This window comes from Phascolarctos cinereus, unplaced genomic scaffold, assembly GCF_003287225.1.
Source record: "Phascolarctos cinereus isolate Bilbo 61053 unplaced genomic scaffold, phaCin_HiC Scaffold_9;HRSCAF=440, whole genome shotgun sequence".
Taxonomy (NCBI): domain Eukaryota; kingdom Metazoa; phylum Chordata; class Mammalia; order Diprotodontia; family Phascolarctidae; genus Phascolarctos; species Phascolarctos cinereus.
The window spans coordinates 63,861,205-63,933,293 of NW_027556402.1; the positions used below are offsets into that span (position 1 = coordinate 63,861,205).

The window sequence follows — 72,089 nt, forward strand, 5'->3', positions numbered from 1 at the left end:
CAAATGCACATATTTGAATATGCTAATATATGTAAGTAAGTACATCTCTTCTACTGCCTGTAATAATAATAGTTGAGTTTTATAGAAGGACTTAAGTCTTACAAAGCACTTTATAAATGAGATAATACAGTTTTAATAGCTTCAAACTGAATAAAGACTTTTGGAACACCTCATATAAAGCACTGTATAAATTTTTAAACTATTCTTATTCATATGATTGCTATTTATATTGATTCGCTCATTTGATCTTTAAGGTAATGCTGTGAGGTAGGTAGTACAAATAGTATTACTCCCATTTAACAGATGAAAAAACTGAGGCTCAGAGGGTTGAAAAGACTTCCTCAAGGTTACACATTTGGCAAATAGAAGGATACAGGCCTTCTGGTTCCAAAGTGCAGCAATCTATATAAATAAAAAGTTCAAGGGTCTCACTGTTCTAAGGTGTTGACTATATACAATGACAGAAATGGGATGGATGGAGAAGCTCTTGGCTTAAGAAGCAGGGAAAAGAAAGAAGAAAGATAAGAAAGGATAGAGAAGGAGAAGGAACATTCACCTTGGGACAATACTGAATCTTGAAAAATCCACAAATCAGTTAGTCAGTAAGTATTTATTGAGTGCATACTATATGCCAGACAAATACTATGCTAAGTGTTGAAGAAACTAAAAGAGGCCCAAAAAAGCCACTATCCTCAAAGAGTTTACATTCTAATGGGAGACATAACACGTAATAAATACACGGTAAATACAAGATACAGAGTAGATAGAAGGCAGTCTAAGGGAGGGAAGGCATTATTAGCATCTGGAAGGATGGGAAAGCCTTTTGTAAAATTCATTTGTTGTTTAAATTTTTAGGCAGTTGGAGTTAAGCGACTTGCCCAAGGTCACACAGCTAGTAAGTGTCAAGAGTTTCATCTGAGGCCAGATTTGAACTCAGGTCCTCCTGACTTCAGGGCCAGTGCTCTATCCACTGTACCACCTAGCTGCCCCAGAAAGGCCTTTTGTAGAAGGTGAGATTTGAGATGAGTCGAAGGAAGCCAGGGAAAATAAGAGACAAAGCCTTAAAGGGATGAGGCATACAGAACCTCCCCAAATTCCCTATTTTTCCCCTTCTCCTCTCCACTTCCTCTCCTCTCTCTTCCCCTTTTCCACTCCTCTAGGAGAGCTCTTTAGAGAAACTGCCTAGATTAATGGACAAAACACTCAATTTAGAGTCAGAAAGAATTGGGTTCAAGTCTTGCCTCTGACCTCACTAGATGTGTGACAGTGGACAAGTCACCAATCTCTTCAAGTCTCAGTTTCCTCTTATGAAAAAATGGATATGATAACACCTTTTTGTAACAGCTTCACAGGACTATTGTGATGTTCAAATGAGAAAAAGTATGTTTAGGGCATGTGCTCCCCATGCAAGATGTGTATGTCCACCTGGGTTGCCTAAACATGGCTCACAAAGAGGCCTAGGTAGACAGCTCTGGATCATTGCCAACCCCTCTCCAGTTTTTGCCTGTACAAGAGCAGGAGAAGAGGCCGGGGCATTGGCCTTCTCTGAGAAGAGAGTACCAGACTAGAATTGTATCTGTCAGCCTCCCTAAATTTTGTTGGGTGTAGGGGCACAATTTTTAGGTTCAAGATATTTCCCTGGCTTTTCTCTTTTGCAGGGGAAAGTACCCCAAACTCACGGCTACAAATGAGAACCCTTTCCACCAAAATATAATTACACAAAATAACATGACAAATAGTGATTAGAAAGTTACCCCATTTGTCAAAGCCCATAGTACACAAGTCGGAGAAGTTCTATAGAATATCAGAAAATACATGAGTATATGAACATTTCAGATGGGAGTGAGCTGAAATCTCACTTGACCAAGAGAGGGGCCCAGTCTCATCCAAAGGGAAATTCACTGATATTTTTAGGGAGGGGAGCTGGAAATCAGGGACATGTTGAAGTGCTGGCTCCTCTGCATGCCTGCTGCTTCCCAAATCTTTTATCCCTCTCCCCCAAAACAAACTTGAAACACAAGCGTCCTCTCTCAAAGCAGAAATGAAGAATGTCTCTTCTCTTCAAAACTCAAGAAGCAACTTCACCCCTCAATAGTGAAGTAGGATCACATCAACATTCTCTGCACAGATTAAGAGTCTTAACAAAATGCCTTAGACATGAAACCCATGTTAGATATCTAAAGTTAATGCAGTTCTGCTACTTCATCTCTAACCCTCCTTTTCTGTTCCAGTATGTATATCAAAATATGCATTTTAATTGGTATTTGTTAAATTAAGAATAAAAAGTTTTTTTAAATGTATGTAAAGTGCTCTGCAAATGTAAAGGCATGGTATAATGCTAGTAGTTATGATTATTATATTTTAAAATTAGTAGGGTTTTTGTCCTGGAACGCCTTGTACATTTTAATATACCACACCCATCCCAGAAACAAGCTAGTTTGTCCTTCAGCAGCTTCTCTCATGCCAGGAATCTTTCTCAGACTTTGCCCTTACCCTTAGAAAAACTCTCCTAGACTCATAATTTGGCTCTGACTCTGGAACAATGAACAAGTATTTTATTGACCCTGCAGCTGTCTTTTCTTCCCTGTTAGAGCAAGGTCAGGCCAAACCCTGGTAAGCACCAAGAAGTTGATGGCCACAAGGCTGTCAAAAAGCAGCAGGCAGAGCCAGACCAACAGTCATTTGTAGTCAGTCTCTGGTCACATCCCATCCACATCCCTTTGCTCTAGCTTACTAGGCATACAGCCCTAACCACAAACAACAACAACAAAAACCTTTCCTCTTCCACCTCAACTCTGATCTTTTTCTTAATTTGCAGATCTTAGAACCCCGTGCATCCCTCCATAAGGCATAACTTCCTACATTCCTGAGGAATAGCTCTCCACTCCTCCCCCTTCCCATAAAGAAGTTGAAACATTCTGTTCTCTTATAAGCCAACTCCTGAAATCCATAGTGTAGGTAACCCTTTCTAATGATCCCTTATCTTCCAGGAAAGGCTCTTTACACACCCTTCTCTACTCATTCTGCTTTTAATTTAAAATGGAACGATACTTCCTCCTGAATGTACAAGCCCACCATTATTGGTTCATAATTAACCCTATCACTGAATATAGGATGATAGCATTATAGATTAAGAATTGGACCAAACCTCAAAGGTCATCTAGTCCAACCCCTTCATTTCACAGATAGGGAAACTGAGGCCAGAAAAGTGAAGTTACCTGTTCATGGTCATGCAGTGGCAGATCTGGATATCAAACCCATATCTTCTGCCTATAAATCAAGTGCTTTTTTCCGCCTAGTAAACCACATAGATGCTTTTTTCCTACTTTATATTCACTTATTTCTCAGGCCTTTATAATCATACCTAAGGGTGCTGTATCTATGGTCAGAAAGATCTTCGGTTCTAATCCAGCCTCAGAACTTAACTAGCTGGGTGAATCTCACTGTGCTCACCCTCTGGAAAATAAAGATAATAATACCACTTCCCTCCCAGGGTTGTTGTGAGGATCAGATGAGAAACTTTGTAAAACACTGCAAACCTTAGAGCATTATGTCAGTGCTAGCTTTTATTATTATTATTATTATTATTATTATTATTATTATTATTATTATTATTATTATTATTATCTTCTGTTCCCCACCACCACTTAGAAAATGCTTTCTCAGGTTACCAGCCCCCTTTTCTCTTCTCCCTTACCCCTAATAGCAAAGCCAGTAGATTCTCCAAAGAAATTATCCTTCTTGATGCCTAAAGAGATCAAGAAAGAGGAAAAGTACCCATATGTACAAAAATAGTCATAATGGCTCTTTTTGTAGTGGCAAAGAACAGGAAACTAAAAAGGCGCCTATCAATTGGAAATGGCTGTACATACATTATGGTAAATGGACATAGGAGAATATGATTGTTGCAAGAAATGATGATAGGGATGGTTTTGAAGAAACCTGGAAAGACTTTTATGAACTTATTTATTTGATTGTGAGTTACTTAAGAGCAGGGACTGTATTTTACCTTATTTTGTAGTTGCAGCATTTGATAAGAGTGCCTGGCACATAGTAGCTGCTTAATAAATGTTTATTGACTGACTAGCTGATACTAAGTGAGGATAACCAGTAGAAAAATGTAGACAATAACAACAACACTATAAAGACTAACAACTTTGAAAGACTTAGGAACTACAATCAAAACAATAACCAATCTCAATTCCTGGGGACCGATAATGAAGCTTGCTACCTTCTTCCTGACAGAGAAAGACTCAAGGTGCAGGACAAACTTTTGGCCAAGGTCAGCATGGGGATTGCTTCTGCTTGACTATGCTTACTTCTTACAATGGTTTAGTTTTTCTTTTTCCCAATGGTGAGGAATGGGGTGGGGGTTGAAAAGAGAGAAAAATAAATGCCTATTAATTGGAGATAGGGAAAGAATAGAAATACCCCCATTTTCCTGGGTTTGGGTGTTATTCTGCCAATTGCCTACAGTGCCAGGGGTGGTGGACCTGCGGCCTTTTGACTGAGTCCAAGTTTTACAGAACAAATCCTTTTATTAAAGAGATTTGTTCTGTGAAGTTTGGATTCAGGCAAAGTGCTGCACTTGAGGACCTAGAGGGCCACATGTGGCCTCGAGGCCACAGATTCCCCACCCCTGGGCCCTACACCTTCTCTTCCACTGAAGTATCTTGAAATCAGCATGAATCTAATCAGGTTATTATTTATTACTTATTTATTTTATTATTTATTTTTATTTGTTTTATTATTTACTCATTATATTATTTATTATTTTATTTATTTATTTTTCTGTATGCTGCAGTGAAAAGAATACTGAATCAAGGATGGTAGAGAAGGGTACTGGTTGAGAGGAGATGTTAGGGGTGACCAGGCATACCCTCAAATCTCAAAAAAAAACTATATTCTGGTATTTGTGTTTGAGCTATCCTGAATTTTAGATGAATGAGTGAAAACTCACCTAACCCACCACATCTAACTTGCCTCATATGCCATCCCCTATCCACCAGGAAACCAGAAATTATCCAGCACAAACATAGTTCAATTTAGCTAGCCATCTACACCACCACCCCATCCCTAGCCATCCTCTCTCTCCCTCTTCCTTTGTGTATCTCCCATTCTGGTCCCATAGCTCCCTACTGGAGAGTTCTTCCTAGAAACCCCATTCTGAGGCCCAAGCCAGCCATGCTCACACCTCTCCTCAATCCACTCCTGACCCTTTAGACTTTTCCACCGTGTCCCAACTGCCTTCTTACCCTGGAAGATCCTTCCATCCCTGAAGCCCCTTCCTCTGATTGGTGACCTCCTTCATTTTAAGGAAGTGCTCAAATTAGCCACACGCACTCCTTCCTTCATCACCTGGCTTCATTCCTGATTCTCCAGACTTCTCACCCTGCCCTTGGGTGAGTGCCTTCTTTTTCTAGCTTTTCATTTCCCTTTGATAGGTTGTCTTCCCCACATTAGAATGTAAGATTCCTGAGGGCAAGGACTTTTCTTTTTTCCATGTATTTGTGTTCCTACCACTTAGCACACTGTCTGATGCATAGTAAGGGCTTCATAAATCCCAATTGATCTGACTTAGTGGAAAGAGTGTGGGACTTGGAGTCATGAAAGACCCATGTCAAATCCTGCCAAGTGTCTACCTCCCAAGGTTTCTGTGATAAGTCAGGTGAGAAAAAAAACTATTGAAACCCAGGTGTCTAGCTTATACCACTCAGACATGAATGGCTGAGAATAGCATCCAAGGCTGGCTTAATGTATTTGGACTTCTCCACTCGTGCTCAAGCCCAACATGAAAGTATGTGGGAGACAAAATTGCTAATTACTTTGTGGAGATGTCTCTACCTGTGCCCACTCCCTGCATGTACTCAGAGACATTAACTAGTAATGTTCGCACATAAAAGAAATGCCAAGAAATGCCAAGAAATGGCAGTTGCAGGAGAAGGCTGGGGAGAAATTGTCCTGGGGTATGGCTGATCGGGGAAAAGTACCATGGGCCATTGTGAGACCTCAGCTAAGAGATGGGGAGCAATGCCAGGCTACGAAGGGGGTCACCTGAGTTGTGGCTGCTAGGGCAAGGAACTAGCTAATCTATCTAAGCAAGCAGTAAGCTCAGTTGCTTCTGTGCTATTCAAGGACTTTAAGTGGTAATAGGCTACTCTAAACGTCTGTACCCTGATACAAAGCCCCAGTCTCCTTTCCCTCATTACACTTGTGCCTCCAGCACTCAAGGAGTCAGTGCCAGGAACAGAGAGTAGGCCAGCTGACATATGACTGGTATTTCTACAAATACCGTACAGTAGCAACTTTGAAAATTGTTCAATGAAAGCTGATTTATTGGTAGACCCAAGCCACGGAGATGAATCCACTCCCAAACAGAGCATTAGCCTACTGTAAATAATTACAGCTCCCAAAGTCCACCATGGGGCATGATTTCCTCAGTTTGATTGGCTACATTGATTAAACCAACTCATTGGTAGACAGGCCTTCCTTTTGCTTGCACCATGCTGACCCAGTGTAGGTCTGGGTGCCTTCAGAATTGTTTCCTTATTTGCTGACATTTGGACCAAATGCCTTCATAGGATTTCTCTTTCTCCTTATCCTTTGTAATTAATGTTGGTACATTAGCTACAATCCAATAGAATTTACATTCTCCTTGATGGGGCTCTGGAAAATGAGTCAGTCATGCCTGTGCAATTAGAGTGTCTATCCATGTAGGGAATTATACCCTGGAACGTGAAAATTACAAGCAAGCTGTAAATTAACTAGGAACACTAACAGGCTGCTGCTACAAGTGATTGTGATGGTCTGCAGAGTCAGAACAAGGTGGTTGTTTGGGAGATGTTGAGCAGTAGAAGCAGAAAGATTGGACTTGGCAAGAAGATGCAGCTCACAGGGTGTCAGGCTTACTGTCCCTTTGTTTGCACCAATGAGTTTTTGTAATACTTTGTGATTCAGGGTGGTAGCACTATTAATAATAATAATGATAATAATATCATTTATGTAATGCTTTAAAGTTTATAAATCATATACATGAGATCATATATGTATATGTACATATACCTATCTAGATATATGTACATATGTGTGTGCATACATACATATGTATGTGTGTATGTATATATATATACATACATATATATATACATACATATATATATATACGTATATATATATGTATGTATGTATGTATGTATAATTTGATCCTCCCAACAACCTTGTGGGGAAAGTGCTGTTATTATCCCCATTTTACAGATGAGGAAACTGAGGCAAATCACTTTGAGTGACTTGCTTGGGATATATGAGTCAGGATTTGAACTCAGGTCTTCCTCAGTCTGTTAATAAATCTTTATTAAGTACCTATTATGTACTAGGCACTGTGTGAAGCAAAAAGGATACAAAGAAAGGAAAAAGACAAAGCTCTGCTCTCAAGGAGCTCACAACCTAATGTGGGAGACCCCATGCTAAGAACTGGATGCCAAGTCCAGTACTGTATTCCCTGGGCCACCTGGCTTTCCCAGAGGAGCAGTCAACACCACAGCCAATAGATACAGAGAATACCGAGAGTAGCTGGCTGATTTAGCGTTTCATTAAGGCAATGAAAATAAGTGGGGGCTGGCATAGCCCGCCTGCATTGAGCTATCATGATGGGGCCGGGGCAGTGATACTAAGGACAATTTAGGAGACTGGTGAACTAGGTGAGCCTCCTGACGTGGAAAGAGAACTCTCATTTTGTCATCATTTTCTGAAATTAAATTTCCTTAATCTGAGTATGCTTCTTCATCTTTTCATGGCTGCTAATAACAAGTAGAGAAGCAGTTAACAAAAAATGGGCCAGAGAAGGGGAGTGGGAGTTGTAAGAGAGCAGAGTGGAGAGATGGGATTGGGTAGCTCTCTTCTCTCTCTCTCTCTCTCTCTCTCTCTCTCTCTCTCTCTCTCTCTCTCTCTCTCTCTCTCTCTCTCTCTCTCTCTTTCTCTCTCACTATCTGTGTCTCTCTCTATCTCTCTCTCAATCACTCATATATAGTGTATTGTGGCAGTACTTGGTTAAGTCTCCATATATCAAGGGCTAGGTCCTTGATGAGAAGGTGTTTCAGAGACAATATTGACCATGCTTCTAACATAGACTGGGTCTCTACCTACTTTTCTGAAAGGTTGTGTTTTGAAACCTCATACATAACATTAGTCAATGAGGATGAATCCCTTACATGTGTCCCTCAGAGAAGTATAAAAATGGAGAATAACACTGAAAAATGTGAGTTGCCTGGTTTGTCTGAAATTAGAGTAGTCATTCAACAGCCAATTAATAAATAAACACTTATTAAGTGCCTACTATGTGCCAGGAAGTTCCTAAGGGGAAGCAAAAGATAGTTCCTGCCTTCAAGGAGCTTAAAATCTAATGGGGGAGACAACATGCAAACAAATAAAAAGAAATGATAGATGGATAGATAGAGAAATAGATAGATAGATAGATAGATAGATAGATAGATATACACATATACATATATATGATAAATAAGAAATAATTAACAGAAGAAAGTCACTAAAATTAAGGGGGTTAGGGAAGACTTTCAACAACAGACTTGGGTTTTAGTTAGGACTTAAAGGAAGCTGGAGTGGAGGAGGGGGGGCCTTCCAGCTTGGAGGATAGCCAAAGAAAACATCCAGAGCTGAGAGACAGAGTATTCAACATAGAACAGCCAGAAAGCCAGTGTCACAATCAATAGTCAAAAATTATGTAGTACTTCCTATGTGTCGGGCACTGTGTTAAATGTTGAAGGGTAGACAAGCAGGTGTATTCCTTGCCCACTCTGCAACCATGCCCATACACCAGGCCTCCCATATTATTGCAATGAATACATATGTATAGAATAAACACTTGCTCACTGGGAATCACTTCCTCTTTAAATACCAAGAATATCCATTCAAGCTGTCAACAAACTCTTCTTGAGTTCAAATTTGGCATCAGACACTTACAAGCTGTGGGATCCTGGGCTTGCTGGGGATACAAAGAAAGGCAAAAAAACTGTCCCTGCCCTCAAGTAGCTTGCCTTCTAGTGGGAGACAATATGTACATATAAATAGGCAATACAAGATACATGCTTAGTGGAGGGAAAATCACCTTAGATGGGAAAGTTCTAGAGCTGGACTGGGGCTTGGTGGCTGAATATCCCAGGGAGTAGGCAAGGCAGGGTGGGGTGAAGTAGAATGAAAAACTGAGAAATCTTAGCTATTCTACACTTGTGTCCTGATACAGCTCATTCTCTCATACCTCTTCCGCCTAACCCTGCTCTCTTCTCTGACCAGCTCAGAATTAAACATACTTGGTCATGATTTTCACCATTACTCCAGTACAGGGATCACGGTTGCAAAGAGGCTAGGTCATTTTCCAGGGTAACTAGGGGTCCAACTGGTTGTGTTTCTAAGGTCCCTCCAAGCCCTAAATCGATGATTCCAGGATCCTTCCAGAACCTTCCCTGGGAGGTTTTGAACCAAAGAAGAGGATCAAGCTGATGAGGTCATCTCTTAATCCCTTGTTTGTCTAGCAGAAAATTCCTCATGTATTATCCTGAATAAATTCTACACAATGCTTTCAATTATTTATCCCAGTGTAATCTTTGAAAATGACAGTTTAATCTCATTTGAAAATAATTTCTAAGTGAGTTTAAATTCCTTCCTTGGGAGAAGAATTCACAGTGTAACTTCATCACTGGCAAATCCTTGCCCTGCTAGAAAACCATCAGGCTTTGGGAAAGCTTCTTTCTTTTCTTTGCCACTGAAGCAGACTTAACTAGCCAGATTCTCTTCAACCCAATTCACTGCATCATGTGCCAGATGAAATCCCAACCTTGCTGCAAAAACCCATTGCTGATATAGGCCATCTTCTGATATTGAAATTATGTGGGAAAAACTGAATAAGGGACTTGCTAAAAAAAAAAAAAAGAAAAGAAAAGAAACCACTGATTGGAGGTGATAGCAGACATTAGGGGATGATCTAATCTTTGAACTTCAAATGGAGAAGACATTTGTAAGACTAATACCAAGAGATGACACTCAAAAATGTTAAGGTCAGAGACCCACAGGACCCAAGGGGCTGGGGCCACCCTTTCTTATTAAGGAGCTGCAGCTCTGGACCCATGCAGAAGAGGTTCAGTCCTGGGGGAGTCTTACTCCCAAAGAGGAGGTTCAAGCCATTCTCACATTCTCTGGCTCATTATGTCTCAATGGAGTTCTGGGGATAATCACATAAAGAAAGCTTAGGTGTGATTCTGTTTAGAGTCTCCACAAAAGTAATTAAAAGGATTCTGAATAGAAAATACACAGCAGATCAAGTACAGGGCAACTATTTACTTCCTCTAGCACATAAGAGAGCAGCTAGTGGATACAGTACCAGCCTAGAGTCAGGAAGTCCAAGGGAGAGTTGTCAGTGCCCTCAAGACACATTTTTTGAAGAGAGCAAAAAAAGAGTAAGAATTAAAGTTATTTTTTTCCTTCAACATCCCCTGAGTGGGCAATTCCTTGCTGCTCAGCGGCTCATCTTTGATAGGGTTTGGGGAAAAGGTAGAATGTGGAAACAAATCAAAAACCTCAGACTCAACATACCCTTTTATCTTGGAAGAGGGGAGTGAAGGGTTTAAGAAGACTAGAAAGATGTTGGGGAGGAGGTGTTATGCAGGTTATAAAGAGTTTTTAATCTTAAAAAAATCTTGCTGATAAAAGATATTGCTCTCCTTTGTATGTAGACATTTCATTTACCCAAAAAAAGATCAGAAAAGGACGTCTGTGCGAGGAACACAGATAAGTCACCAGAGGAGAAACTCAGCCCCTCAAATACAATTGATGGAGAAGGAACAAAGACCCAAGAACCTGAGTCAAAGCATGATCCTCAAAGGCACAAGTGTTGATTGGAGGTTGATGACTGCATAGCATTATTGTCCATCAGGTCATTTACATATGATGGTTTTCATAGTGTTGAAGGTTAATAGCAACATTTCTGTTGTTGCTTGGCCTTTGTTCTTGAAGAAGACCATGACATCAAGAAGGTGACGCCATGACTTGAAAGTGAATTGGATTTAAGTGAGGGAGGGCTGTGCAAAGTCACCAGCCCCACTGTCTCCTCTGCAGCCATCTGGATCCTGTGGTGAGATATAGATCAGGATGACCGGAGATGGCTCGGGATGCCTTTTTAAGCTAAGGTCTTTTTCAGGTCTTAGTTTGACTGAGGCAACACCCATTCATGATTAAGGCTAGGTAAAAAATGAGGCAAAGAATGGCCTCTTTTACCTAATCCAAAAAAATGATTGTTTTCATAGTTTTGAAAGTTAATAGCTGATAACTCATAGATCAAAGAACAAGGAGGGGAGGGGAACTTGTGTAGTAACTGCTTATTCTTGATAGAAATGTCTATTCTGGTTTTCTCAATCTAAGCTGAGTCCTAACCTGAGGCATTAGATACCGAGGTCATAGAGAGAAAAAGAGATCAGGCAAATAAGAAGGCACAGCAACTGTTTAAAAAGAAATATTGATAACAGTGACAGAAGCTAGGGGCTTCTGGGAGTTAATTGGAGGAGAGCTTTATATATGATTAGAGGAAACAGAATCCTCTCCTATGTGAATAACTGGCTATGCTTGTCTGTGTTTTTAGTATTGTCTATCTAGTGCTTGAGAAGTGACTGAAGAGAAACTTTCCTCCAAAGCTGATCTGGGAGTTGATTTACTTGGATGAGAGCTGTGTCACTGCTGCAAGCTCATTGGAGGAGACATCTGCCAATGCCTCCTCCGAGCTACACCCTCCGAGATAATTTATGGAGACTATGTTTAATCTGTTCAACTTTTATGACATTGAAAGAAGTATAGGATTATGGATCAATCTTCTCTTTAACTTTTACTGTTTAAGAGGAATGTACAAGACCACAATATGTTGAAGAATTATTTCTCTGTCATTCTGATGTAATTTTGCCTAAAAGTTTTGTCAGAATACTAATGATTGTTCAGGTTTTATCTGAGGTCTCAACTATACTTGAGCATAATAATAAAATCTAGTTCTTACCTCTAGTATTTCTACACTGTGGTACATACATATTTGGATGCAGTTACCTACCATATGAACTCAGAGATGAGATATTTCTCCCATCACAGGTCCTTGATGTTTCTAGAACAAAACACTCTATCCTTTGGGTCTCAGCATTTTCACTGGCCTTGTATCCCCCATAGCTGGAATTCATCCTATTTGCATTTCCCTGACTTCCTTCAAGTTCCAGCTAAAATCCCATTTTCTACCAAAAACTCTTCCTGATTCCCCCTTAAATCTAGTGCCTCCCCTATTGATTATTTCCAGTTTATCACGTGTGTGTGTGTGTGTGTATATATATATATATGTATATATATATATACATATATATATACATATACATATATACACATATATATGTATATTTTGTACGTAGTTGTTTACATGTGGTGTCTCCCATTAGACTGCCAACTTTTTTGAGAATAGGGATGATCTTTTTTCTTTATTTCCCCAGCACTCAGAACAGTGTCTACCACTGACTGCATGTTTATTGATTATTAATTAGGCCTTTGATTTTTATCATTGTAGGGAGCTCCTGGGAAGAACTTCCCCTATCAATGCAGATGGTACCTGCTATGCAACTATAGTCTCAAAGAATTGCCTCATGGGCACTGAAAGGCCAACTGATTTGCCCAAAGTCGTATAGCCAGGATGTGGTAGTAGTAGGCCTTGAAGGCAGATCTTTTGAAGTCAGCTCTTAATCTACTGGGCCATCATGCCAATGATAGCATATAGGATTGAAATCCAGTACTGGCATAGATCCTGCTAAACCCAAGTTGATACAAGAAGTGAATGGCTACCAAGTAGATTCAAATCTATTCTAAAGTTGCATTGTTTCTTCTTAGGGAATAATACTTGAATGTTTTACATGTGGTTCAATGTGGGTGTTGTTCTACTCTTCACTTTAAAGTATATTTCAAAAATAATCATTGTAGACTTTCAGTAGAGGCTTAAACAGCAACATTCTTAAAGAATTCATTAAATCTCAACATTGGATTGACCTTTAGCAAAGTCCCAATGCATTAAAATAAACCTAATATTTCAATTCACTATTTTTCTCCCATTTCTCTTACTTTATACTTTCTATACAATAGCCTCCAAACTCAGGCATGCTTATTTCAGGAAGTAGAGCCCTGTATAATTTTCTCTAATAGATGAATGTTGCCTTGGCATATCTCTCCCTAGAAAGAGGACATCTATTGAAAGGCTCTAGTTGGCTGTCTATTTGCTAACAATATTAAAAGTAATACTTTCAGTTTCAATAGATGGGCAAGACAAGAAGCTTTAAAGGGGAAGGGGAAGGGGGAGGGGTGATTCCTTTGGAGAAAGGGCAAGTCCCTTCCTACTCTCAAATTCTGTGATTCATATTAAGCTACTTCTCTCCAAGTAGAAAGAGAGTCTTGCCAAACAAGCTCATCATTTGAAATCTTGATGTTAATATCGCCTTTCTTCATAATCCATAGGAAATAACTATTTGAAAGAAGTGAATTATCTCTTAAAATGTACCTCTTGATTTGGTGAGTAGGAGAGGAGAGATCAGATCACCAGGTGCATTGCATTCGTATGAGCTCATTTGAATACTCCTATCACTCTTCAGGGATGGGGGAATATTGGCCACTCTGGGAGCTTTATAGATTCAATGCAATTCAAGAAATATTTAGAGTTCTGCATACAGAATGCTATGCTAGTCACAGCTGTGCTGGGGTGGATGGTAATACATAATAGAGATGAAGGTGGTTTATCTTTTGTTGTAGGGTTGATGAAGAGCAGAAGGAAAACGACCACCACCAAGACTATTACAGCTTAGGCACCATTTCAGAAGATGAAGATGGAGATAAGTATCACAAAGAATTTGACATGATCCTTCAAATGAAGTTAGTGTTTACTTTGATAACCAGTGACTGCAGTGCAACACAGGTGAAGATTCTATCAGAAAATAAGATTCAGGATCAAGAAATGAAACAGAGTAGGAGTCTAAGGCACTCAGAAGCCTGACACTTATGTTATATTGGTAGGTGTGGGTGTTGCTGTGGTGTGTTGTGGGTGTCACCTTACTCTTGCCTCTTGCACATTTACCTCTAGAAATTTAATTAGTACAATCTATTACAACAATTAGCTTTTTTTTTTTAGCCTAGGGACAACAAAATGACCCCTCAGGTCTAAATCCTCATGTCTCCTGCTCTACTGTTTCATGGAATTTATATTAGATGAAAATTTGAGTATAATCCTAATTGCTCAGAGCCTTCAGTTAGGAAAATTCCTTACATTTAGGCAGAAATTTGGCACTGGCATTAATTCAAATTTTTCTCTACCTGTCCCTGGTCTCTTTATAATTAAGGCAAAATTCAGGTTACCAGAAGCACTTGGGTAAAGAAGCAGTCAGAGTGTGTTATTGTATCTGTTAATAACAGTAAAAAGAGGGGAAGTTGGGAAAAGAGAAGACATTTTCTTGACATTTTCTCAGTCCCTGGGTACAACCAGTGGGTTCAATCTGAATTTACTGTTCTGAGAGACTAGTAGGGCTGATGATACCCCTTTTCAATCTCTCCCTGCTCTGCTACAACTCAATCTTATATTTCCCCCTCCTCTTTTGGCCCATTCCTTTGCCATCGACTCTGGCTCAGCTCCTGGTCTCCTCAATTCTCCCTTTCCATCTATCTCTTTCTCTCCAACTCTGTTCTCCACAGAAAGATTTTTAAACTCTTGCTGTGGTGGAGGGAAAAACAAAACTTCTACCCTCCAGTTCCAGTTTGCGATAGCTTCTTTTCTGTGGGAAAGAAGGAAGAAATTTCGTGAAAAAAATCTGCACACCCAGGATTTTTAACCACTTAGGTCCCCCTTACCATGTAGCCAGTTCACATCTTGCTGTGCAAGACTATTACACCTGTAAATAGTGTTTTCTTTAAGAATTCAGCTAGAAGCCACCTCTTTGGCAGAAACTGATCAGTACCCCACCCCACCCCCATCTTCCTCTCCCCTTCTCTCTGACTCACCATTTGGGAATTGTTAGCATGGAGTATGTTCAATTTAATTCTAACATATTTATTTAAACCTTTATCTACTTATTTACTTGTTTCTGGGTGCAGGCAACAGAGTAGATACAAAGTATAAGTGAGACCAGCTTGCCTTGTGCTCAATATGACTGTACAAGCAAATAGACTGCCATGAAAACATTTGTAGCAGGCACTGGTGTCCATTTCAGTGGGTGACAAATTAGAGGAACCTTATAAGGAACTTCACAACATCTTAAGTCCACGTTTACTCTGGCATTCATTACCTCCAATCCAGCACAGGTGAGAACTGTGTTAGGAAAATAAGGTCTTGGATCAAGGAATGAAAGAGTTTTAAGGTTTTAGCTATTCAGAGGCTTCATTCCAGTGTGTCAGGAATATTTTCTTCAAGAATATAGTTGGAAAACATTTTGGTAGCAAGCTTTGAACGTCCCATACACTCATACATACACACACTACAAAATAAAATTGACTACAAATTAACAGACAGGAACAAATTGGCTACAGATGTTAGCAGTCATTTCAGAATTAGCTGTCTGTGGGAAGTGAGACCATCTGCTAGCTGGAGCAAAGGTTAAAGTAAACAGGAATTTGTAAGGACAAAAATGTGAGAAAGACTCTGTGTGTCACGGCAGCTCCAACATGGCATGTGTAAATGAGCTGGGAGGTAAATAAAAGCAAAGACACAGCCTCTATTCCAATTTCTAGATAAAATTAATTGTTATAGAACAGCCTTGGAAGTGAAGAGGCCAAAGATCTGGGCAAACAATTCACATCCTTGCCAACCAGAGAGACATGGAACCTAGGGACATTGGCAGTGTAGAGTACAAGCTTGTTTCCAAAACACAGTGGAAAAAGATGACAGAAGATTATGAACAGTAATGTCTCACCGACCAGTAAGAAGCAGTCATGTAGAAAACAAGCCTGCAAGAGAGCTTTTATCCAGGAGAATTTGGAGATGAAACTGGAAAGAGGAAAATCAACACACTAGAATGGAATCCACCTGCTACTGTTTTTATGGTGACTTATTCTCAGCAGCCACAAGAATGGAACCATCACATATGGATTCTATATATCCATATGTATGCTGTGATCTAAGAGGAAATGGAGTCAAGAAAAAGGGCTGGAACTAACCAACTGAGTACATGTAGAAGAAATCCACACTAGTAGTGGCACACTTTTAAAGGTACTGAAGAATCAGTCATAAAAAATATGGTGTAGTCTAAGTCTCCCTGGAAGCTATCCAAGGTTCAAAGCCCATTTGAGGTTATTTTCTATGAAAAAATCATGACTTATAAGCCCCCACCAATAAACTCACCAAAGCATGTTAGATCATAGCAAAAGATTTTTAATTAAACAACAATGCAGAATGAATTTTAGGTAAATCCCCTCCCCCCCCACTCACACCCCCCACACCCACATTCTCCTCTGCCACACACACACACACACACACACACACACACACACACACGCATACACATGGTACACATGGTACACTCTGCCATAGATCACCACATGGGAAAAGCAACACATGTGGAAAAGTCACATATATTCTTAGTAATATTGGCCCAGGGCATGCTTTACTGGAACAATCCAAATTCCTACTGTGGTACTTCCATTGAACCACCTCTCTGCATCCAATGTCACTATCTCCTCCCCATGCCCTACCTGCACAGATACCTGCTGTCACTATTTGCTTTGGCAATGACCTCAAATTGTGATCAGCTGTATTGTATCTCTGTGTTGTCCTCCACGGCACTGTGTCCACTGAGTTGTTCTTTGCTGGCATTTGCTGATCTTCAACAGAGTTGCAAACTACTATCCAGCCTCTTTCCTACAGGAAAGAGCCTTAGATCTCCATCCCCCCTCTCCATAGCCTCTGGCCGTGAGGTTAGCTCTACTGCATCTAGCCATCCCCAGGAGACTTTGAGTTAATATTGTCATGTTTTTTACTCCTTTGATTCTGCTTCACCTGACACTTCCCTATCCTGAGCTATTATTTGACATAGGAGGAGAAAATTCCATTCAATTCCTTTAGCCTCCATCAAGGACTCATAGTTCATCAAAGTCACCTAAGAAGCTTACTTTAAAGATATAGGAAGGGGTTGGGTGTCCTTTTCTCCAACGAAACTGTTGTCCTCCCTAAAATCTCAAGGAAGATACAAGGGAAAGATTTAGAGTACAAGCTCTGGAGCCAGAGGACCTGAGTTCAAATCTAGTATCTGCTACTTACTATTTAACAAATCCCTTAATCTCCTTAAGCCTCAGTTTCCTCATCTATAAAATTAGGGGCTTGGACTAAATGGTTTCATAGGTTCTTTCCAGCAGCAGTCTACGATCCTATGCAATACCCACAGGCTTGTACCTCATAGTAAGTCAGAGTACAGTGGGAAGAATCTTTGAATTTAGGGTAAGAGGAGCCAAGTTTGAACCCCAGCTCTGCCTTTTAACTATCTTCATGGCCTTGGGCAAGTCATTTAATCTCTCTTGCCCTCGGTTTTCTCATCTGTAAAATGAGGGGGTTGTATTGGTTGTCCTTTAAGGTACTTTTCAGCCTTAAATCTACAATTCTATGAAAACTCATCCCCAAGATAAAAGGAAGCAGATTTCACCAGACACATTAGTCATTTTGATCTTCCTCTGGTTCCAGTTTCAGCCTCTTTGACACGATTTTCCCAAGGTACTCTGGTGTGTGAGCCACAGACCACATCCTTTTTTTCCAGGGAGGAGGGTTTCAAATAGAACAAGAGATTACCCCAGTAATCACTCGGGTATTGATGCCTTGTGAGATGACTCCAATGCTGTAGTGATCATTGGAGTGTGTGTGTCAAGGTCATCACCATGAACAAGCATTTATTCAGTGTCTACTAGATGACAGGCACTGTGCTAAACACTGGGGATACAAGAAAAAGCAAACAACGTCAACAACAATCAAAACACAACATGGTCCCTCATTTTAGTGAGGAAAGAAAAAGTGCAAGCAACTATATATTGGCAAGATATATACTGGGTAAAGGGGAGGCAATCTCAGAGGGAAGGCACAAGCAGTGGAGGGAACTGAGAAAGACCACCTGCAGAAGGTGGGATTTAAGTTAATTTTTTTTTATTTTTTTTTTTTTAGGCAGTTGGGGTTAAGTGACTTGCCCAGGGTCACATAGCTAATAAGTGCCAAGTGTTTGGTCTGAGGCTGGATTTGAACTCAGGTCCTCCTGACTTCAGGAACAATGCTCTATCCGCTATGCCACCTAGCTGCCCCTTAAGTTAATTCTTGAAGGAAACCTGGGAATGCAGGAAGTTGAAGTGAAGAAGGAGGCTGATTACATTACAAAATGGATTTACCACCATTCAGGAAGCAAACTTCTGGCTTAGGGAACATTGAAAGCCAGCTTCCTTGCTGTTTTTGGAACTGCTGTGAAGACTCTTTCCACTGAATTAATAGTACATCTCCCCATTTCCTACAAGGAAAGTCATTCTGAAGCTTTCATTCTGGTGAATTTCCCATGTCCCAGGTCAGTAACACTTTTATTGATCCCAGTGGCCTGCTGGTTTATCCTCTACCTCACAGAAATTAGATTCCAAATGGATCATATGGAAAGGTTCCTTTAAAATCGCAAAGTGAGGTGTTTTAGGTTGTGTTTGCTTGTTCATTTTGCAATCTATATATTTTCAACAGATCAACAAAAGAAAAAGAAAGAATTTTTTTAAAAGTATACTTCAATCTGAATTCAGACTCCATCAGTTCTTTCTTTTGAGGTTGATGGCATTTTTCATCTTAATTTTTTTGGAATTATCTTGGGTCATATGATCTTATATGAATCACATGTATTGCTCAGAATAACTAAGTCATTCATAGTTGATCAATGTACGATGTCACTGTTACTGCATACAGTGTTCTGGTTCAGCTCACTTCACTTTGCACCCATTCATGTAAGTCTTTCTAGGTTTTTCTGAGAGCATTCTGCTCATCATTTCTTATAGCACAATAGTATTACATCAGAATCATATACCACAACTTGCTCAGCCCTTCTTCAACTGATGGGCAGCTCCTCAATTTCCAATTCCTTGCCACCACAAAGAGTGCTATAAATATTTTTTGTACAAACTGGTCCTTTTCCCTTATCTTTTATCTCATTGGGTTACAGACTTGGTAGTGGCAATCCAAGGTCCAAGGGTATGCACAGTTTTACAATCCTTTAGGTATAGTTCCAAATTGTTCTCCAAAATGATTAGATCAGTTCACAACTCCACCAAAAGTTCATTAATGTCCAATTTTCCCATATCTTTTCCAATAGTTGTCATTTTCATTTTGTATTAGCCAATCTGATAGGTGTGAAGGTCATATATCAGAGTTGTTTTAGTTTCCATTTCTCTAGTCAAGAGTGATTTAGAGCATTTTTTTCATATGACTATAGATAGTTTTGATTTCTTCTTCTGAATACTGCCTATTTATATCCTTTGACCATTTATCAATTGGAGAGTGACACATATTTGATTTGACAAATTTGATCCAATTCTCTTTATATCTGAGAAATGAGGCCTTGTTTGATTTCTTTTTTCTAAGATAGGGTTATTTAAGTATTTTATTTTCTCCTCTGCAGTTTATATTTTTGTAAATGTTCATCCATTTCAATTAGATTTTTAGATTTATTGGCTTGTATTTGGGAAAATAGCTCCTAATAATTGCTTTAATTTCATCTTTATTGTTGGTGAATTAGCTTTTTTCATTTTTGGCACTGGTAATTTGGTTTTCTTTTTTTAAAAAAATCAAATTAATCAATGGTTTATCTATTTTATTGTTTTTTTTTCCATAAAACCAGCTTTTAGTTTTATTAATTAGTTCAATGGTTTTCTTATTTTCAATTTTATTAATCTCTCCTTTGATTTATAGGATTTTCAATTTGGTGTTTCACTGGGGATTTTTTACAAAGTTCTTTTTTCTAGTTTTTCTTTTTTGTTGTTGTTCTTGCATGCCCAATTCATTCATCAGCTCTTTATTTTATTGAAACAAGTATTTACAGCTACACATTTTCTCCTAAGTACTGCTTTGGCTGTATCTGATGAATTTTGGTGTGTTTTCTCATTGTTGTCATTCTCTTTAATAAAATTATTTGTTGTTTCTATGACTTGTTCCTTGACCTACTCATTGTTTATGCTTAGATGATTAGTTTCCAATTAGTTTTAATCTGTTTCCATAGACCTTCATTGAATATTATTTTATTACATTATGATCTGAAAAAGATGCATTTAATATTTCTGCTTTTCTGCATTTGGTTGTCAGGGTTTTTATGCCTTAATATATGGTCAATTTTTTTGTAGGTGCCATGTACCACTGTGGGAAAAAAATATGATATTTCAATGATCTTAGACGATTCCAAAAGACTCACGATAGAAGATGCTAACTACATCTAGAGAAAGATCAAAGCATACTATTTTCACTCTTTTGTTGATTTTTCATTCTTGTGGTTTTTCCTTTTTGTTCTGATTCTTCTTTCATGACATGACTAATGTGGAAATATGTTTAATATGATTGTACATATGTAACCTATATCAGATTTCTTGCCATCTTGGATGGGGGGAGGGAAGGGAAGAAGGGAGAAAAAATTTGGAACTCAAAATGTTATAAAAGTGAATGTTGAAAACTATCTTTACTGGTAGTTGGAAAAAAATAAAAATAGTATTAAATGGAAAGATGGTATTCATTTAGTCATTTCAGTCATTTCTGACTCTTTGTGACCCCATTTGGAGTTTTCTTGACAAAGATACTGAAGTGGTTTGCCATTTCCTTCTCTAGCTCATTTAACAAATGAGTAAACTGAGGCAGACAGGGTTATGTGACTTGTTTCAGATCACAACACCAATAAGTGTCTGAGGCCAGATTTGAACTCAGAAGATGAGTCTTCCTGACTCCAGGCCCAGCATTCTATCTACTACACCACCAGAAAAAAAAAGAAGCTAGATGGTTCAGTGGATAGAATGCTGGGCCTGGAATCCAGAAGACCTGAGTTAATTTAATCTCTGTTTGCCCCTGAAGGAAATGGCAAATCACTCCAGTATCCTTATCAAAAAAATGCCAGGGTCAGTATTGGTGTGATATGGTCCAAGCGGTCACAAAGAGTTGAGCACAATTGAAAAAAAAAAAGGTATATTTCTTTCTATTCCCATTCATTTTTCTTCACAGGTCTATCATATCTAACTTTTCTAAAATTCTATTCACTTCCTTAACTTCATCTTTATTTATTTTTTGGTTAGATTTATCTAGTTCTGAGAAGGGAAAGTTGACACCCCCCAAATAGTATAGTTTTACTATGTATTTCCTCTAATAACTCATTAAACCATTCCTTTAAGAATTTGGGAGTTATATCATTTGGTGCACATATGTTTAGCCATTATTTTTGATAATGGCTTTCAGATAGTCCAGTAATCCTTAAATTCTTTCTTCTCAATTTATTTTCTAGGTCAATCATTTTTCCAATGTGATAGAATTACTCCAATGTATTACTTCATTGTATATGGTACCTTTTAGCAAAATGCAATTTCCCTGCTTATCTCTTTCAATTAGGTCTATTTTTTGCTTTGGCTTTTTCAGAGTTCAGGATTGGTAGCCCTGTTTTTTTTGTTTGCCTGTTTGTGTTTGTTTTTGTTTTTTATTTTGCCTGAAGCATAATAGATTCTTCTCCAATCCCTTACCTTTACTCTGTCTCTTTCTCTCTGCTTCAAGTGTGCTTCTTGTAAACAACATATTGAAAATTTTGTTTTTTAATCCATTCTGTTATCTACTTCTGTTTTATGGGTAAGTTCATCCCATTCATATTTATGATTAATAACTGTGTAATTTCTTCTATACTATTTTTCCTGTTTATCCTTTTCTTTCTCTCCTTTCACCCTGTCCCTCCTCAAAACAATTTTGCTTCTGTCCCCTGCCTCCTTCAATCTACACCTCCTATCAGCACCCCCTTTCTTAACCCACACTCTTTCTACTTCCCTGTAGGGCAAGACAGATTTCTATACCCAACTTAGTTTGTATGTTATTCCCTCTTTGAGCCAATTCTGATGAGAATAAGGATTAAGCATTGCCCCACCTCTTTCTTCCTCTCCACTGTAAAAGCTCTTCCTTTCACACCTCTTTTATGTGAGATAATTTACCCCATTCTACCTCTCCTTTCCCCCTTCTCCCAATACCTCTTTCTTTTCACTTCTTAATTTTATTTTTGTGAAACTTCCCATCATAGTCAACTTACATCTGTGTCCTCAATGTGTATTCCTTCTAATAATCCTAATAATGATAAAGTTCTTTGGAGTTACAATTATCATTTTCCCATGTAGAAATGTTAACAGTCTAACCTTTTTGAATCCCTTATGATTACTCTTTCATGTTTACCTTTTTATGCCTCTCTTGAATCTTACATTTGAAAATCAAATTTTCTATACAGCTCTGCTCTTTTCATCAAGAATGTTTAAAAGTCCTCTATTTCTTTATATATTCATTTTCCTCTGGAAGGATTATATTGTTTCGCTGGGTAGGTGATTCTTGGTTGTAATCCTAGCTCCTTTGCCCTCTGGAATATCACATTTCAAGCCCTCTGATTTAATGTAGAAGCTGCTAAATCTTGTGTTATTCTGACTATGGTTCCAGAATATTTGAATTCTTTCTGCTTGCAATATTTTCTCCTTGACCTAGGAGCCCTGGAATTTGACCATAAGATTCCTTGGAATTTTCATTTTGGGACCTCTTTCAGGAAGTTATTAGTGGATTCTTTCAAATTCTACTTTACCCTATGTTTCTAGGATATCAGGAAAATTTCCTTGATAATTTCTTGAAATATGATTTTTAGGCTCTTTTATTTTTGATAATGGCTTTCAGATAGTCCAGTAATCCTTAAATCCTTTCTTCTCAATTTATTTTCTAGGTCAATCATTTTTCCAATGTGATAGTTCACATTTTCTCCTATTCTTTCATTTTTTAAAATTTTGTTTTATTTTTTCTTGATGAATTATGGAGTCATTTGTTTCCATTTGCCCACTCCTAATTTCTAAGGGATTATTTTCTTCAGCGAATTTTTGTACCTCTCTTTTCACTTGGCCAGTTCTGCTCTTTAAGGAGTCCTCTTCCATAGATTTGTGTGCCTCTTTTATCATTTGGCCTATTCTATTTTTATTTTCTGGTGCCTCCTTAACCAAGCTATTAACTCATTTTTCATGATTTTTTTTTGTATCATTTTCTTTTCCCACTTTTTCCTCTACCTCTCTTATTTGGTTTCTAAAATCTTACTTGAGTTTTTCCAGGGCCTGAGACCAATTCACATTTTTCTTTAACGTTTTGCAATATAACTGCTTTGATTTAGCTGTTTTCTTCTGAGTTTGTGTTTTGATCTTCCTTGTCACCATGGCAACTTTCTATGGTCCTGTTCTTTTGTTTTTGCTTGCCCATTTTTCCAGCCTATTTCTTTATTTAACTTTATGTTAAAATTGGACTCTGCTTCTGGGGTGGAAAGGCCACTTTCCCAAGCTTCAGGTTTTGTATGTGGCTGTTTTCAGAGCTAGCTCTGGGGGTCTTGATGATCTCAGTTCTTCCAAGGGGATCTAAGGAGAGGCATGATGGCTGCCCTCCTGGCCTGAACTCTGGTCTGTGAGAGACTACAAGTAATCTTTTCCATCCTGGAGCTAGGCTAGTGCTCCTCCTTGCCCTGGGCAAAATTGCATATGGGTAATGCAATAGAGATCTGCTCCCAGTTCCAGCAAAGAGTCACCTGTAACCTCCTTCTGACCAGTTGTCTAACCCCCTTACCATCTGTGGGCTGAGAGCTCCAGAAGCTACCACTGCTGCCAATTCAGTTGCTGTGAGTCCTGCTCTGGACTGCATTGTACTCTTACTCCAGTGAGACAAACATTTCCTGCCTACCTTCCAAGTTGTCTCGGGCTGGAAATTATGTCACCCAATTCTTTTATTGGTCCTGCCATTACAGAATTCATTTTGAGGCATTATTTTAATATTGTTTGGATGTAAATTGGCGAGTGCTCAGATAAATCCCTGCCTTTACTCTGCCATCTTGGATCTGCCTCTCCAAAGTAAGTTTTCACACCCTTCTCAGATCCCAAATTGACAACCAATGGATATGTTGACACCACTAAGGGCAAAGGACTGGTGTAGTTAAACCCTTAAGATACTACTTTTTTTATAAATCAGTATCTTGTAGTGAGTTAATATACCCATTTTTGATGAATTAGCCAGCAACTACATAGCTACCAACCTGTGGTGTTCATCTAGTAACATATATGTACATATATGCATGTACACATACATGTGTGTACATATATACATATATGTACATGTGTGTATAATACATGCATATATGCATATGCATGTATGTATCTATATATGTACATCAAGTCCTACCTTAAGCAATGATTCAAGTTGTGAAAGATCTCTGAGTAGTATCCTGACTGTCTTACCTCCTAGGACTCTTGGATAAACGGAGTGGAAGGAAGAGAAAAGGATGAGACAATTTGAAAAGGAATGTTTTGAGAAGGGAGGAGGGAATTATGAGTAGATAACAGAAGTAAGCAGAGCCAACAAAACAACATACAGTATACAATAACTACAACAATTTAAAAGGAAAGAGCAACTACACACACACGAAAGTGGATGTTGCAAAGTTATAAAAAGAAATACATGGCTCAATAGGAAAGATATGAGAAGATACTCCTTCCTCACCTCTTCTTGGAGGTGGAAGGTCCACAGTTGTTGCACATTTCACAAGTTTTCAGACTTCTTCAATGTGTCGATAGGTTGTGTTAATTTTTTCCTCTTCTTTTTCTTTTTTTTTGTCTTTAAATAATATTGTTATATCGGATAGCTCTCTGGGAGGGGAGAAAGGATACTGGGGAAGACTATGATGATCTAAAAAACAAGACATCAATAAAAACTTATTTTAAAAAGTAGATGACATGTATTGAAACAAGAGATAGAGAGGATCACGGGAGTTAAAATGGATAATTCTGATTACATGAAATTTAAAATGGTTTGCACAGACAAAACCAATGGAGCCAAAATTACAAGGAAAACAAGAAACTAAGGAAAAATATTTAAAATTAGTTCCTCTAATAAGGCCTTATTTCTTAGATTCATAGGGAACTGAGCCAGACTTCTAAAAGTAAGAGCCATTTTCCAGTTGATTAATGGTCAAAGAACATGAACACTCAGTTTTCAGAAGAAGAAATCAAGGCTATCAATAGTCACATAAAATGCTCTAAATCACTGTTGATTAGAGAAATACAAATTAAAACAATTCTGAGGTATCACCTCATACTTAACAGATTGGTTAACGTGACAGAAAAGGAAAATTATAAATGCTGGAAAGGATGTAAAAAAATAGGTACACTGATGAATGGTTGGTGGAATGGTGAACTAGTCCAGCCTTTCTGGAGAACAATTGGGAACTATGCCCAGAGGGCTATAAAACTGGGTATACCATCTTTGATGCAGCAATACCACTACTAGGTCTCTATCCTAAAGAGATGTCTTTGTGGCAGATTTAAAATATGGACTTATTACAAATATTCAAATTTAATTAATAAGATAAAACTTTGGGGGCAAGGGGCAACTAAACAATCCGTACAATATTAAAATGGAGTCTTAGGTGACTTGGCTATTTCCTGCCTGGTAACAGATTAGCGCAGATTTGATAGCTACACATGCCAACTTTGAAGGAGACTTCACTTATCCTTAACATGTGTGAATAGTTCAGCAGTCACCCTTTTCATGCATTTCTGATTTTAAAAAGAAAAAAATATCACCTCCTGTTAGAACCTCTGAAAAAAAAGGAAAATGTTATCACCTTTCACATTTAAAAAATTATATTTGTTCCCTAAGCAAGCATCTTTTCAATATATCCCTTTCATTCAGTAATGAGTCTAGAAATCACATTTCAATTCATTCTGACAAGCACATATTGTTCACTTGCTATGTTCCAGTCACCGTGATAGACCATGTAAATACAAAGTCCAAAATTAAGTGGCCTCCTGCCTTCAACGGGTTATACTATAGATCCAAAATCTTCTTTGGTCTCTATCACTTTTCAATCTATAAGCCCATGAAACTATGCTGAATTAATCTGAAGAGGGAGAGAATACTAATTTAGAGAAATACCAAGGTTTTTTCTGGCCAAAGTACACAGCCAAGGTGACGTTGACAGATATGCATAACAAAGGCAGGAATGATGGCTAAGTGAGTGGGAATAATGAATGTTCTGGCATCCTTAGCCTTGAGATCTGTCTCAAATTCATTTTCATCCTAAGCCCCAAAGGGGCTAAGCCCTTAACACATATGAATAATTCAGCAGTTACCCTTTTCATGCATTTCTGAACCTAAGCAAGATAGCTCTCTGGAACAAAGGGCTGTGCTCTCTGCCCAGATATAGGGGTCAAAAGAAAAGACCAGATCTTATCCTGGGGCTATTTAGTTTAGCTTTTCTGTAAGGAGGGTACCTGGTAGCTATGACTAAAGAGCTATTAACCTGGTTTTGTCAGGGAGGCATTCCAACCACTGTTTCTTAACAGAATAGTAAATGGCCCCAAAGATGTTTCATCCCAAAATTGTGGTAAAGGCTAAGTAAATTAAGGTCCCAGGAGATAGTAGGAGACCATCTGAGCCCAGTAGAGCAGTGTCTACCTGAGATGAAGTCATCTTTAGAACAGCAGGTACCAACAGAACAACATACCCAGTGAAGACACTGCATGCAACAGGAAGAACTGTACAATGACATGAAGAGACATAGATAGTCCTATATCCCCTAGCTATACACGTTCCCTCTCTATATGACCTTCAGCATAATCCATTTATTCAGGAACATTTACCCCGAGTTTACAAGAGAAATGATCGACATTTCATTAAATGCCTTTGCTTCTAACAAACTCTGTTCTCTAACTGACCAGAAAAAAAAGTAAACACATCATGGGGACTCATGAGCTATTGTTTTGAACGTGTGTGAACCCACAGAACACCTTGAACCTGGTCCATATGTGAAAGAGTAGTGTCTCAGTTGCTACACTAACTGTGGAGGACCAGGAAAGTCCTTCCATAGGAAATGGCACCTCTGAGTTAAATCTTAAAAGAAGCTAAGAATTCTAAGAGCTAAAGGTAAGGGAGAAGTACATTCTTTTTTTTTTACAGGCAATTAGAGTTAAGTGACTTGCCCAGGGTCACACAGCTAATAACAGTCAAATGTTTGATCTGAGGGCAGATTTGAACTCAAGTCCTCCTGACCTCAGGGCCAGTGCTCTATCCATTGCACCACCTAGCTGCCCCAGGAAAAAGTACATTCTAAGTATGATGACCGACCTGTACAAAGTCAAGAAGGTGGGATGTAGAATGTTGAATTTTGAGAAAAATAAGTAGCCCAGTTTGGCCAGAAAATAATGGACATGAAAGGGAGCAGTGTGGAATAAGATAGGGAAAACAAGGCTCAGGGCTGACTGGGAAGGGCTTTGAATGCCAAGCAGATCATTTGTAGTTATGATGCTAATTCCTAGATGAGTGATTTGACAAGCTGTCTCAGTGTCTGAGTATACCTTTGGTATTTTCTCTTGTAACCGTTATGATTCATTCTGATTTCCAAAATGACTTGTAAAAGTGAAATTGATTCCTAAGTTCTAGTCTGATAGTAAAGAATCTGTTGCGTAATGAATTCCACAAATGCTCAAACTTGCTCTCATAGCTACCTGTTTTTTCTTGGGTAAATAAATAGGGTAGGGATTGATGTTCTAACAATTGTAGTGACCAAAGTGATAGCAAAAGGATGTGGTCATGTAGTGAGGCTCACAAATAAATATCTGCCCCTTTGAATGGGGGCCCTTTGAAACCAGGAAGGATCTGAGTACATGGTTAGAAACACCCTGAACCTCAGTCTTACCGACAATTATATGGAACATATCAAGTTCATTCTCTTAAGTCTGAGGCACTTATAGGTTTGTCAGGAGTCCCTGATGCCTAGATTTTCATCGAGTCACAAATAGTGATGGTGTAGAGGAGAGATGTCAAACACGTGACCCACAAACCTTCTAGAATGCCTCCTGAATCAAGATTAAAATGAAATTGGGAAAATTGTTTAATGAAATAAATAACAATATAATACCACATAGATAAGGTTAATTTGTGGGTTTCTAAGTCAGTATTCAATGGGGAGACAGGAATCTGTTTCTATTTCAGTCTGCCACTACTAATACAGAGAATAAATGACCATTAGACCCAAGAGGGCCTTAAACACCAATCCTTAGTTTTATAGAGGAAGAAGTTGAGGCCTTGAGTGGAGCTGAATAATATGCCTACTTTTAAGGTGATAGATTTAGAGCTGGAAGATATCATAAAGGTCTTCTAGTCCAATGCCTCTATATTGTATATGAGCTCCTAAAACACAGAGACATTAAGTGACTTGACCAAAGTCATGCAGGTAGTAAATCGGAGAGCTGCAGTGAAATCTGTATCCACTGATTCCAAAATGGCCCCTCTTTCCACTGTGTCACTCTGCCATCAAAAGTAAAATTATCTCACTAGTAGCACCCGAGCTCACATCCTGTGGCACTCTGCCATGTTTTGAATGGAGTATCTCTACCACTACGCAGGAATTTGGAGTACCCCAACTGAACAGAATTAGGTAAGTCCCTTTCCTTCCAATTAATCTCTAGCAGCCAATTAATTAACAGTAGGGCTGGGGCAGGAGCTAACTGGTTCCATGTACAATTGGGACCTACAACTTAGAAAGTCTAGGTAAAGCACACAAGAGCTTACTATATTTGCAGCTACTATTATTGAAAAGTCAAATCTATTTGCGCAAAGGTGTCTCCTCTCAATTGATGTCAGATAACACACACACACACACACACACACACACACACTATTTGGTTTAGGAGGTTACAAATATTTGAGGCAGTTAGTAAATATATTGGTTTAAGAGTGCCATCTAGTGAGTAAAGAAAGAACAGAGTCAAAAACATTTGAAATTTTTAATCTATAGGGGAGTAAAAAGAACCTGTCAACAAGCATTTATTAAGCACTTGTTGTATTTCACAGGCACTGGGGATACCAAGCCAAAATACTGTCCTTGCTTTCAAGGGGGGTTACACTCTAATGTAGGAAATAACATGTAGACAATAATGTACAAACAAGATATATACTGGATAAATCAGAAATCATTTCAGAAGGAAGGTCCCAGGATTAAGGGGGAGCAGGAAAGGCCTTGAAGAAAGCCAGAAGACCAAGACGTAGAGGGAGAGAGTTACATGTATGGGAGACAGCCACTAAAAATGCTTATAGTCCAAAGAAAGAGTGTCATCTGCAAGCAACAGAGATCAGTGCCACTGGATTGCAGAATATATGGAGGGGATAAGGAGGAAGAAGTCCAAACAGGTAAAAAGTAACAGGTTTTTAATAGCTTTAAAAGCCAAACAGAGAGTTTTATAGTTGATCCAGGTGGAGATAGGGAACTACATGAGCTCATTGAATAGGTGAGTAGCATGGTCAGACCTATTCTTTAGGAAGATTGCTTTGACAACTGAGTAAAGAATAGACTAGAGTGAATAGACATTTGAGGCAGGGAGACCAACCAATATTATTGGCCAGTGTTTTCAGGTATGAGGTGGTGAGGGTCTAGGTCAAAGGTTCCCAAACTGATTTGGCCTACTGACCCCCTTCAAAAAAAATTACTCAGCATCCCTTGGAAATCTATTTCCTTTAACCTTGTATCATTTGTTTTCACATTTGTAACATTTCAAAAAATATAAAAGCTTTTTAATGACACATCTATATTTTATAATTTATTGTAAATTTATGGATTCCTGCATTGAAAGTTGGATGACGCAATATTGCTTCATGTGACTGTATAGCATCATATTGTAAACAAGTCATTACATGCACATATTCCTGCTGATGCATGCTGGACTTCCCAACAATGCGTGACACGCTCACCAGCCAACACTTACTTGTCAAGACCTGTCCACGGACTTGATCATTGATCAGTTATAACTTGCATTTTGTGGGGTTTATTTGGCAAATAATTTAATCACCATGACTTTAACTCTTTTATACAACAGATGGAACACTTACAAACAGTTTTTCAAAATTTTCTTACATTCTGTTCCACCCCCTTATTTTTATTCAATGCCCCCCAATTGTACCCGAGGCTACTACCACCCCCCTGGATCATTCCAGTGCTCTCTTTGGAAACCTATGTGATGGCAATATCAGAGGAGAGATGAGGCATAAACAATGGATGTCATAAGGATGAAATGACAGAACTTGGCAACTGATTGGATATAGGGAGGGGGGAGGTGAGGTTGGATATGGGGGTGGGGGAAGGTGAGAGAGAATAAGAAGCTGAAGATAAAACCTAGGTTGTGAGCCTGGGTGACTAGGAGAATGTCCATATCTTCTACATTGATAAGGAAGTAAGGAAGATTTAATTCTAGTCAAAAATATTTATTAAGCGCCCAGTGTATATTGAGCATGCTACTCTGAGTGTTTAGAGAGATGGGAGCAGGTACTCTCCATTACATTTGAGTACGTGTTAGAAAGAACACTGTGAACTCAAAAGAATTGGATTTGGATGCCAGCTCTCCTACTAACTAGCTGTCTTGCCTTCGGGAAGTCCCTACTTCTTTGGGTCTCTCTTTCCTCACCTACAAAATAGGGGAGGGAGATATCAGGCTTGATTACCTCTAGAGCCCATTCTAGCTTTGACAATTTATGATCTGCTTTGATTCATGCAATTTCCTTATGTGTGGGAATTCTCTATGCTATTGAAATCACAGATGTGGAACGAAAAAAGTATTCAAGAACCAATTGTCATTTTTGTCACCTGATTCATTATCAATCCATCAATCAACAAGTTAACAGTTTTTCAATAAGCATTTATTGTGTAATATGTGTCAAGGACTGTGCTAGAGACCGGGGTTATAAATATAAGCAAAAAGAGAGACAAGCATTTATTAAGCAGCTACTGTTAGCTCATTCCTGTGGAACAACAGTTCTAAATCAGGGTGGGAAGTTAAGGAGAGGTGCCATTAAGTCCAGAAAATAGAATCAATCAGCATAAGCCAGTAGAGCTGCTTTGAACTTCACTGAATGAGCTTACTAGCACTTCTCACTTTCCTTGAGGTTTTAACGTGCTCTTGGGTCCTGAGAAGCATAAGGCTTAGAGCCACATATTATGTCAATTTCCAACAACTCCCTATAATCCTTGAAAATGGAAAGCAAAGAAGGAATCCATATCTTTAATTTAGCCGAATCAATTGTTCTGAGGTCAAGCACAGTCATGTATCTTCTACTAAACCCATTCCTGTGGCTGATGAAATATTTGAGGCTATCAGATAACAGTCTAGTTATTTCACACTAAATCACAAATGGATCTGAAAAATACGTATTTTCAAAACTGTTCAGTATGAAAACTGTGTCTTGCTCAATTTCCATCATTTTGTAACCCTCTGAAATAAAGTTTGATTCCAGAAAATCATTCTTTGGGCATCTTCAGTTTATCCTCTCTCAATGTTTATACAAAAATATTGAAAGGCACATCTGGTGGGAAAGACAATGTTCCCTATCCCCAGCACCATGAGATTCTGGACCTCCAGGACAGACTTGATTGCAATTCCTCAGACTTCGGTTCCTATGATACCCTATCTCTGGTTTCAGGGTGACTATTCCACAAGGGGAACAGGAAAACAAGGAAGGAATATGGAGGCTTCCACCAGAGTCTATGAGTACATCACGAAGGAAGAGTGACAAGCAGGGCAGCAAGAATATGATCAGGGCACAGGAAAGTACAGACAAGAATTACAGGGATACACAAGATGAAAGAATTGGAGGGGTTACTTAATGGGTAGCGGTTTTTGAATTGCGATGATAAGGCTGTCTGCACTGATGGCCTGAACTCTTTCTCACACCAGCATATGAGTAATGAAGAATGAATTCAGAAGTACAAACATAAAGTCAAGAAGACTAAAGATAAGAATGAGCTGTGCCTAGTGTGGAAAGTTAAAGGCAATAAAAGAATTTTCTTTCTTTTCCTTTTTTTTTTTCCTGAGCTACACTGGCTGATGAAAACAGATGACAGAGAGAAGGCTTAGAGACACTCAAATCACTTAACTTCTGATTTCTTTGCCAAGGAGAAGAATCTTTGAACAGGAAAGGGCAGAACAAAAATGGCTGATAAGAAGTTGCTCCCAAAATTAAGGCAATTTTGTAAGCACAATGGATAGAGTGCTTGACTTGAGTCAGAATAACCTGAGTTCAAATCTTTCCTCAGATACTTACTATGTGAGCCCTGGGCAAGTCACTTAATCTCACTCAGCTTCAGTTCCCTTCACTGTCAAATGGGGACAATAACAGTACTTAGCTCATAAGGTTGTGTGTGAAGGCTACCATAGGTATAGTACTTTACAAACCTTAAAATGTTATATAAATTGTGGTTATTAACTTAAGCATGGAGAAAGGAGAGCACCTAGCTACCAATAGCAGTCAACAAATATTTACTAAGCATTTATTTTGTCCCAGGAAATGTGCTAAGCATTGCAAATACAAATAAGAGCAAAAAAGATAGTTCCTGCCTTCTTGGAGCTTACATTCTAATGGGGGAATAGAATCGATAAAAAGGAACTGGAAAGTGGGAATGGAAGAGGAGAAGGTACCTGCATAGGAGCATCGTGGTGAAGTGTGGAGTCATTCACTAGCAGAGCCAGGAGGAAAATGAAGGATGACTAGATTGGACCCCTCAACAACCGAAATCGAGGTACCAGAGAGACTGACTCACCAAGGGAATAAAGGGATTGCAGGGCGGGGCAGTCCAAGGTGAGAAGGCAGCAGAGGCTTGGAGGCAAAATACTGGAGTCAGTCACAAGCACAGCCATTAATGAATTCAAAGCAGCAGGTCCAGATGAATTACATCCTAATGTAACTGAAAGAACTGACAGATGTCACTACTGAACTATTATGAGTAGTCTTTGAAAGATCATGAAATTAAAAAAAAAGTTTTCCTCAGGATTGGAGAAATGCAAATTTTGTCTCAATTTCCAAGGAACGTAAATGGAATTTGCAAACAATAAGCAAATGAGCTTGACTTCAATTCTTGGTATAATTTTAGAAATTACTATTAAGGGGATGATTAGTGAGCAACAAGAAAAGGAAATAGTCATTGATCAAGAACAGGTCACGCCAGGCAAACCTTACATTCCCTTTCACAGAATTATTAGAATGATAGCTCAACAGAGCAACATAATAATAATCAAAAATAGTAAATGCCCACGCTTGCATAGCACATTACGTATTTCCGATTATGTACGCTATGTACTTCAACTTCCTGTTTCTACTAAGAATTATGTTCCATCCAATCCATTTACGCAAACTCGATAAACATCATATCTCCCACTTATATAACACAATAAATAACAAAGCATTTCAGCATACATTATTACTTTTTATCTTTACAGTGACCCTTTAAAGTAGGCTGGGCAAGGTAGGGCAGGGCAAGTATTAATATATCTTTATTATTATTATTATTATAAATTTATATTTTTTATTTATAACTTTATAAATAGTATTATATTTATTATTATACAGGGCAGTGTGACCAGGCAAAGTCAGGGCTAGAATGCAGGTCCTCAGGCTCCTAACCCATTATTCTTCTCAAAATTCTTCAATGCCTTTAAAGAGTTTATGAGATTTTAAAAAGTTCATAGGATCTTAGATGTAGAAGTAGAAGGGACCTTCCTCAGAGATCATCTAGTTCAACCTGTTCATTTTATAGATAAAAAAACTGAGTACCAGATAGATTGAGCAACTTGCCCAATGTCACCCAGGTGAGTGTCAGAGCCGACATTTGAACTCAGTTCCTGTGACACCTAGTTCAGTACTCCTTTACCTATTTCTACAGAGTCATTTTACCCTGAAGGATAGGGAAAGCCAGAAGATCAGCCAAGCACTGGAGGTAATTTCTACTTTATATAATTACCGCATAGTACTACAAAAATAGGTCATAATATTAGCAGAGCATTACAGGAAAACTAGAAGAGACCCGAGATGTCTAGTCTCGCCACCCTTATTTTATAGATGAGTTCACTGAGGCTTAGGGAGATTGGGTAGCTTCCTATGATCACTAGATTAATAGGCATCAAAAACTGGATTTGAACACAGTTCCTCTTGACTTCTGAGGCAGCTGGCAGTCAAGAGGACAGAGAACTGGGCCTGGCATCAGGAAGGTCTGAGTTCAAATACAGCCTCACATCCTAGCTGCACCACTCTGGGCAAGTCACTTAACGTCTGATTGCCTGACAAAATGTATCTACTGGAGAAGGAAGTGGCAGACCACTCTAGTATCTTTGCCAAGACAACCCCAAATGGGGTCATAGAGGGCCAGAAGTGACTAAAACAACTGATCGACAACAACATCTTGACTTCAGAGCCAGGTAACACACTGCTTAATTAGAGGATTCATTCAACAATTTTCTTGGTAGTTTAGGAACAAAATCAGCCAACATAATGTATCTCTTAGGATTGCAGAGAACTAGCTGCTAAGAATTGCATATCAAAAAAATTATCAGAAGCAATTTGTTTTTCTAATACTTAACCATTTTGAACAGTAGAAGCTTAGAGGTTAAGCTCTTGTTTTTAAAAAAAAAAAGGAGCTCTATTTAAATCAATAATTATTTATTGAGTAGTTACAGTTGACTTTGCTAAAGAAAATACAGTGCAAGAAATCTTGCCAGATTTAGAAGTCAGAAGATAATCCACCTGAGGACATCTGATAGTTTTAAAATAAATTGATTTTTTTTCAAGTTTCTCTTGTTGATTTAACGCTCATTAAAATGCACAGAATGATTTATACCACAAAGAATCCTGAAAGAAAACAGGAGAATGGAAAGCGCAGGCTTTTGCAGATTATTTTTTACAAAAGACAATGTTTTGCTAACATACAACTATATTAAAGGAGAGAAGGAGAGAATATATGATCCTACTGCATCTATTGTTTATTGATTTTTTAAAATTTGTTTTATCAAAATAAAATAGCTTTAAAGACTCCTCTCAGACAAGATTTCTCCTATGTGTGCAATATAATTATATCAGACTTTAGGATAGATGAAAATGGAAAAGCCAATCAATTGTTCTGAGTTCACGTGACAACTCCGTGTCTCCCTAGTTTCAAATATCCATACCCAGTCACTGTTATCTTCTATCAAAATATAGGCTTCTGGAGGGCAGGGACTTTCTTGCTTTTTGCATTTGTAGTCCAGTGCCTAGCACGGAAAGGTAGTAAGTGCTTTATAAACGCTTTTGAATTCATTGCTTCATTCATTCATGTGTTTTTCAAGCTTAGTATTATCAGCAATGGAAGTGTAAACAGCTGAGGTATTCGTCAATGTTATGAAAGCGTTCTTTATGCGAAGTCCAAACAAGAGAGAGATTTCCTTTTGATGCTAAGCTTTTCGAAATATTCCTATGGATGACATTGAACTAATAACATTCTACACCCTAGCCTACCCCAGCACCACAAAGCTTTCTAAGTGAAAGTCATAGAAATAGGAAAGAGATCCACAATGGGAAAAAAAGCAAAGTAGATTAAAAAAACACACCAAGAGTATGGCATAGCATTGGGTAGGTAGTGTTTGAGTGAGTTTATCACCATGATCATTGTAATGCAGAACATTATTTTACCATTTGGGTAGTAGAACCCTTTAGGCCATGGAAAACTCCAAATTCCTTAGCAAGACCCTTATCTGGCTGCTCAGGCTCCAGCCCTCAGATCATGTCTCTGGAAACCTCCAAATTCCTTAGCAAGACCCTTATCTGGCTGCTCAGGCCACAGCCCTCAGATCATATCTCTGGAAGCCTCCATTGTGAGAAAGTTTGCAGAGCATTATCATATCTACACAGAGGGAGAAGGGTGTCCTTGACCAGCCCCCCCCAAAAAACCTCTTCCTCTTGCCAGACTTCAAAGATCCATCCCCCTCCCTGTCCTGTATACTCCCTATATAAACCCTAGCTCAACCCCTGATGGGGGCTGCTTGATTTGGATGTGAATATCCCTGGCAGCCGCGCGCTAATAGCTAATAAAGTCCACAATTTAAAATTAGCTTGGGTCGTCAACTCGCTCATTTCTCGGTATAACATTTTGGAGGCCCCAGCGAGATAGCAGCGTACCGCGTCGCTGTGCAGAGACCCACCTGGAGAGGACATCGGCCTCGGGAGGGGGGCTTTCAATAAACTGAGGCTACTCCCTGCTGCAAAACCTTTTACACCGGCTTCTCCCTCTCTGTGACTATAAGAAAGCAAATCACTATGCTTTCTACCTTTAAAAAATGCACAAAAAGGAACATGCAATCTGAAAAGGAGAGGTCTTCCTGAGAGAAAGTCAGGCTTTACCTAAATCATAATGAGGGTATTATGAGTTTATTGTATGTATATGAGTCTCAGGTTCTTTTTATAGCCTTAACTGGTAGAGTCACCTCTTCCCTTGCTAGCTGCCTTCCTGAGTCACTGAACTGCAAAAGCATGGGGATTTCCGTAGCAAAAAGATTGGAGCCACCATTTTGACTCACTTTACCCTAAGGACATCTCTGCCCAAGAGTTAGCAGATACAGAATAAAAATAGCTTTATACCTATAAAAGACCTTAGTTATCATCTAATCCATCCCCACCCCCATTATATAGATGAGGAAACAGAGACCTACAGAGGTTATGTGTTTCATCCAATATAAAAGAGCTGAGACTTGAACCCAGACCATTTGACTTCCTGAGAACTCTTTCCATTACACCATATTCCTGGGATTGTTTCTACTTGGTAAGATGAAATCCCAATGTATGTGAGACTCACCTAGGTTGTTAAATATCCCAGGCAATAGTTAGGAAGGTGAGCTCTCCATAGCTGAAGCTCAGTGATCATAGAGAAGGGACATGGTAGAGGAGAGTCATTCATTGGGTACATGACTTCTAAATAGCTTACATTCTTACACTGGGGTCTGGGTTATCAGAGAACAGTGAGTGAAGCAATAGGGCATGGACATACTCTTTCCAGGAATATTTACTGTTGATTTGTATACTCTTCTGAAAGCAAGAGGTGAAACATCGCAGAGAGGTGTGTGGGATGCCACTCAAATTAAAAATAAAACAAAACACAGAGGTGTCCAAGGAGAAACAGAAAGTTAATTTATTATAGCTATAATTATTATTATTATTTCAAATCTCGAGATTTGGGTGTCCTTCCATCAGTAAGCTCTGATAACAGGAGACAACCCCACAGAGATAGAAGTTGGTTTTATATAACCCTGCAGGTTCAATTCCTCCTCCCTCACAGCTGTCCATTAACTCGGCTCACAATCTCACAAGCCAGACTCTAACACAGGACAAAGGACATAGTATACATCTCTATATTTCTTAGTTCATTGAGATAATGTCAAAGAAGCAATAAAAAATGTGCAGTTAGGAAGATAATTTACGATTGTTTTTGGGAGGTCTCAAGGATTGAACAGATAATGTTGGGAACAGAAAGACATCTGAATAAGACCCTGTCAAAGGGAGATAAGGGGACTTGAACATTTAGGGAGTCTCTGGGACTTGGGACAAAAGGCGCATCAAAGTAAGATCAGAAGGCAGGCCAGGGCTTGACAACTAGACAAATTTTAACTGCTAATATTGGCACTAAAAAGATAAGATTGTACGGTAATCTATTCTTAACCCTATCCTGTGTTCTGAACTCACTACCTTAATTACACTGAGAAGTCTTCCCTGGGACATTCCATTCAGAGGGAAGGAGACAGCCACAAACTGTGCAGTAGAAGGATGGCTACAGTGCAGCATGCTGGCTCTGGGGCTAGCTAGATGTGGAGATCTCTCACAAATAGAGGCTATTGCAATAATCCAGGCAAGAGGTGATGAGGACATGAACTCAAATGGTTATGGGGGGTGTGCATGCGAAATTATGGAGGTAGAATCAGTAAACCATTGAGGAGGGAGGAGAAGGGAGAATGAAGAGTTGAGGAAAGTTCCAAGGTTGGGAACCTTGGTGATTAGAAGAAGGGTGACATCCTTGATGGAAAAAGAAAAGTCAGAAAGAGGGGTGGGTTTCAAGGCATGATAATTAGTTCCATTTTGAACACATCCAGTTTCACTCTCTCCTTCTACATTTAACTAAGACATTGTCTATTAAAACTATCTTCCAAATAAGAAGCAGCCATGGTATAGGGAAGAGATAGCTAAGAACCCAAGAAGAGCTGGGTTCAAGTTATTATTTGACACATGCTAGCTTTGTGACCCTGAGAAAATCAATTAACCTCTCAGTAGACCCAAAGTATCAAATACACAACTGTGACTTATTTGGGAAATGCTCCCCAGTGTAGCCTCCGTCAGATTAAAATGTTACTCGGAAATATTCAACAAAATATATTAAAATGTATGAAAAATGTATAAAAACACACCAAAATAGATAACATTTTAAAACTAAGTCTACACACTGCTGACAGGGATCTCTATTACGGATTAGTAGTGCCATTTCTATTTGGTTTGACACTACTAATTTAGACAACCCTTGAAGCAGAGGGTATTACAGAAAAGAGGCCACCTTGCCTTGGTAGAAGGAGTTTTTCTGTCTAGAAACTCCCTGTATTAGTGAAATCACAAGTCATCCTGATCCCAATTTTTTAAAAAGCCACATAGTATGTCTTTAATTTAATAAATATGCATAGCAATAGGATGAAGGAGATGGATCACCACTAGTACTTTCATTTTTAAATTTCATTTTTAAAATCACAAAACAAAGGAACTGAAAGTTTGCTTTCTCTCTTTGTCATGTTTTATTTGCAGGCAAGCAGAAGTAATCCTAGGGGATAAGAATAGGAGCTAGACCTGTGGTTTCATTGTTATAGGTAATTCTCAGGTGAGGAAATTTCTTCTTCTAATGCAGGTGGGCACCCTGTCTGCAATGCTTAGAGAGTTGCTGAGAACAGTGTAAGGTTAAATGACTTCTCCAAAGTCATACAGCCAGTACTGAAGGCAGGCCTTGAACCCAGGTTCTCCAGGCCTCAAAGTTAGCTTGCCACTGCCCCATGGCTGACTCTCAAAATGAAATCAAAGGAAAATTAATGACTTTCTCTTGTTCATTAGCACCAAAGGAAATAATGCATTGTAAAACTGTCTTGCAGTTAAAAACTTATTTCTTATTTCCTAGAGGCAAAAGATATTGAGAGTCCACACACTCGTCCACTTCGGTATAAACACCGCGAAGTCCTAGGACAGCAGAGCCTTCCCCCCAACTGGTTATTCCCACCAAATACCAAATGGCATTGTGTTGACAGGATAGGGGGCCTCTGGAATCTCCCTGTGTGAGATGGGAAGAGGGAAAAGGTTTTAAAGATAGAAGTTTTTCACTTCCAAGGGACTTCAACCCAAAGAACTGATCAGAGATTTCTGACATTGTGCCTCAGCCTCAACGCTTCAGAATTTCATGTGATTGCTTTTGCCTCAGTTTGCATACTTTAGATGTGGGCATAAACCCATATGTGTGAAATGGTCGAGATTTGCCATGTATATATGTATGTATCCCAGGTTTCCAACCTTGGAATTTTTCTCAACTCTTCATTCTTCCTTCTCCCCCCTCATCAGTGGCTTACTGATTCTACCTCCACAATATCTCATGCATGTCCATGCTTTCTACTCATACTATAAACCTATACATATGAAATGGTCAAGGTTTGTCATCTGTGTACATACATGTATACGTGTACATAGACACATGCATATCTGGCCTAGAGCACTGTACATACATACATATATATAATGTGTATATACATACACACATATACGTATAAACATTTTGTTGTTATTATTGTTCAGTCATTTTGGTTGTATCTGACCCCATTTAGGGTTTTCTTGGCAAAGATACTGGAGTGATTTGCCATTTCCTTTCCAGCCTAATTTACAGATGAAGAAATTGGGGCAAACAGAGTTAAGTGACTTGCCCAAGGTCACACAACTAGTGAGTGTCTGAGACTAGATTTGAATTCAGGTCTTCCTGACTCTAGACTTGGCACTCTATCAACTGCGCTTCCTAGTTGCCCTTGCTACACATACATATATGCAAATGACATATATGTATACATCTAAATGTATATGTACATATATGACCCTCAGAGAGTTGTTGTGAGGATCAAATAGATAGTATCTATAAAGAGTTTAGCACTGTGCCTGACTCACAGTGGGGTACTTAATAAATGCTTGTCTTACCCCTCACCCCCACCCAATTTCCAAATAATTCGTGAAAGCTTTCTTGTATTTATTATACACACAATTGCACCAGGCTTCCTCTGTTACCTTGCAAGCGTCTTTCCCTCCTTCTTCATAACCAGCACAGATCATCCGATTGCTTATTTTGTGCTCTCTGTATCTCATTTGGCAATCTTCATTTGTTATCAAAGGAACAGATGTCTTCTGAAGAGTGTCTTGCACTTTTCCTACAATAAAAAGTACACAGACCTTGGATTTTAAGTATTATAAAGGGATGTATTTGTAACAATTAAGTTATGCGTGTAAGTACATATGGAGGTCAGAAGAAGTGTTACAGTGACTCTCTCAAGGTCTCTCTGAAGAACACTGGAACTGATTGTGAGACGTGAAGACATTGGTACAGGATCGTCCAACATGGCACACCGGCATCAAAGAAGGTGCTGTGTTTGATGAGCAAAGCAGAAATATAGTAGCTCAAAAGAAAGGTGATACATTCAAATTTAGAGACATCTCCCTTCCTTGAATTATTTAAGGAAGGAAAGAACACATTCAGTTGTGGGGATCAGCCTAGGCTTCATATTTGCACCTAAGCTGGGCCTTGACAGAAGAGAGGAATTCATAAAGGCAGAATCACAAAACGAAGGAGTGCATCCCAAGCATAGGGGAGACAACCTGTGTGAATGAACTTGAGCAGAAGACCCCAGGTCAGGCTCAAGGAACAAGGGGTAGGGCAGTTCGTCTGGAAAAGAGATTGTCTGAAGGAGATGTTTGCAATGAAGTTGAAAAGGTAGGTTGCTGCCAAACTGATCTATTAATGCTTTAGATATGTGAACTAAAATGACAACTAGTTGGGGCAATAGAGAAAAGGCTAAGCTCTGGCACTCAGGATGACCTGAGTTCTAATCCTGCCTCAGACATTTATAAACTGTGTGACCCTCAATGAGTTACTTAACCTCTCTTAGTGTGTTTTCTCAGTTGCAAACTAAGGGCTTAGAGGGGGCAGCTAGATGGTACACTGAATAGAGCACCGGCCCTGGAGTCAGGAGGACCTGAGTTCAAATTCGGCCTCAAGCACATAATACTTACTAGCTGTGCGACCCGGGGTAAGTCACTTAACCCCAATTGCCTCACCAAAATAAATAAATAAAAAATAAGGGCTTAGGCTTGATGGTCTTTCAAATTCCTTCCAACCCTAAATCTGACAGGGCACACACACTACCATTCAGATACCTCCTAAAGAATAGAGCATATTTTAAAATTTATTTTATTTTTAATTTATGAATAAAACAAGCATTTCCATAATATAGTATCATAAAAAAGATGATTGCACATGAAACTGCAAATCTGCTATATATAACTTGCTGTTCCTTTTAAATATACAACAAAGCTATCATATAAATTTCTTTTTTTCTTCCCTCCCCACCCCCATATTTTAACACACATTCATTACCTTTTTCTTTTGTGTATCCCCAGCCAGTTACCCAGCAATTGGTATATATCATTTTTCCATCTCCTTTGGAAGGAAGGCATATTGGTTGCTGGAGAGCTAAAATTTAATTTTAAAGTTTAGTTATTTAGGAAAAAATTATTTCCCCACCAGAGATCCCCACTGAGCTCCCATTTAATTAGAGTTTTCTAAGCCTCTACTTTCACCACTTTGTCCTACGTGTCTTTATTTCATAGAGTGTTGCAAATAAGTCATGGATGATCAGCAATTTTCAATTTGGAAAGGACCTTCCAATGCTATCAACCAATCCCACCCTCTCCTTTATAAATGGACATACCAAGGCCCGGAGGTTAACTGAGTTGTCCAAGGTAAAAGCAGAGTCTAAGAAGTAGAGTCAGGATTTGAAATGAGACTTTCTAATGTCAAATTCAGCATTCTTTCTACTATGCTACATTATGGCTCAAGTGGATAGAGTGTTGGGCCTGGTGTCAGGAAAACCTGAGTTCAAATCCAGCCTCAGACACTTACTAGTTGTGCGACCCTGGGCAAGTCACTTAACCTCTGTTTGTCTTAGTTTCCTCAACTGTAAAATGAGGGTAATAATAGTACCTACCTTCCAGGTTTGTTGTGAAATTCAAATGAAATAGCACTACATGCTAGTGCCTTTCACACAGTAGGAACTTAATAAGTTCTTCTTCCCTCCCCTCAAAAGCCCTGAGCTAGGAGGCAAGAGACCTAAAAATAAGAACACTTCCCATTTCTATTACTTGTTATACACATCACAGGGTTAAAGTGCAAGAGACCCTAGGGACCACCTAGTCCAGCCTTCTTAATTTACAGATGAAGAGACTACAGACCAGAGTGGGTATGTGATTTCTCCAATGTCACACAAATAGTAAGTGACAGCAAGATTTGAATTCAGGTCTCTGTCACCAAGTGCAGTACTGTTTTCAACTCAACCATGTTTCCTCTACAAAGTAATTTCCTTACAACAATCCTATAAAGTAGGTAGTACTTGTAGAGGACCACAGGTGAGTAGGACTCTGACCCTGATGGCTGAATAAGCCCTCTCATATGAGGAGCTTGCCCTTTGGCTTGGATCGATTCTCCACTCCCCAGTAAGAAGGATGGTTATGCAAGCTCAACCATAAACAATGCTGCTAGCTCAAGCTCAAACATGTATATTATGTATCAAGTATTGAAACATTCTGAGAACAAGAAGTACATGATGTTTTAACGGGAACAGCAAGGGGTGGAGAAAGGAAGTGACCTTGTCAATAATTGCTGTAAAACTGCTGGCTGTGCTCTAATAAAGTTGATTCAGTTTTCCATTACACTTGGAGTCCTGTCTCTTTGTTTTGCCTTCCAGTCTTCGGTCAAGAACCCTGCTGGTCAGTGGAGCCGTAACAGTACTCAGATTATTATCCCCATTGCACAGATGAGAAAACTGAAACTCAGGTTAACTTCCCCACGGCCACACAATAATTAATAGATTTGCTGACCTTAAGTCTGACAGTCTTCCTACGGCACCATGCTGTCTCAACCAACTGATTCACTGTGTGACCTTCAGACAGATAATCAGCCTCCCTCTGTCTCAATTTTTTCTTCCGCAAAAGGAAAGGACTAGAGAAATAATAAATAAAGTTCCTGCCCAGCTGGGTAATTCCACGATTCTACATTATTCTATATAGATAAAACTTTCCCCTTTCTTGAACGTTCAAAATCAGGCAGAAGTTTTGCCTTTGAGACACTAAGTTAGTTGCCCTTTACCTAGGAGACATGGGTGTGATCTCCCTGGCTCCCTGGGCTCTGTGCTTTCCCTGATAACAAAACAATTGGCTAGATCACCAAGTGGAGACTTCTTGTTTGATGCCGCACAATATTACATCTAGGTAAGCAATGCAATATTTCATCTAGGTAACAAATACAGCTAATGTTTCTAAATAAATATTTACTTACTGGTATAATTAACAGGAACCTCAACTTTCAATAAGGCAATGTCATACCCATGTTTTGCCATTTCATATTTTTCATGGATAATTATCTCTCGAACTCTGAAGAATGGGGTGTTTCCATGTATCTCAGACTGGTTTACAATGCCAGCATAGACACATAAAACTGCAGCAGCCTCTAGTCTAAATAACAAAAGCAGAGAATTGAGCTTTTTGTACCACAAAATGTTGTGAATATTTATTGCTTTTAAGTATTTTGGAAAGCTTGAGCTCTCTAACTTGACTCTCCTGCTTATATTATATTGAAGGCTCCTGGTGGACTTGGGACAAAGAAAACAACGACATAATGCTGCTAAGCTTTACCAGTCATGGAATGTTAGGAACCCTCCTCCATATATGGAGAAGGGAATCACTAGCATAAATTTTACACAAAGGAGAAAAATTACTGCACAGTCCAATCACCAGCCCCTACACACACACACACACACACACACACACACACACACACACACACACACACACACACACACACACACACACACATACGAGAGAGAGACAGACATGTATTCATAGACAGGTACAAGAAACCTGGGCATCTAGGTGGTGCAGTAGATAGAATGCTGGGCCTGAGGTCAGGAAGACTTCAGTTCAAATCTGGCTTCAGACACTTACTAGCCGTGTGATCCTGGACAAGTCACTTAACCCTGTCTGTAAAATCATCTGTAAAATTAGCAGAGAAGAAAATGGCAAGCCACTCCAGTATCTCTGCCAAGAAAACCCCAAATGAGGTTGTTGTGGTCTGAAAGGTTGAGACCACTCAAAAACCGGAGTACAGGATGGAGTCGTCTGGAATGAATTCACAAACTCAAGCATTCTTTGAGTCAAGCTGGTAAAGATCTATTGTTATGCTTTCAGCAGGCAAGGATTCTTAAGGAATCTGTGAGAGACTGAGGATGGAGCTGGAGTTTATATGGAAAAGGGCATGGGAAAGGAATGCCAGGGATACTAATTAGGTAATTTAAAGGTCCAGGTGGTCTTTAGGAGCTATGGATGGGAAAGTGTAGGGAGTATACCAGACAGGGAGGGAGTTGTCAGAGTCACGGATCTTGGGAGTCTGGTGGAAGGAAGATTCCCTGGGCCAGCCGGGGACAAAAATCCTTGGCCCAGGCACCCCTTTCTCATCCTGATTAGAGAATGCTCTAAAACAAGGGAAAGTTTTCTTATAAGACAGGAGCTTACTAATGAATTGAGAGGCTTCCAGAGGCATGATCTTAGGGCTGGGAGCAACCAGTAACTCTGTCACCCAGCTTTGTGTAACTGCACCAGGGAAAGATAAGTGTCTTGCTGGGCCCCACTCATGAGTAATTGCTAGGCATAGTGTCCTTGGGCAGGAGGTGAACTGCCAGCGATAGTATTTTTGAGGCTAGGCAGAAACATGGTCTTGGAATTGGGGACCCAATACAAGCACCCAAGCACCCTATCAGGGTCATGAAGAGTTGGACATGATTGAACAGCAAGAGGCCTGAATGCTACTCAAAAGTGGGGTTTAGTTCAAGCTTTATCCCCAACTAGCGGTATAACTTTGGGCAAGTCTCCAAGTCCCCTTGGTCTTCAGTTTTTCTCTTTGTAAATTGAAAAGCTGACCTAGGTGATATCTAAGCTTTCTTCTAGCTCTATGACTCTGTGAGACTGTTTTTGTCACATCTGACTATACCTCCTTTGCCGATCCCTAGGGGTGCAGTCTAAATGGAGCCAGAGTCTAGGGAATATTCCTAGGAAGGAGAGACAACTTGTGACTCCTTAAAATTCCCTGGGACATTAATGCTCCAGTTTGGGTTTCTCAATTTCGCTTTACCTTCGCAAAAATTCCTCTGGGGAATGATTCTCTCCCCTTAGGCCATGGATAAGGCTCATCAAAGAGGAGAATCTCAAGGGTGGTGTAGAAAGAAGTGGCTTGGTACAATGGAAAGAGCAATGTCTCTGACTTCATAGGGGATGGGTTAAAGCCCTGCATCTGGTTACCTGGGTCATCTGTGTTACCTGGTGCTACCTGCGTGATCTCCCTGGGCTTCAATTTCCTCACCTATAAAATGGAGGGGTGGGGTGGGGAGAGTTGAACTAGCTGACCTCTGACGTCCCTCCTAGCTCTGGATCTACGGTCCTGTGACTTTCTTTCCTCTGTAGTCTAGAGCAAGGCTTCTTAAACTTTTTCCACTCAAATTCCGGTCTAGAGGGCAGAGCAGCTAGTACGAGGCAAGGCTAGAAAAGAGTATTATTCTATGACTATACTGGGCAAAGGGTGGGCTCTCATAAAACCAAGCAAAAATCCTCAAAAAATCTAAGGATTCATGGGGGATATGAAGGGGATCTCGGGCAAGGATATTGTAAAACTGAATAAATATATTTTTCTAAAGGAGATAAAGCTTAAATTACTGGTGCTGGCAGACTCTGGTTTAGTATTTTCTCTTTGCTCTTATTTAACCATAAGCCAGCATTGCTCTAGGGTGAGGGATTGAAGTATATTAGAAGACATAGTCAGAAGACCCAGATTAAAGGCCCAGCTCTAACATGTACTAGCTGGGTGACTTTGGGCCAACCATTTCCCCTTTAAGAGTTACAGTTTCCTTACATGTAAAATGCAGGGACTCTATTAGATGATGTCTGCTGGGAGGTATGATCTAATGGAAAAGGCATCAGAATTGGTGTATGAGGATCTGGGTGCAAATATGGCTCTAACACTTAATAGCTTTGTGACCCTAGATAAATTGCTTAACCTCTTTGATCCTCAGTTTCCCCATCTGTAAGATGACCTCCAAGCTCTCAACCTACCAGTCCATGATCCCTTCCGGCTCAATCATTTTATAACATAGTCTGAAAGAAAGTTTTATTAGCTAGTAATAGATCTCAAGGGAGGGCATGAATATTGACTTAAAAAAGAAAAACAAAAAAAGACTAACCCTTCAAGGCAATGGGCAGCTGTTAATATCCACTGGTTCCCAATGATGGATGCTCCACACAGGTGTTTCTGGATGGGTGATGTGACATACAAGCTCACCTGCCATGGCCATTCAGCAAGAACTGAATTAGTTCCTCCAACAATTTTTGCTTTTATTTTGTTTGTGCATGCTGGAGAAAAACACACACAAAAAACACCCAGGTAAGTACATAGCTAGATAGATGACAGATAATTAATAGGATAGATGATAGATTGATAGATGATAGATAGATGATTGATGATAAATGATTGATAAATAGATGATAGATATAGGCTAGATATCTTATTTTCCCTTCTATATCCTCTAATTGTAAACCTCTCAGCCAATAATAAATTAATTAATGAAAAAGCATTTATTAGGAACTTACTGTGTGGCAAACTCTGTGGTAACCTTGAAACATGCAAACACAAAGGAGAAAACTACCTAAGGTGCTTACATTCTAATAAAGGGAGACCACATCTGGGGAGGGTACCTGGGGAGAGGAGTGTGGGTTTGCAAATTAACAGGGATTATAAGGGAATAATAAGGCAGATTCCCATTCCCCAATGCAATGGTAGAAATGATCTGCTCACTGTTTCCTGATCAAAAGGTGGAAAATATACCAGTGGGAAGGTAGACAAGCTTTTGGAAGCAGGATAGTTGATGAGGAAGTGGCTGAGGCAAATCATGGTTCCCTCTAAGGCCAGCTCAGATTAGTGAGCTTTCACTAATCAAGACCTAATGACCCAGGGTGGAAATTCAAACAAAATTAATTAAGTCTCAAATTAACAATTCAGAAAGCATTTACTGAGTACCTACTAACCATTCATTTCTGCTTATGCATATAAGAAATTAAGCAATCACAGATAGGCATTTTTTAAGGCTCACCATATGCCAAGCACTATTCTAGGCACTGGATAGACAAAGAAAAAGCCTAAACAGTCCCACTTCGCAAAGAGCTTGCATTCTAATGGGAGAGACAACAGATATGTAGATTGATGCATACAAGAGAAATAAAGAGAAGGGGGCAGGCAGCCAGAGAGGGGAAGACCTGCTCTGTGCTTACAAGAAGGTATCATTCTAATCAGCAGGACAAGACCTATATGAGAAAGCAAATGATAATGTCAAACTTTGTGATTAAGGCCTAGCTAATGATTTTTTTTAATAATTATTTTAGTTGGCAAATAGATCTTTAGTTATGTCATTGTAGGATATTTAATTTTTGTTTTGCTTTATTTTTTTAATTTCACAAGTCAGGTTGCTCAAGTAACATGTCACTTACCATTTTCCATTTTACATAGCCTTAATGTATAGTCAGAGATGCCTCCTCTTCCATGAAGTATTTTATTTGGAGATCCATTTAAAGACATTTTTAAATAACATTTACCTCTGAATGAAGGAAATAAAGCATTGTAAATAAGAATGTCACTGGAGGAATAGAGCATCTATGCATTTCTGAGCAGTTGCATGATTTTTCTATGTAATACTTAAAAATCCTCCTTACTTCCCTTTGTTGTATGTTTCTTTGGTTGGTGAATAGGTAAAAAATTGTCAGCATATGGTGTCTGTGCACCTTTCTTGGCAGGCTTTATGACCTTCAACTTCAAAAATATCCAGTTCCTCTCCCAAGAAATCAGTATTGGCATAAATGGTGCCATGACAAAGCACTGGACAGCGAAACACACAAGCAGATGTGAGATAAAGCGTGCGTATTGACCATATTTTGTGATAATAATTCCCTAGGTCAAACCTGAGCATTACCCAACTGGTTACACTGTTTACCAGGGACACTGTGCCTGCAACTCAACAGGCTAAAACCTGAAAAGGCATTCTCTCTGGTGCTTTGTATACTTGGAATTCCACTTGGGGATGTTTTAAGGAGGCAAAGATTTCTAAAAGAAAGATTTGAGAGTGCTATTAAATCACATAATACAATGAAATTCTTACAGCTCCAAAATATTTGCTATGGTACAAGTTATGATTGTATAGTCTCAATTTTCCTACCATATTTGTGTACTGGGAAGACATGGGAGAAGAGGAGATGAAGGGGAAGAGGAAGGTAATAAACATTTATTAAGTATTCACAATGTGCTATGCACTCTAATTTGATCCTCACCACTCTGGAAAGTAGAGGTCATTATTATGCCCATTTTATAGTTGAGAAAAATGAGACAGACAAAAGTTAGTAAGTAACTTACTCAGGTACATACAGCTAGTAAAGGGTCTGAGGCGTATTTGAACTCAGGTTTTGTTGACCCCCGGGTCCAACTCTCTATCCACTGGGCAAAATTTTGATAGGAGCTAAAACTAATCCTCACCTATCTATCTTCTTTCTCCATAATTAGTACCACTTCTTTCTCCTCAGGAATTCTGATGCTGCCTAGGCCTCTCATGTCAGAAGAAGGAAAGCAATCTATAATTTTGGACTGAAGACTCCAACCTGTAAAAAGTTTAGAGATCATCTCATGCATCTCCTTTATTTTATAAGACCCACAGAAGGGAATTGACTTATTCAAGGTCATGCATGTAGCAAAGAACAGAGCCAGGATTTAAGTCCAGGTCTTTAGATTCTGAACCCTGTGTTCTTTCCACTATACTAAACTTCATTCACTTTAGTGTGTTACCCCTCCACATTTATAGCTGTAAGAGAACATAGGAAAAGAGGACAATGATTTATATAGAGGAATGGATCATTAATGGTGGAATTTCAGGCACTAAGATGGGTTGACGGTCTATGGGTGAGGGTGGAGGAGGTTATTTTCGTTCTACTCCTGAAATAACACCCTTCCTACATATAAACCCAATCCTTATACATGGACTAGGATTGTTTTGGGTGCTAAGAAAGGAATGTAACCAAACTTTTTCTGAGATTTCCTAAAGGGATGGGGGGGGAGGCATCTTTTGATCACTGATATAGGCTCTGCTCTTGCCAAGCCTTATTCTCAAACCTGAGAATAGTTTAGTTCTCAGCATCCTGGGTTGGGTACCATAAAAATGCAATCCTTCCATCAATTGGGGAATGGCTGAGCAAGTCGTGGTATATGCATGTAATGGAATACTATTATGCTATAAGAAATGATGAACAGGTTGGCTTCAGAAAAACCTGGAAAGATTTGTATGATCTGATGCTGAGTGAAGTGAGCAGAACCAAGAGAACGTTATACACAATAACAGCTATATTGTGCAATGACTAATATTAATAAACTTAACACTTCCCAGCAATACAAGGATCTAAGACATTTCCAAAGGCCTCGTGATGGAAAATACTATCCACATCCAAAAAAAGAACTGTGGAATTTGAATGCAGATCGCAGCATATTTGCTATTTTTTTCTCTTCTGTTGAGTTTTGTTTCCTCTTTCTGGTGGTTCCTCCTATTGGTTCTAATTTTTACTTACAACATCACTAATCTGAAAATATGTTCAATAAGAATGTATATATGTAGCCTGTATTAGATTGTGTGCCATCTTGGGGAGGTTGGTGGGGAGGAGGGGGGAGAAAAATCTTAAACTCAAGAATATATGGAAGTGATTGTTGATAAATCAAAATAAATGAATGAAAAAATGCAACCCTTGTGGTCACTTTTAAACTTGGAATCATTCGTTTTGATTCTTCTCTTGTAAATATTTTGAAGTGAGATTTTAAAAAGTGTTTAGAAATTTAGAGCAAGGGGCTTCGGTTAGCTACATTTTAAAGGAAACACATACTACTGGCTTTGCTCCCTCACCGTTGGGATTCTGTTGGCCGTTCGTTGGAAAGGAACGTAAAAAACAGGCAGTTGGAATGATGAGTACAAATACTTTGGCACACCCAAGGATCAGGAGTAAAAAGCCTGTCTTCGTTGACATCGGCAAAAACGGTATTGGGGAAGATATCCCAGATGCAAGCTACATAAGAGAAGAAATTTAACACTGAAATTATTTTGATGACAGTGAAATTCATCCATTCAGAATTTATTAACTATACACTATGCCCTAGGCATTTGGGATCCAAAGATAAAATGAAAAACATTGCTTTCAACAAGCTCATATTCTAGTAGGAAAATTTATATTCAAAAAGATATATACAAGGAATGAGTTCAGAGGAAATGGAAGACTTGCATAAACTGATGCAAAGATAAGTAAGTAGAACCAGAACAACATGTAAATATCTATATCTATATAATAACAACAACACAGTAAAGACAAACAATTTTGATAGATTTAAGAACTGTGACCCAAGCAATGACCCAACCATGATTCCAGAGGACTGAGGATGAACTAAGCTACACAATTCCTGACAGAGAGGTGACAGAATCAAGAGACAGAAAGAGAAATGTATTTTTGGACTTGGACAAAGAAGGAATTTGTTTTGCTTAACTATACATATTTGTTAAAAGGGTTTTGTTTTTCTTTTTTTTCTTTGAAATTAGAGGTGAGATGGGAGGGAGAGAAAACAGATGCTTACTAATTGATAAATTTTTTTCTTAAAAAAAAAAGAGTTAAGAGGTATAGTAGCTATCAGGTCTTGGGGTTAGGAAAATGGGGCCAACACATACTGGCTGAATGAATGATCTTGGGCACAGCACTTAACTCCTCTGGTACTCCAGACATTTCTCTAAAACTATACATTTCAGAGATTATACAGATCTGTATGAGTAGAGATGTCCTCACTGAGAGGTCCCCACACCCACAATCAAATCACAGATCCAGACATGCATAAGTAAATGAATGCAGTATAATTTGAGAAGGCAGTATAAGTTGCTAGTGAGGGCATTAACAATAGAGAGGTCCTTCAAGAGCTTCTTAACTCATGTTAAGAAGCTTCCTCAATACACTGTTGACACTGAATAATATACTCTAAAATACAGGATTTGGTTCAGCACACTAAGATCATGGATAAGATGGTAAATCTTTTTAACTGTCAAAAGTAAAATTTCTTTGATGAGAAGTTTCCTATATATTCATCTTTTTGTTACAGAGTTTTAAAGTTTTTGCCAAGAGATATCTTAGATGAAAAGATTCTCAGGCTAAAATCTAATTGTAAAACATCATTATGTAGTACCACTTCTCTTGCAGCATCTGTCTACAGTATTTATCCTGTATTACTGTATATCATAATTATGTGTGTGCATGATTTATCCTCCCACTGGATTGGAAGCTCCATGAGGGTAGGAACATTATCTTATCTAAGCTTTATAACTGCCCTAGTACGGCATTTTGCACAAAGCAGGTGTGAATAATAGTTTGTTGAACTATAGTGAATTGCCCTAAGTTAGACTACCAATACTTTATATTTAAAAGATAAAGCAGAACTAATATGGTAAAAAAATAAACAATATACATATGTATATATTTACCCATCTTAGAAATTGCACAAAATTGCAGTGAGAATCCAGATACCACATTCTCAAGCAACTCTATTTTTGTTGGGAATCCTGTTGTAGTATATTTCAATAAGCACACATTGATAAATAAAAAAAGAAAAGAAATTATGGTTTACTTAGGAATACATCAGCCCTTGGCTATATGCCATTTTTTTTTTCAAAATGTAGTTAGGTTAATCTATGATGGTTGACATCTTCTGATAATCACATCATACAATTAAATCAGATTTCAGCATGCTTTAAAATCATAGAATTTCAGTGTTAGAGGTCATGTAACCCCATCCCAAGGCAGGGGGAATCCTTTTATACTGTTCTGGAAATGTGGTCATCTGGCTTCTGTTCAAACACGTCCAGTGACAAGGAAAGCATCTTAACCACACCATACTGACCATCAGATCGTACTGTAGGATCATAGTATCATAGAGTTAAAGGGTTAAAAGACCTTAGAGGTCCTCTAGTTCAGACCCCTTATCTTACAAATGAGGAAACTAAAGCTCATAAAGGTTTAAGAGACTTGGCTAGGGGCACACACCTCATGTCAGAGGAAGGATTTGAATTTACTGCCTCCAGATCTAGTACTCTATCCACTGTAGCATATTGCTCTTTTGTAGGTATCATTGACTAATCCTATAGGAGATTAACAGCCTCAGAAGCCTCGGTCTGATCTACGAATGTTGTGTACAGACCTCTGTTCTGCTCTTGGCATTTCTCCTGAATTGTCTGGCAGCAAACACCATATTCTTCCTGAAGCCACACTGCCTCTTGGGTAGATGACCATCTTCCAGGTGAAGGATCAGTCTATTAAGGAGGACTCTGGCAAGAATCTTGACAGCAATGACTAAGAGAGAGATGCCCCTATGATTGTCACAGGACAATCTATTTCCTTTTCTTTTATAGAGATAGACAATGAACACCCTTGAACTCCTGAGGGATAACCTTCCTCTTGTCATATAACTCAGAAGATTTCAGTCAGCTTTTGTATAAGCAGTGGACCTCCTGTCTGAAATAAAATCAGTGCCTGATACTTCATCACATGAGAGGGGTCTAATGGCATTCAAAGCCTCTTCAGTTGGAAATCCAGCTAGAGAGGGATTGACTTCAACCTGAGGTATATGGTCAATGGCTTCAGTATTGGTTGATGATGGTTTGTTGAGATCTCTATGAAAGTGTTCATCCCATTTCTCTAGAATAGTGTCTTCATCACTGATCAGTGTGGTTCCACCAGCACCGAATATCTGAGATGTACCAGAGATTCTCCACCAGCCAGCACTGTACCATCCATATGTAGAACCATTGGTTATAGCAAATAGAGAAATTTTGAACGCTGTGGATAAGTTCACTTGCCTTGACAGTACATTTTCCAGGGATTTCCACACAGATGATAAGGTTGATTCACACATTGCTAGAGCTAGCTCGGTGTTTGGGAGTCTCCAAAAGAAAGTGTGAGAAAGAAGATGTATCAGGCTGCCCACCAGAATGAAGGTCTACAGAGCCTCTCTGCTGATTTCATTGTTGTATGCCTATGAAACCTGGACAATCTATCAGCTCCATACCAGAAAACTGAACTGCTTCCATTTGAATCATCTTAGATGGGTTTCCTGGATACTGAAGTCCTCTCTCAAAATGAATTGCCAAGCACTCAAACTCTACTGCAGAGATGCAACTCTGATGGGCTGACCACGTAGCCCAAATGCCAAATGTGTTTACCTAAAAGACTATTTTACAGAGAACTTGCACAAGGCAAGTACTCACATGGAGTTCAGAAGAAGCAGTAAAAAGATACTCGAGGTCTCTCTGAAGAACTTGAGTTTCAATCGTAAGACGTAGTAGACATTGTCATAGAATTGTCCAGCATGGCATGCCTTCATCAGACAAGGCGATGTACTTCATGAGCAAAACAGAATCTCAGCAGCACGAAGGAAATGTGAAATGCACAAATCCAGAGTTATCTCCATCCCAAATGTTCATACTGACCATTTGTGTCTGACCTGCGATAGAGTCTTCCAAGCTTACATTGGACTAATCATCCACTGTAAAACATACTGATCCCTGACCCCAACATTGTGACGTCACTGGTCTTGTTCAAGTATGGAGGATAAACAAGAACAAGTAGGAGGTCGAGGTGAATTTCAGTCCTAGGAATTTATTTTGTCTCTCATGTTTTAATCATGTGTTATACTTTAGTAGAGTATGAGCTCCTTGAAAAAAAAAGAGACCATGTCTTTATGTAGTTTTGTATTTCCAGTGCCTTCCACATAATAAGCAGTTAATGTTTATTGGATTTTTTAAAGATGATTTCATGAACCCATTTTGACTTTATTTTGGTATACGGTGTGAGATTTTGGTGTATGCCTAGTTTCTGCCATACTCTTTTCCAGTTTTCCCAGAAGTTTTTCTCTCATAGTTCTTATCCCAAAAGCCAGGGTCTTTGAGTTTATCAAATAATAGGTCACTGAAGTCACTGACTACTGTGTCTTGCATACCTAACCTATTCCACTGATCCACCACTCTGTGTCTTGGCCAGCACCAAGTAGTTTTGATGACTGCTGCTTTCTACTGCAATTTAAGAACTGGAAGGGCTAGGCCACCTTCCCTTGCATTTCTTTTCATTGATATTCTAGACTTTTTGATATTCCAAATGAATCTTGTTATTCTTTTTTCTAGCTCCATAAAATGATTTTTGGTAGTTTGATTGGTATGGCACTAAATAAGTCAATTAGCTTAGGTAGAAATGTCATTTTTATTCGATTAGCTCAGCCTACCCATGAGCAACTGATGTTTTTTCCAATTATTTAGATCTGACTTTGTGTGGAAAAGTGTTTTGTAATTGTGTTCCTGGGTTTCTTTTGGTAGGCAGACTCCTAAATGTTTTCTAATGTCTACAGTAACTGTAAATGTAATTTCTCTTTCTATCTCTTGGTGTTGTGCTTTGTTGGTAATATATAGAAATGACAGCGATTTATATGGGTTTCTTTCATATCTTGTAGTTGTTTATTATTTCAAGTATTTTTTACTTGATTCTCTAGGATTCTCTAAGTATATCAGGTCATTCACTTATATGCCAACACAAATCAAAATTAAAAAGGAATAGGAGATTTTTGACACAATATAAAATACTCAAGTTGATAGAATAACAGATAAAGATCAATCACTGAAAAAGAGATTGAACTCACTCTAAAATAACTACTGAAGACAAAGACCAAAACCCTGGTCCAAATGGATATGCAGGAAAATTCTACCCATCCTTTTAAAGAACAACACCTCTTATCCCCCAAAACTGACATAGAAAGTATTCTCCAAAACTGCTTTTCTGAGACAAGTATCATTTCAATATCTCAGCTGAGAAAGGTTAAAGAAAAGAAAGAAAAATTTAGTCCACTATCTAAATGAATATTTCTTTGAAATTTTTAAATAAAATCTGGCCAAAAGACTAAAATGATTTATCCAAAAATTTATTCACTCTGATCAAAATAGATGTATACCAAAGCTGTCAGGATGCTCAAGATTCAGAAAAAAAAAACTAACAGAGTTAATCATATTGAAAACACAGACATCTAAAATCATGATTCTGTCAATATTTGCAGAAAAAGCCCATGACAGAGTAAGTACAGCAATAATTTTTGCCACAAACTCCTTACAGAGTATAGTCAGAGAGGGACATTTTTAATATTTTAAAAGTATCTCTCTAAAGAAAGAAAAGAGATTGAAGAATGGATAGAGAAGGAACCTCAAAGTCAGGAAGATTTGACGTCAGAGGCAGTACGGAGTGATTTGTGGACAGAGCATTGGTTCTGTGGTGGTTTTGTCCTTCATTGTCCAAGAAAACCATGACATCAGGGAGATGATGACATGGCTTGCACTTGAATAGCACAGCTTCACTTTGTCCTCCAGAGACATCTGGGTCTGGACCCAGATGTCATCAATCAGGATGACTGGAGATGCAGTGGGAGATCTTGGCCTTTTGGAGCTAAGGTGTTTTCAGGTTCTCACTTTGAGTGAGGCAGATCTTTCATTTAGGGAATCTTAAGGGAATATGCTCACCAACTACAAAAATTCAGTTAGAAATATGGAATCTTTCAAGGCTAGAAATTCCTGTAGCAATGACTTATCCTGTCATTCCAATGAAAGGTCTGTCCTCACTGATCATTTCTAACTTGATAACATCTCACACATATCTTCTCTTTTTCATTCACTCAGACCCGACCCTTATTCCAGGACCTCATCATTTCTCTTGTAGACTCCTGCAATAGCCTTCTATTGGTCTCCCTGCCTCAAGTCTCTCTCTGCTACAATCCACCCTTTCCCCCATCCCCGTCAACTCAAATGAACCGCCCACGTAATATTTTTCTCCCAAAGGAGATGCGATAGACTCCATATGCAGAATGAGAAATATACTTTTGGACGTGGTCAATGTGAGAATTTGTTTTGTTTGGCCATGTGTTCTTATGTTTAGTTTTCTTCTGTATTTTGAATGAGTCAAAGTGGGAGATGAAGAAAGAAATTTGCTAATTGGGAAACGTGTTCATTGTTAACATTTGTTAATTGTGGGGGGGAAATGTACTGTACAGCTCTATGTCACATCTCCTGCTCAAGAACTTCCATGAGTTCCTTATTATCTCTAGCAAATAAAGGCTCCTCTGGCTTATAAAGCTTTTGATAATCTGGTCCCTTCCTACTTTCCCAGCTGTTTTAAACCTTACACCTTTCCAGGCACTCTTAAGATCCAGCTATACTCCATCAGCCATATACATGGCTTTGCATTGGTTGTCCCTAATGCCTTTATATCATCACCCCTTTCTCTTTATTTTCCCTGGTTTCTTTTAAAACTCATTTCAAATTCCACCTTCTCAAGGAGATTCTTTTTTTTTTCCTTTCAGCCAAAGACAAGGTTTATTAGGGAATCCTTCAGATTGGGCAGACCCTTAAGGAGTCTGAATATTAGTGAGCTATTGGCTAGATTTTAAGAATCTGAGCAATGGCTAGATTATAAGAATCTAAGCAACTTAATGGAGACAAGATGGATGTCATATACAGAAAGCCTGTGGGAAGGCTCTAGGAGTGGCCAAGTAGTTTGGGGTGACTGCAGGAGGGGTCTAAGGAGGATCTGAATGGGAGTGGCCAGTAAACTGGGGTGAACAGAACTCCTGGGACCAGACCATGTGGCCAAGGGAGAATGGGGCCTAGCTGGGATTAAGGGTGGGAAATGGGCAGGGGCCACAGGGAGGTAAGATTATGGAGGACTAGGCTAGGTGAATGGTAACAGAGAATTGAGAGATTGGGTGTAGCCACAATGAAAGCTCAGTTGATGGGATTGTAGCCTCAGGCTAATGCCAGAGATTTGGTCCTGCAAGAAAGTCCAGGGTTTTTCCTTTATGGGGTCTAGATCCCATCCTCATCCTTCCCCCCTCAAACAAATGGAACCCAAATTCTTTTGGGGTGAGGGGTGAAGGTCTCGGCTTCTGTCCCTGACTTGAGGGGGTACCAAAGAGGAGGTTGACTGGAACTAAGCACAGGTTGCAGCCAGGCAATGATGAGGGGGCATTGGCTGGTACCCGCTGTTTCTTAGCAACTGTAGGGGAATGCGCTATAGTCTGGAAGACACAAATCTGACAGAAAAGACTGCAGGGCCCAAATGACAGGAGAAGACATCTTTAGCTCTGTTTGGATTCAGAGAATTCAGTTGTCCAACCATGATGTATCAAATACACCTCATAGCCAGACTCAGGAATAGCCAGGTGGGTGACCTTCCCTTTCAAAGGAACAGCATGGGGACACTGAGCCAGGATAATCCCATCTTAGACTGAGGATAAAATGTCCCCTCAGCTTTTTCCCCCTGCTGACTTCCCACCAGTGTCACATTTTCTCAGAGTAGCCTGTGGCATTTCTCAGATGGTGGATTATTAATTTATCCATGGATTATTATAAGCCATTAGAGAACTCAAAATAAAATCAAATGAGTTTTTTACTTCACACAGCAAGTTTCACTAATCACAGCTTACGAAAAAACTTTTCCAGGATTGACATCTCAATCTTAAATTTCTCCTGCTGTACAAATCCAATCACCAGAGATTTCTCTACACTTGGAAATTCTCAGCAAGCCATAACTCAAACAATCTTTCTGGCTAATTTACACATTAAAACAATAACCAGCAATTGTGAAATGATTTTGGTGGTAACCAAATTATGAAAAGGTGCTTGACAGAACTTATACAAAAAGTTCACCAATTTGAAACTTGAAACAAACCCATTACCACTCAGGTGACTTGAATTTTGTTAAATGCATTTCCAAATTGCTTTGTGTGGAGAATCAATATCTCATCATTACCAGTTAAAACAACAACTTTCAAAGAGTAAGCTTACCCATGTTCAGAGGCCAGCTTCATGACCTTGAGGAGGATGTGCTGAACCTGGGTGATGCTTCCAGGTAAAGGTTCCCCAGGGCCCCAGGCCATTGCCAGGAGGGCCTACTCTGTAGCTGCTGCCCTCCCTCCTCCTTCCTTTCCCAAGTGGGGGAGGGCAAAAATCAAAGGTGAGAGGTAAAAGGTGAAACTCTCTCCTCTTACGACAGGGGTTAACAGGTACCCTTGTGACTCAAAGGAAGGAAGTGGGAGAAAGGAGTGACCAGGGTTGTAAGGAAAAGTTTCAACATCCTTAACGATTGATGGCAAAACCTCCAGAATCTGCTAAGATGTTTTTAGCTGTTCTAACTTCTCCCTGTAACTTCCATGAAGGAGGATTCAGGAGTGTAGAGGGGAGTAAGTAAGCCTCAGGGAAGCACAAAGGAAGTGCAGTTTTCCCCAGTTCCCAAACACCAAGAGAACTGAGAGAAATGGGCATATGGTTGCAGGTAGGGAGCCCATCCTTGACCTCTATGCTGTGGAAGATGTACCCAGGTCTATGGCCTCGAACAAACCAGTGGACTAAGAGCCTGAGAGCATCACGCCAAGTGTGGGACAGCCTCGTAACCCATGATCCCATTGTGATAAAAGTGATTGACGTAACTCCACTTCTGATATAAATCAGATGTAGAGACCAAGAGAAAAAATGGCAACTAATAACTTGGGAATTAAGACAGCTCCATCACCCCCCCATACACAAACCTTTTCAAGTCAAGGAAATAATACTTCCCAAGTCTCAGTTGTTGTCTTGAGAAGTTGGCTCAAAATCATGGTGTTCTAAAGAAAATAAGCCGAAATTATCAAACAATTATATATAAAATGCTGTTTGATATGTTTAGTTATTCTCTTCAATGCAATGATTGAACACAATTCCCAGAGACTCGTGATGGAAAATGTCCACATGCACAGAAAGAACTATGGAGTCTGAATGCAGATTGAAGCATACTGTTTTCTTTCTCTTTTACTTTTTTCTTTCCTGTGGTTTTTCCCTTTTGTTCTGATTCTTCTTTCACAACATGAGTAATGTGGAAACATGTTTAGTATGATTATCGTACATGAATAGTTTATATCAGATTGCATGCCATCTTGGGGAGGGGATCGAGGAAGGAGGGAGAAAAAAATTTACAATTCAAAATCCTGTCAAAGCGAATGTTGAAAACTATTTTTGCAAATAAAAAAATTAAACATAATTAAGTGGAAAAATGCTCTAAATCATTATTTATTGGAGAAATGTAAATTAAAACAACTTTGAGGTACATCTCACATCAAGTTGAACAAAATGATACAAGTGTGAAATAACAGTGTTAGAGGAAATGTGAAAAAAAAATGGCATATTAATTCAATGTTGGTGGAGCTGTGAACTGATCTAACCATTTTGGAGAGCAGTCTGGAATTATGCCCAAAGAGTTATACAACTGTAGATAACCTTTGAGTCAATGAGACCATTAGTAAGTCTATTGACCAGGGTGATCAGGGGGAAAGGAAAAGAACTTAGAGGTTTTGAAATATTTATAGCAGCTCTCTTTTGTGGTAGCAAAGAACTGGAAATAGAGGGGATGCCCATCATTTAGGGAATGGCTGAACAAGCTCTGGTACATGAATGTAATGGAATACTAATGTACTATAAGAAATGATGAGCTGGTTGATTTTTCAGAAAAAAAAATATGGAAAGACTTGCACGAAATAATGCAGAGTGAAACCAGCACAACCAAGAGAATGTTGTATGCAGTAACAGCAGTAATGTTTGAAGAATAAGTGTGAATGACTAAGCTATTCTAAGTAATATGAACTTGCTGATTTAATAAAATCAATGACACAGAACTTATGAAGGGAAATGCTATCTACCTCCAGAGGAGGAATGGATATATAGAAGTATATAGTATATTGTTTCAGACACACACACACACACACACACACACACACACACACACACAAAATGTTGGCCTTCTCTAATGCAGGGATGGGATGGAAGCAGGGAGAAAACTCAGAATTCAAAATGTAACAAAAAATGAATAGAATTTAAAAATGCTTTATGCCTGATTTGATGAAAGTATAGGAAAAACATAGAGAAGATTTCTTTCCCATTGGACTAGTAGATTTTATTATATTCCATGGCCATAGAAGTGTCTCTATTTTTCTGGATACTATGCTATATCACAATAGAGTTATGTCATTAGTATTAGTTGTTAGTGATTTTTTGTTTTTATTAGTTAGTAGTTGACATTTTTCCTTGTTTTACTGTTTGAGCTATATCACAACAGAGTTATGTCACTGAGTTATACCATCATTATGAGTGGTTAGTTTTTGTTATTGGTAGTAGTTGCCATTTTTGGTCTTTATTTGAACCTCCACACAATATCCCCAAAATATCCCAATCTCAGAAGGGACTGAATTTTAGTTCCTTTCCTGTGGAACACCATGTTTTCAAACCAAAATCTCATGAAAACAAGTAGATGTGGTAAGTATTACATCAGTGACTTGCAAAGGCTTGTGTGTAGATGTGGTGATAGTGGTGGTAACCATTGCTGGAAACAGAGCTGTCTCTTATTCCCAAGTTATTAGCTGCCATGTTTTCTCCTTGTCTCTACCTCTGAGTTACATCACAATGGAGTTAAGTCACTGAGTTATATCACAATGCAATGGTAGTCCTCAAATTTCAGGTATATATATGCTATTCCTACCAGCCATAGAAGCTTTACTTAAACTGTGATTTTTCTCCCTCCTTTTACTCTGAGTTTAATAAAGTACAGAATCATTTCATCAATATTAGTTATTGTTTTATAAGTTTTTAGGGGAATGATAAAGCTCTATTTCAGTCTGAACCATCTAAGAAAGACACTGAGGCCTGGCACAGTAGAAAGTGGTAGTTTGGGAGTCAGCAGGATCTGACTTCCAATTCTGGCTTTGCTAACTTTATGTCCAAGATTAATCAGTTTTCCTCTCTCTGCACCTCAGCTTCCTCATCCAAAAAGTAAGCGGGTTCGATTAAATGACTACCTCTAAATCCATGATACTCCAGGAACTCTCTTCCTACTCTCCTCATTCATACCCCATTAGCACATGCCAAAATGCCAGTTAGTAAATTGCACTTGCCCAAGATCAACAGATATCGACTGTAGCTGGAGTTCAGAGTTTTATACATCACTCTTTGCAGGCACAGAGTATGATAGTAATATTCTCTATCCACAAAAATAAGTAAATACAGTCAATCCCTCCTTGTCACAAAGATGTCCTCTTAGAAAGAAATTCATTTTCCAGGTGATTAAAAAATTCTTGGTGATTTTTAGTTTTTGGTTGTTTGCTTGCTTTTTAGCCCACAGGGCATTCTTTCTCCTTCCTAAAGGAACAATACACTGAACAGAAAAATGTTGTAGAGAGTGACACAAAAAGAGAATCTAATGTGTGTTTCTTTTAAGGATACCAAACAGAAAGATAAAAGCAGGGAACTTCATAGAATTTGGAGCTTAAAAAATATGCTATCTTCTCAATGGAATGGTTAAAGAACATACGTGTTACTCATGACCACAAGGCACATTTTACAAAAATCAATTTTCTGAGATACAACTCAATCATTCCTGGGAGGAAAAAAATATGCATACCTACACACACACACACACACACACACACACACACACACACACACACGTATCTATATCATTAAAATATTCAATAATGACAGGGGAAAATGAAGACATAATGTAATTAAGAATATATGATGAAAAAGAGACTACCAACCAAAACCCAAGTCTAAGGTAAGCACAAATGAGAAAATATTAAAAACTAGAGGGAAATAGAAAAACTAGGAAAAACTAACAAAAATAAAAACTTTCCTAGAAATACTAACAACATTGATAAATCTTTTTCCAACCTTGTCAAAAGAGCAGCAAGAAGGAAAGCTAATTAATTAACCCACTAAAAATGAATAAGGTGAAATCACGAGTGGAGAAGAAATGAAAGAATTATTAGAATGTAATACATTCAGTTATTTTTTCTATTTATTTTGATTTATCAACAAACATTTCCATAAGGTTTTGAGTTTCAAATTTTTCTCCCCCTCCCTCCCCAAGATGGCATGCAATCTGATAAAGTACTCTACATCTACATTCCTCTTAAGCATATTTTCACATTAGTCATGTTGTAAGGAAGAAATAGAACCAATAGAAGGAACCACAAGGAAGAGGAAACAAAATAAAACAAGAAAAAAACCCGAGCAAATAGTGTGCTTTGATCTGCATTCAAACTCCATAGTTCTTTCTTTGGATGTGGACAGCTTTTCCCATCATGAGACTTTTGGGGATATCTGAGATCCTTGCATTGCTGAGAAGGGTTAAGTCTGTCAAAGTTAGTCATTGCACACTGTGGCTGTTACTGTGTACAACATTCTCCCGGTTCTGCTCACTTAACTCAGCCTCAGTCCATCTAAGTCTTTCCAGGTTTTTCTGAAGTCTGCCTGCTCATCATTTCTTATAGCATAATACTAGTTCATTATATTCATATGCCACAACTTGCTCAGCCATTCCCCAATTCATGGGCATCCCCTCCGTTTCTAATTCTTTGCCACCACAAAAAGAGCTGCTATCTTTTTGTAGGAGTGGTTCCTTTTCCCATTTGTATGATCTCTAGCCCTAGAAGTGCTATTGCTAAGTCAAAGGGTATGCACATTTTCATAGCCCTTTGGGCATGGTTCCAAATTGCTCTCCAAAATGGATGGATCATTTCACAACTCCACCAACAATGCATTAGTGTTACCAATTTTCCCATATCTTCTCCGACATTTATCAGTTTCCTGTTTTGTCATGTTGGCCAGTCTGATAGGTGTGATGTGGTACCTCAGAGTTGTTTTGATTTGTGTTTCTCTAATCAATAGAGATTTAGAGCAGTTTTTCATATGATTATAGATGGCTTTAACTTCTTCATCTGAGAACTGCCTGTTCATATGCTTTCATCATTTATCAATTGGGGAATGACTTGTATTCTTGTAAATTTGACTTAATTCTCCATATATTTGAGAAATGAGGCCCTTATCAGAGACACGGGTTGTTCAAATTCTTTCCCAGTTTTCTACTTCCCTCCTAATCTCAGTTGCATTGGCTTTTTTTGTGCAAAAACTTTTCAATTTCATGTAATCAAAATTATCCATTTTGCATTTCATAACGTTCTCTCTCTCCTGTTTGGTCATGACTTCTTCTGTTCTCCTTTGGTGTATGCCTAGTTTCTGCCATACTCTTTTCCAGTTTTTCCAGAAGTTTTTGTCCAATAGTTCTTATCCCAGAAGCCAGGGTCTTTGAGTTTATCAAATAATAGGTTACTGAAGTCATTCACTACTGTGTCTTGCATACCTAACCTATTCCACTGATCCACCACTCTGTGTCTTGGCCAGCACCAAGTAGTTTTGATGACTGCTGCTTTCTATTGCAATTTAAGAACTGGAAGGGCTAGGCCACCTTCCCTTGCATTTCTTTTCATTGATATTCTAGACTTTTTGATATTCCAAATGAATCTTGTTATTCTTTTTTCTAGCTCTATAAAATGATTTTTGGTAGTTTGATTGGTATGGCACTGAATAAGTCAATTAGCTTAGGTAGAAATGTCATTTTTATTCGATTAGCTCAGCCTACGCATGAGCAACTGATTTTTTTTCCAATTATTTAGATCTGACTTTGTGTGAAAAGTGTTTTGTAATTGTGTTCCTGGGTTTGTTTTGGTAGACTCCTAAATATTTTCTAATGTCTACAGTAACTGTAAATGGAATTTCTCTTTCTATCTCTTGCTGTTTGCCTTTGTTGGTAATATATAGAAATGACAGTGATTTATGTGGGTTTGTTTGATATCTTATAGTTATTTATTATTTCAACTAGTTTTTTACTTGATTCGCTAGGATACTGTAAGTATATTATGTCATTCACTTATATGCAACACAAATCAGAATTAAAAAGGAATAGGAGATTTTCAACAAAATACAAAATACTCAAGTTAATGGAATAACACATAAAGATCAACCACCGACAAAGAGATTGAACTCGCTGTAAAACAACTACTGAAGACAAAGACCAAAACCCTGGTCCAAATGAATATGCAGGAAAATTCTACCCGTCCTTTTAAATAATGACACCTCTTATCCCCCAAAACTGACACAGAAAGTAGTCTCGAAAACTGCTTTTCTGAGACAAGTATCATTCCAATATCTCAGCTGAGAAAGGTTAAAGAAAGAAAAATTTAGTCCAGTGTCTAAATGATTATTTCTTTAAAATTTTAAACAAAATCTGGCCAAAACACTAAAATGATTGATCCAAAACTTTATTCACTCTGATCAAAACAGATTTATACCAAAGTTGTCAGGATGCTCAAGATTCAGAAAAAAAACCAAACTAACACAGCTGATCATATTAAAACCAAAGACATCTAAAATCATGATTCTGTCAATATTTGCAGAAAAAGCCCATGACAGAGTAAGTACAGCAATAATTTTTGCCAAAAAAAATCCTTACAGAGTGTAGTGAGAGAGGGACATTTTTAATATTTTAAAAGTATCTCTCTAAACAAAGAGAAGGGATTGAAAAATAGGTAAAGAAGGAACCTCAAAGTCAGAAAGATTTGACGTCAGAGGCAGTACAGAGTGATTTGGTAGACAGATTCTTCCAACGAAGAAATTCTCTCTACTAATATAGACCTGTCAGTACCGTGTACTTTTGGACAGTTCCCAGAGGCACTGGGACATTAACTGAATTGCCCAGAGTCACAAAGCTAGCATATGTAAGAGATGCTCCCAGGATTTCCTTACCCTGAAGGAAGTTCTCTATCCACTATAATATGTCATGTTGCCTCTCCTGTTATGTTAATGGACTACACTTTCCCCTGTTTCTCAGCATTTAAAGTGTTTCTCAGTCTTGGTAATTACATATAATGCTGATGTGGATATCCTCCAAGAGACAGCTCTTTGTCATTTTGTTTTTTGATGATTTTTCAGTTTCTATTCCTAACAATGGCATTATGAGTTCAAAGGCTATGACTACTTTTTTAACGGTGAACGTGTACTGCTATATTCTCACCAAAATGATTCTGCAATGTACTCCACAACCCTGCTAGCATTGAGTTTTGATGCTCTTAAATAGTTTTGCTAAGTCGGTGATTAGTATTATCAAAGTTGTTTGTAATGTACATCTCTTTGATAGTAAGACTAAGATTTCCCAAGGAATAATTCACAATTTTTCCACAAAAAAAAAATGTATGTATGTATGTATATATATATATATATATACATATATATATATACATATACACACACATACATATATATAATTCATAATAATTTCACAATCCTTTGACCATTATCCATCTAAACCTGATGTGTAAGGCAAAAAATTATCTGAAATGTGTTCTTCAGAATGTGACACTATTTTAATTTTAGTCTTAGTCAACTACCAGTAATGGAAGTATAAATATCCCATTGTTTCATCTGTACATAAAGAATTTTAAATAGAGGTTTTTTTTAAGTAGAGAGTTGTAACTATGTTGTTATTTTCACAACCTCTTCTTATTTTTTGAACACTTACTGCATGGAATAATCAGGCAGGTGCGGGGAGTAAAAAATGTTCTAATGAAAGCAGCAACTCTAGAATGGTAATCTCTATACATTTGCCTCTGTAGAATATTATTAGTGAGCTCTACTTCAGAACGATCCTTTCAATATTAAGCTATGAACTCTATAAAACAAGGGATATATGGTCCCTCGGAATTGTGGTCATAGAAATGATAGATGGAGAACCTCCTTATTTTAATGAAACTCCATGCCAGGCAGTGTATACAATCTTTGACAACTTATCTCCAAGACCGAAGAGACAATGTGTCTGTTTTATCAAATGTCAAAAAACTGATAATTAATGTTGCACCTTGGCATTCTGAGACCAGGGATATTACATATAGGCAGTAATCAACTACTTTATTTATTTCAACTTGTCGTGTATCTATTGATAGTAGAGAATCCTAGAATCTTAGAAGGGGTCTTAGAAATTTGGTCTTTCAACATCTACCGGAAGTATGAATACTCCTTTAAATTCCTTTTTTCATGTGTGTCACAATGATAACATATACTGTTTTATTACTGAATTGATGGTTCCAGGATAAATTATTTCCAGTAATGGAAAGCAATGTTCTTTTGGCTTCCATGTTCCCATCAGGGTTATTTCTTAGAATTAACTGTTTTAGACTTAGTTTTCTGATCACATATTTGAGAAACCAATTTACAAAACTGTGGTACATAACTATGAAAAGCCAGTATAGTGTAAGGTGAAAAAATACTACTCTTAGAGATAGTAGAAAGTCCTAGATTAGAATCCTGGCTCTGGAAATTACTAGCGATGTGGTCTTGGTCTGATGACTTGCTCTCCCTCAGCCTCAGTTTCTTTATTCATAACATGGAGATAGTAATCAATTGATTACCTATCCCACAAGGTAGTTGTCTCAATCACATTAGATAAAGTAGGCAATTACTGGGGGTATTTTTAGCCAAAAAGGATTTTCTAAAAGTAAGTTGTTGTTGGGCTGATGATGTACATTTTCTTGATTGTGCCTGTGTGATATTATACATTTCATCAGTGCGTCAGAAGTTCCTACACTTTATGTTGGTAAGGGAACATTCACAGAGAGCAACAGCAGAAAAACCCATCTAACATCCATTCTTCAAACTGGCAGGTCGACCTGCTTGCACGGTACCACTCATGAGACAACACAGCTACCGCTAAATGGCACTGCCTCATGGGTAGAGATCTGAAGTAGGATTTCTCACAAGTGATTTGGGAGAGAACATGAAAACTATGGGGAAGTACAAACAACCTGTCATTTCCCTTATTTTTCAGCCCTTCGGCCAGCAAACCTGAAACACTTCATATAGGCATTTTTTCGAAAAGGCAATAAATATATGAAATGAGACCTACAAAGAAGTACTGGACCACATTCACACCCATAATGGATTCTTATTTTGATACTAGACTGTAAGCTCCACAAGGGCATGTTCCTTGCCTTACCTACTCATTATTCTAAGACAATGCTGTACAACCAGTAGGAAATGAATACACGTGTGCATATTAGTCCATTAATGAGGCATAGCCCTCATGAAAAGAGGGTCAGTTTACAATGTAATAAGGTATTGTGGTAGGAATGTTTTTTGGCAAAACAAGTGACCCAGGAACAATTATGTGCAACCTATCCATGAGGGCAAATCAAAGTTCAAATGTTATGAGGATGCAGAGCAACATAATGTAAAGGGACGAATGTGAGAAAGTTTCCTGGGAGAGGGGGGAGTTTTGAACCATGTCCTGAAGGAAGTGAGTAATGAACATGAATTGACAGGTATTAGAGGTATGCATTTTAATTATTGATTAGCCTATTCAAATTTCTAGATGCCTTGACTGACTTAGCTAATGCTAAAATTGCCTCAGTCTTTAAAGAGACCTGAAATTGTGTTTATTGTGAAAAACCATAGTTATTGTTACAGGTAAAGGGGAATTATTAATTTAGTTTCTCAAAATCCCTTATGGAATGTGAGCTGAGAAATATTCTGTTTGCGTAGGATTTTTCTGTAGAAAAAAAGAAAGAGAAGGAAAAATAGCTTTTCTGAGTGTCAAAATCTTTCCTGAATATCTGTCGTATCCAGCCCATTGTGGACACTTGCCAGTTCTAACCTTCAGCCTCAGAACCTCTCCTAGCTTGATATATTTCCTGATGCTTACAGGTATAAGAAAACCATGGTTGGACCACATATTGCCTTCAATTTTCAAAGTGTCCATAGTAATCCTTATGTCTGTCACCTATACTGTTAACTGTGTTGCTAAGATGAAGTGGATTACATTTTCACAAGTTCCTCACCACATGACTCCACCAACCAATTCTTCCTTATTGGTGCAAAATATAGAGAGAGGAACTGCCTTAACGCTTCCTCTTTCTTTTGTAACATGAATTTATCATTAAGGCAATGACAAAATTATTAATTGTTCTGTTTTGGGGAGAGAGCTCCAGCATGTCTTGTTTTTGAATTTTCTTTCTCTTTGTACCTTCAGTGCTAAGGCACAGTGCCTTGCACATAGTAAAGTTTCAGAAATTCTTGTTAGTTAACTGACTGACAAAACAAAACACAGTCTAAAACGGAGTTGAGTTATTTTACCCAGATCAGTGATTTCATTGCTGTCTGGAGCTTCAATGAATAACTGAAGGCCACCATCAAGAATACAATATATGATACTTTGTGGCAGGTCTATTTTCAAAACTACTCCTCTATATTTTCTCTCTGTCCAAGTGGTCTAGAGAGTATACTAATGACAATATCACATCTATTTTTCACTCTAGTAAACTTCCCCAAATGATCTCCACCATGTTTCTCATGTGTCTCACTCCATTTACAGATATCCTGACACTGATATATTTATATGTGTTCCATCCCTCTTTATCTATCATATTTCCTTTAAAGAAGATATATACCCTTACAAAGCTAGCTACGTTCCCGTCTTGAGTCTTATTCTACCCAGTCTCAAACATAGCTATGAGGTCAAATTTGCCTTTTTGCATTACACTCTCGAGTTCATCGAGTTCATCAGGAGCTCCACAGCCAACCTTGTGGGAAAGCAGTGTAGACAGCTTCTTATATAATATGTTTTCTAGGGCACCAAGAAGGACCATCTCCTCTAGAGTACTCATTCACCTGCCCCCTGATGCTTTCAATTGCTCTAGCAATACAAAGCCTTTTATTTCAAAGACACAAGGCCTAAAATATCAGTATCAAAGGAGAGGGAACATATTTAGTGAAATTTATACTCAGGTATAAAACACCAATAACATAAGGTATAAAAATAAGGTGTAAATAACTAATGCTGAGATGAGATTTTGATAGGAGGAAAGGAAGACAACCTAAAGGCACTGGGTATGTGTATGAGTGTCAAGGGGACTAAAATTCCAGACTTGGGGATACCCAAGACAGACTTGGCTTACTTTCGTTTTTGCCCAGCTTAGGCCCAGCTTAATGACGTTTTGCACATATTCATCATTCAACCAGTGTTCTAAACTGACTAGCTAGTACTGATATGAAGACTACCAATGATGACTATCATTATTTGCTTCCCCAAGTGAATGACGATCAAGCAGAGATGGCTGTCAGCACAACTCTGTCTCACCCTCCTGGCCCACTCATGCTCCCTGAAACTCAGAGCAATGACAACTGCTCATCAAGTGGGTATCAAAAGGCTGCTCACTACCATCAGGCTGGTCCCCAGGCCAGCTCATGTGCTTACCCCGCACCTAGGGGGGCTTCAACTACAGACCAGCAGCCCTTTAGGGTGTCCCATGAAGAGATCAGGGCTGCTCTGCAGCTTGTCATTAGCCCCTGTGACCCTCAGGAATTCCTCGAAAATCTTATTCAAACTGGAGAAAGGTCAACTAGTGGACCGTGCCACCACAGTGGACACAGGAAAAGAAGTAGCCATAAAAAAGTGGACCTGAGGAAACAACAGAGGCCTTAGATGCTTTTTAATGAGGTAAACCACGTATCCCTCACACTTTTCTATTGTTGGATGAAAGATGTTCTGGCTGGCGATATACATACGCATATATATATATATATATATATATATATATATATATATATATATATATATATAAACACATATATATATATACATATATATACACACACATATATATATACATATATATATACACACATATATACATATACATATATATATATACACACACACACACACACACACACACACATATATATATATATATATATATAAATTTTTTTTTTGGTTACACAATTGGGATTAAGTTACTTGCCAGAGTCACACAAGTGAATGTTATGTGTCTGAGGCCACATTTGAACTCAGGTCCTCCTGACTCCAAAGCCAGTGCTTTATCAATTGGGCCACCTAGTTGCCCCCTGGTTGACAAATTTTTGAAGCTGTGTTAAATGTAGCTAGAAAAGGGCAAGGGGGGTGGGGATCAACAGTCTTCATCTTCTTTAAGCACCAATGTCTGGGGAACACAAACAATGTAGGCATCTTCTCTAATTAAACCTCATAATAAGTATTGGTGAAGTCTCAGGGAAGGAGATGAGAGATCCTACAAGTGTGTTAGCAGTGAGAGCACTGGATTGGGGCTCAGAGGTCGTGGGCTCATCGAGTCATACATTGTGAGCTAGAAGAGGCCTCAGAGCATCTAATCCAATCCCCTTGTTTTAAAGAGGAGGAAAATGAAGAGCAGAGAAGTTTAGGGCTTTCTCCCAGATCATAAAGGTAGTAAAGTAGCAGGGTCAGGATTCAAACTAAGATTGTCTGATTCCAAATACAGCCATCTCTCCACTACACCAAATCCCAGCTTTCCTTTGAATATCTGAGTGACTTTGAGTGGCTTACTTTTTCCTTTCTCAGCCTTCATTTTCTTATCAACAAAATCACAGGGCCAGACTCGATATGCTTTGTGGTTCCATGCACCTCTTAACCTTATAATTCTATGAAGGAATACTCTTTCTTTACTGCCGAGAAAACTGAGATTCCTTGTCAGTAAAATCACCTGCCCACTCTAAAGGGAAACTGTTGATGATGAGCTCTGGGTTTTCATGGAGTTTCTAGAAGGTAATTCTTTGACAGATAAACCCCTGCTAAATAAATGTATTTAGTGTTTGGAGGTCACTCAAAGACCCTGGTTAATTAACTTATTTTTTTCCCCATCAGATACAGTGTCTTGACAATCAATATGTTACAAGTAAGGAAATGCTTGTCAATGCCCCATCTACAGGCATGTTATTATCACTGAAAGTGTTGGCTGAAATATTAATAGCAATAATCACAATTCTAAACCATCCATTACCCAACTCCCAGAAGTTAGTGACATCTTTACCCCTCTCTTTTAAGGACTTTCTCAAAAATTCTTGGAGATTAATTGATCAAGAATCAGAAGCTATAAAATCATAGACAGAATTAAAGAGAAATGCAGAAGTCATCTGTAAAAAACTATGGAAACTGATTTGATTTTCTAAGAATCCTGTCTATATACCATTAATGTGCTTATTACCACTCCCAGTTTTTCTGGGGAAGAATCAGGCTCACCACTTGCCAGATATATTTCTTCAACAGAATTGCTATTTTTATAAATAGTCCAATTTTTTTTTAGAAATAGTCCAAGAAGTGTGATGCTACGACTTTACCTTAAGAACCAATCACAAGATATTTCCTGTGTGACGTCTTCCATGTTTCATCCAATGGCCCCAAATCCCATGGATCTTTCAAACTGATTAAAGACTTGTCCACCTATTATGAGGATGTTTTAAAGGAAATTATTTAATACCCACTTCATTGTATTGATTAATTGATTAGGGTGAAGAGAATAGAATCCTGCCCTTACACATTTAAAGTTTTACAAGTCTAATAGTCAGTCTAATAGTGACAAGAACTGTCTCCGGAAGAAAAAAAATAGGATTTGAACTCTTCATGCAAACAAATACGTGAAGGATTTGCGACTTTGTATGTAATACCCGGGGCTCCCATTTATGACTTATGACTGTGATATCAGTATGTGATACCAGGGTCTTCCATTTATGGCTTAGTGGATAAGTCCTAGAGAATC

The 72,089-nt window shown here is 38.6% G+C and overlaps 1 protein-coding gene across 1 annotated transcript; it reads right to left on the bottom strand.

The window, feature by feature from the left end:
- Nucleotides 1-38,925: 38,925 nt before the first annotated feature.
- F11 (coagulation factor XI) lies at nucleotides 38,926-58,529 on the bottom strand. The gene is given in 10 exon segments (XM_078148842.1): nucleotides 38,926-39,434; nucleotides 40,427-40,566; nucleotides 43,746-43,921; nucleotides 46,696-46,864; nucleotides 47,996-48,102; nucleotides 48,218-48,380; nucleotides 48,496-48,605; nucleotides 50,440-50,599; nucleotides 52,051-52,154; nucleotides 58,438-58,529. Coding segments are annotated over 10 exon segments (1,389 nt in total). The 3' UTR covers nucleotides 38,926-39,266.
- Between the last annotated feature and the right edge of the window lie 13,560 nt (nucleotides 58,530-72,089).